Source organism: Dasypus novemcinctus, chromosome 26 (assembly GCF_030445035.2).
Source record: "Dasypus novemcinctus isolate mDasNov1 chromosome 26, mDasNov1.1.hap2, whole genome shotgun sequence".
Classification (NCBI taxonomy): domain Eukaryota; kingdom Metazoa; phylum Chordata; class Mammalia; order Cingulata; family Dasypodidae; genus Dasypus; species Dasypus novemcinctus.
The window spans coordinates 19464298-19532707 of record NC_080698.1 but is presented as its reverse complement, the minus strand read 5'-3'; the positions used below and the strand labels follow the sequence as shown (position 1 = coordinate 19532707).

Below are 68410 nucleotides of genomic sequence, written 5' to 3'. Positions count from 1 at the left end.
TCACAGGAAAGAAGAATTCTCTTACCAAAATAAGAAGGAAGGATGCCAAGCAGGCAATCAATATACATCCACTACAGAAATCCATCTAGAAGAAAAAGCAAGTAGAAATGCCGAAGGGAGAAAATTGCAGAAATCAGAGAGAGAGAGAAAGGAAGGGAGGGAGGGAGGGAGAGAGGAAGAAAGAAAGAAGGAAGGAAAGAAAGAAAAGAGAGAGAAATATTATAATGCACAAAAATCATGGATTCAACTTTACCAAAACTTAACATTTTAAAACTCTCAAAATTTAAAATTTCAAAACATGTAACAAAAGAGCAATTATAAAACCATATATCAAATTAAGGCAAGGATAATGAGCAACGGACATAGAATTGATATTTCCAAAAGAGAATCAAGCTACTAAAAGAATATAAAATATGAAGTGCTAACAGTAACACAATACTCTTCAACATTTATTCATCCATTTCAACAAATGAATTTGTTCCACAAAACAACTATAAATGTCTCTGTGACAGAATAGCAATATAAAATAAAGTCCACACCTTATGTCATACCCAGCAGGTAAATATTTTTTAACTGTTAAAATAGAAAGCACACAAATACCACTTTATCCTCCCTCTTGGGAGTTAAATTTCTATCTGCCAGCAAACCACAGGATGTCATCATTGACAAGATAGATACACCTGAATACACAAAAATAAAATCTTTATGTACCATGAGGTGCAATAAAGGAAATATTGAAAGAACACCAAGAGCTTAATCTCAATCTAATCATGAGAAAATACCAGACAAACCCAAACTGAGGGACATTCTACAAAATGCCTGGCCAGCACTTGTCAAAGTATCAAGGTAATTTTGATGGGCAGGCAAGGCTGACCTTCTAAGTCAGATAGGAATTCATTTGACCACAAGTCTCAGAGACCTGACCAACACTGGCTTAAACAAAGAGGAATTTAGTTTTATTTACAAGCATTCTGGGGGAAGATGTTTGCCTGCATTGGTTTGGCAGCTTAATGATGAGAGGGTCAAAATCTCTATGATTCTCTTGGTGTTTCCTCATGGTAGCCAAATGGCTGCTGTGGTTCCAGGCATCACCTCCTCAATCAAAGTAGGAAGAAGGGGGTGGCAGGAAGGGGTTCTTTGCAATGCCTATCCCTTTTATCAGGAGAAAGAGTACCTTTCCCACACACCCCTGTAATCACCCTCTTACAATTCATCGGCCACACCTGTCACATGGTCATCCCAAGCTGCCAGGAGACAGGAAAAGCGAGAATGTGGTTTTCCGGCCTGTGCCATGGGAGGTGGCTCGAGAGGAGTTGGGATTGTCCACTGGGGAGTGAGCCGAGGGTGTCTGCCGTTGCTCTGCTGGGCAACGTGGTGCTTGAGGTCCCTTCTACTTCTGGGGCTTCATCTCCATGACTTGCTGCCTCCATGGAGCACCTCTAGGACCCCCGGGCGAAATCCCGAGCATCCCCTGGAGATCCTGCTCCATCCTGGACACTCTGTCTGGCCTCTGTTCACATGCCGGGACAACATAGAGACCCCTGAGGCCAGGGAATATTGAGAAACAGTCACAGATTATAAGACACTTGAGGCAGAACAACAAAATGCTTTGTGGTGCAATGTACATATTCTGGCCTTAATAATTTACCTTGAACAGCGTTAATCACGTTACTTTTCATTTTTTGTTTATTTAATATATAATTTTGTTTCTCTATTTACTACATCATTTAAAAATCACCTTTTGAGTGTTCAGCATGTTGAAGACACCATTAAAATTTTTCATGAATTATGTCAAAAAAAAAATGCACTGTGGGATTCAGATTGGATTCTGGACCAGAAAAAGAACATTAGTGGCAAAAAATGGCCAAAGTTAATAAGTAGTAAAGGATTAACTCAACAGGAATGCAAACCCTGTGCATTTCAAAGAAAGGCCAGACGCCTGAGTGGCTCCTGGGAGACAACCTCTAAGTCTTTGGGATACCCAGCATGGTAAGAGTGTCTTTGTCTACCTGGAGCCTTGGGCCATGCCAGATAGTTTATGCTAACTATGTGATTAATGTGACATGCCACATCATCTTGACTTCTGGGAAGGCCAACAACTGAGCCGCTAAGGTCAACAAGATGGGTATCTCATGTTTACATGATCAACCCCCAAAACTACTCTGGACACCAAGACACGGTGAACTTCCTGGTTGGCAGTACTTCAGTGGTGTTGTCCCACATTGCTGTGGGAGAATCAAGTAGCATCTGTATGACTCAGCAGGGAGAGGACAGCTGGGAGCCTGTGCCTGGTCTCTCCTGGTCTCTCTGCCCTGTGCGCCTTTACCTTTGCTGCTTTTGATCTGAATCCTTTTGTTGTAATAAACTGTAACTGTGAGTATAACAGTTTTAACAGGTTCACGAGTCCTTCTAGTGAATCCATGAATCTGAGGATGACTTTGGGGGCCTGGACACACCCAAATAAGTTCTGAAAAAAGTAGCAGTTCATCAGTGTTGATTTCTTGGTTTCAATAATTGTGCTATGTTCCGTAAGATGTTAACATTAAATGACGGGTGTACAGAAACTTTCCAGGAAACATGGAAAGTTCATCGATATGTGCAAAGTTTGGCAAAGAGAAATAACTGCCCATGGTCAGTGATAGTACAAGTCCTTCCCAAAGTCCAGACTGGAACCCAGAACTTTCACCTCCAAACAGTGGGGCCAAGGCCACCTCACCCTGTGTGTGGCCCCACCAAGAGCAACAGGGGTGCCAGATGACCAGGCCTCACATTCCTGGCAGGACCTGCTGGGTACTAGGTCCCAAAGCTTGGGGGGCCCTGGCTTTTCAGGATACAGCAGGGAGTGGTGAGTCCTCTTAATAAGCAAACACCCCACATCACAGATGGGGAAGCTGAGATCCAAGAAGGAGGAAGCCTGCAGAGAGTCACCACGTCTCAGAGGGCCTGCCAGGACGGGCGTCATGCCTGGGTCTCCCACGGGGCTGCGGGTGCCTCCTGATAGCTTTCCCACTCTGGAATGAATGGGTTAAGAGCCAGGCTTTGTCATCAGAAGACCAGGTTTACATTCCAGTTCTGTTAGGTACTTATTATGCAAACCTGGGAAAAGGACATATCACCTTCCTGAGCTTGTTGCCTCTCCTGCAAAATGGGGACATGTATCCTACTTCCAAGGGTTGTAATATGATAGAAGTGATGGAGTAACAGCACAGCCCACTCATCGAGACCTGGTACTCCCAGGTTCCACTCTGTGCAGGGGCCTGGCACACAGCAGGTGCTCCATAAATACTTATCTAAGAAATGACAGGAAGAGGTGTATGAGTGCTAATGCTAAGCATAAAACAAGTGAAATTTTAACGCTGAAACATAGGAGGGGAGGAAAATTATTCACCTTACAGAAGAATTATTTCACAGAAGTACCACCTGAGAGTTCCTGTGATAGCAACAACTTGAGTTCCTCAAGAACACATGATGACAGAAACCCTCAGAAAAAGGAAAAGTAGCAGAAAAAGCAGGATTTCACTGTGAAAATATGACTGGATATATAGCTTTTTGCTACAGGTGCCTCCAAGGGACCACTCCATCCCAGCTTTGAGACTGGGAGTTGGGTTTCCTGTTCAGAGTATGCAAGTATATGTAAAGTACTTGCATAGGGTCCATACACTAACGCCCACCTTCAAAAAAAAAAAAAAAAGCCAAAGCTCTTGGAGTACTTGGAGTAGAGATTTCCGACAGCTCCTGACATCCTTTCTTTCTTCCTTCATTCACCAAGTTGAGAACCTTCCCACCTTCCCAGGGTCAGGTCCTGGACTGGCTGAAACTGCATCGGTGACCCCTGCTTTCCTTAGGGATCTAGACTGAAACCAAAAGAGAAAAATCCTGTGGGGGGTGTGTCAAGGACAAAAGCTTGGAGCTAAGGGACCATGTCCAGGAGCTTCTAACCAGACAGGAGTCCAAGATGACTTCCCGAGAGAGTGGTATTTAGGGGGAAACTGAAAGATAAGGTGGATCTGGTCAAGTAAGGCTGCAGGAGTTTTGGCATGGAATGAGTGGTCTAGGAAGAGAAGACAAAAAGCTTTTAAGTTCACTCGAAGTAGTGGTGGGCATCCCTTCCTGCTTTTCCTGCTCATTCCTACCATGATCATGTCTCCCCAGCAACCTCACCCCTCCCAGCTGGGAAGCTTCCTAAGGGCAGGAACTTAGTACAGTTTTTCGCTTCCTGCAGTGCTTAGATCATTGTGGGCACTCAAAAATATGTACCAGTGCATCCTTTACAACTTATGGGTTCACACAGCTGCCCATAAACCACTCACCAACAGACTGCCAAGGAATAAGAAATTACACCATATAGCAGTTTGGTATTTATGAATTCCAAAAATAGATATTGGATTATGTTTGTAAACTGGTCTGTTCCTCTGGGCATATTAGATTGTATTCAATTCAGAGGTTTCACACTTGCTTGATTAAATTAAAATTCGGCCACATCAGTAGGACATTGATGGGCGGGGGGACTCACAGAGAAAATGACATGGCAAAGGAGAGAGTTGGAGTTTTGATGCTGGAGCCCCAGGAAGTGAATATACAGGAGAAGAATACAGAGGAATAGAAACAGCTCCATAGATAGGGCAGAGGCCTTGGGAAGAGAGAGAGCCTGATAGTCTCTGACCTTGTGGAGAGAACAGCTGACCTTGTGGAGAGAACAGCTGACCTTGTGGAGAGAACAGAGCTGAGCCTGGGAAGAAACGAGCCCCAGTAAGAGAGGCGAGCCTAATACCAGCCTACAGCTGAGACCAGAAGAAGCTGGGACCATGGAGTCTGAAGAGGAAGGGTGAACTCTGCAGAGACCAGCAACCATCTTGCTCCAAAACATGGCAACAGACTTTGGCGAGGGAAGTACTTTATTCTTTAGGACCTTGTGACTGTAAGCTTCTATTCCAAATAAATACCCTTTATAGAAACCAACCAAGTTCTGGTACTTTGCATCAGCACCCCTTTGACTCACTAATACACACCATTAAATGTCACTCCTGGAAGTTAAGAAATTTCCGTTTGGGGGACCAAGAAAATAGTAATAATCTCAAGTTACAAATGCTTGAGGATTTACAGTTTACCAAAAGCTTCCCTTTATACTCTGTGAGGCAGTTTAACATTGATGGGGAAGTGCGGGAGGGGTGATATTTTATGGATAAGGGAAGGGAGAGCTTAGGAGGTGTGATGGTTAAGCTAATAAGTCAACTTGGGCAGGTAATGGTTCCCAGTTGTTTGGTCAAGCAAGCACTGGGCTCATTGGAATACTAAGGCAGGTTAGTATAAGGAATGGGAAGACTTAAGGTGGCTGAAACCTGGCAGAAAACATGGCGGCAAGACGCCACCTCAGACACCTCCTGTGGGATCCCATGAGACCCCAGCCACGAGACCCCATTTGGAACAAGACCCCATTCAGGGTCAAGGAGAGGCCCTAGATACCTTCAGAAGTTCTCACCATTGACCCCCTGAGAACTAACAGGTGGGATAACCATTCAAATCAGTTGGGGTATCTCCCCAATATCATGAAGGGGAAGGAGTGAAAATCTTAAAAGGCCTAGCCTGGGTCCCTCACATGTGCATCTCACTCTGCACCGCACCCACAGTCCATGTCTAGGACTGTGTATTCTTTTTTTGTTTCTTAATAAATTCTTTACTCCCTTGCCTAAATTCCCTAAATTCTTTTATGTGACACAAGCCAAGAACCTAGAAGCCCAGAACCCAGAGCCTTCCACCAGCAATACAAGGGCATTTCATGGACTTGAATCATCAGTGAGTTGGTTACACAAATGGCTGGTTACATTTACAATTAACTGAGGAGATTGCTGACACATGGTCTTATCCAATCAACTGAAAGCTTTAAAAGGTGAAGTGATTTCAGCATTCTGGAGAGAATTCCCATTTCTACTTCAGACAGTCTCCTGAGGAACTCATCAAGGACCTTCATCAGAGTCCCTGGTTTGTAGCCTTTCCTACAGAATTTGGCCTTTGTGCATCCCCATGGTCATGTGAGACAATTTTATAAAATCTCATACTATTTACAGTTATTTCCTGTGTGTTCTGTTTCCCTAGCAAACCCTGACTTAATACAGCTTGGTACTGGGAGTGGTTCTTGAGAAACAGAATCTTAAAAATGGGAATTTCTGAAGTGGTTCTGGGATTTTTGCAATTGGCTCATTAGATTTAAGGACACTAATGATTTCTGTATCCAGTAATCAAGAGGCCACTGTCTGTCCATGGTGTGAGCTAGCATTAAAGATACACAAAATACCACCAACTCCATACAACTACTTCCATGCTTGTAAGAGTCAACGATCTGGGTGAGAGTATTTTTAACACCTTAACAGAGTTTTGTGTAGTTAAGAGGTATAAGGATGTTGGCTAACTGTTCCTAAATGTGCTAGATACAGTTACAAAAGAAAGGGATGAGCTGAAGGCTTCAAATTTACAACTTAAGCACCACATTAATGATGTAAAAATTCCAATGTATGCTCTGAAAGAAAATCTTTTTTGCAGCCACAGACTTGAGATCTCTTGAAACAAAACTCATAGTCTCATTGTATGTGTAGCAGAGTTACAACAGAAACTAAATCTCAATCTTGCAGGGTTCTGCTGTTAAAGTGAAGGCATTTATTGGAAAGGAGTGGAACATTGAGGATTGGGATTGGGACATATGGGTTGATTATGACATCGGTGGGGACATCGAAACCATAAATTCTGCCAAGACTTTGCCTGTTAAAACCTGTAATGGTCTGCCCTGGGGAGGCCTCCCAATGTTAAACCCATACCACCCAACCTCCAGCCAACCCCAAGGAGTCTTGACCCCCTCCCTGCCCCGAAGAAGCCATGACCCAACCTCCATCTTGCCCTGAGGAGTCTACCATTCAACCCCCACCTGAACTGATTAATCCTGTCTCACTAGATGAAAGGGAAAGGAATGCCCTGAGGTCAGCAGCTTCCAAGAGATTTCTAATTCTTCTCTTGACCCTATTCTCTTACCCACCACCCCTCTTCTCTTCCAGACCAATAACTAGACTAAAATCACAACAAGCCCCCAAATATGCAGTACAATGTGTGACGCATGAGGAAGTATGCTATACTCTACTAAAAGAACTGTGTAAGTTTTCCAATTTATATAGACAGAAACCAGGAGAACATGTGTGGGAATGGATATTAAAGGTATGGGATAGTGGTGGAAGGAATATAAAGTTAATCAGGCTGAATTTATTGATATGGACCCACCAAGCAGAGATTCTGGATTCAATATTGTAGCTCAAGGAGTTAGAAAGGACTCTAACAGTTTGTTCACGTGGCTAGCTGAAACATGGAACAAAAGAGGGCCTACAATGCCGAAGATGAGATGCCCAATTTACCCTGGTTTACTGTAGATGAGAGGATCCAAAGGCTTAGAGAGATTGGAATGCTAGAATGGATTCATCATTTAAGACCTGCCCACCCACCCCAGGAATGTCCAGAGGACACACCTTTAACCAGGACTGTGAGGAATAACTTTGTGAGACTAATTCCATCTTCCCTGAGGAGCTCAGTGGTTGCTCTTCTCTGAAGGTAAGATATTACTGTGAGAGCTGCAGTCACAGTCACGGAACCAGAATGCTTAAACACTTATGGGGATGATAGGATCCTGGGCTGGCAGAAGCCAAGTAGCAGCACTTAATCTCCAAAGACAAGTTGGACATGGCTACCACAATGAAAGGCAGACTCAACGTAGCAATCAAGAGTCTGAAAGAAAAAAAGAGCCTGAGAGTCTGAGAGACCTATTGGCCAATGGATCATGGGGTACCTAGAAGTAAAATAGATGCAAAGTCTACTAAATTCCTACTTGATCTGTATAAGCAGAGAGTTCTCAGTTGAGTGAATTTTTATTCACCCTAACTTGAATTACAGAAAAAGAGACTTGAGACAGTTTACAGACCCAGAGCCCCTTCAATAAGGGGAAAGCCAGGTCCCCTTGGGAAAGGACCCTGTTACACCGCCAAAAATTTATGCGGTTAATCTTCCTCCCAGCTTTCCCCAAAGAGACCTATGGCCTTTTACCAGGGTAACTGTGCATTAGGGAAAATGAAATGATCAAACATTTGGGGGATTATTAGTCAATTAATGTCAGAAGTAACATTAATTCCAGAAGACCCAAAACATCACTGTGGCCCACCAGTGAAAGTAGAGGCTTATGGAGGTGAGGTGATTGATGGAGTTTTAGCTCAGGTCCATCTCACAGAGGGTCCAGTTGGCCCCTGGAACCATTCTGTGGTTATTTCCCCAGTTCCAGAATGCATAATTGGAACAGACATACTCAGTAACTGGCAGAATCCCCACACTGGATCCCTGACTTGTGGAGTGAGGGCTCTTATGGTAGGAAAGGCCAAATGGAAACCTAGAACTGCCCGTACCTAGCAAGATAGTAAATCAAAAGCAATACCAGATTCCTGGAGGGACTATAGAGATCAGCGCCACCATAAAGGATTTGAAGGATGCAGGGATGATGATTCCCACCATAGTCCAATCAACTCTCCTATTTGGCCTGTGCAGAAAACAGATAGATCTTGGTGTATGACACTAAATTATCATAAACTTAACCAGGTGGTGAATCCAATTGCAGTTGCTGTTCCAGATGTGGTACATTGCTTGAACAAATCAACAAATCTCCTGATGCCTGGTATGCAACTCTTGATCTGGCAAATGCTTTTTTTTCAATTGCCATTAGTAAGGACAATCAGAAACAGTTGGCTTTCAACTGGTGAGGCCAGCAATATACATTCGCTGTCCTGACTTAGAAGTAAATCAACTCTCCAGCCCTGTGTCATAATATTGTGTGCAGAGAACTTGATCATCTCTCCCTCACACAAGACATCACACTGGTCCATTATATTGATGATATCATGCTGATTAGACCTAGCGAGCAAGAAGTAACAATTACTCTAGACTTATAGGTAAGGCATTTGTGTGAAAGAAGATGGGAGATAAATCCAACAAAAATGCAAGGGCCTTCCACCTTGGTGAAATTTCTAGGTGTCCATTGGTGTGGGGCATGTCGAGATATCCCTTCTAAAATGAAAGATAAGCTGTTGCATCTGGCCCCTCCTATGAACAAAAAAGAGGTACAATGCTTAGTTGGTTTCTTTTGATTTTGGAGACAACATATTCCTCATTTGGGTATGCTACTCTTGCCGATTTACCAAGTGACCAGAAAACTGCTAGTTTTGAGTGGGGACCAAAACAAGAGGAGGCACTGTGACAGGTCCAGGCTGCTGTGCAAGCTGTACTACCACTTGGGCCATATGACCCAGCAGATCCAATGGTGCTGGCAGTATCAGTAGCAAATAGAGATGCTGTCTGGAGCCTTTGGCAGACCCGTATAGGAGAATCACAACACAGATTTTGGAGCAAAGCCCTACCATCCTCTGCAGATAACTACTCTCCTTTTGAGAAGCAGCTTTTGACTTGCTTCTGGGCCTTAGAGACTGAACACTTAACCATGGGCCAACAAGTCACCATGAGACCTGAGTTCCCTATCATGAACTGGGTATTGTCTGACCCACCAAACCATAAAGTTGGGCATGTACGGCAACACTCCATCGTAAAATGGATGTGGTATATACAAGATAGAGCTCAAGTGGGTCCTGAAGGCACAAGTAAGTTACAAGAGACAGTGGCCCAAATGCCCATGGTCACCACTCCTGCCACATTACCTTCTCTTTTCCAGCCCATAGCTATGGCCACTTGGGGAGTTCCTTACAGTTAGTGGACTGAGGGGGAAAAAAAAACTAGGGCATGGGTTTACAGATGATTCCACAGGCCAAAGGGGTGCTGATACAAAATACCAGAAACTGGTTGGTTTTTATAAAGGGTATTTATTTGGGGTAGGAGCTGCAAATACCAAGCTGTAAAGCATACATTACTTCTCTCACCAAAGTCTATTTTCATGTATTTGAGCAAGATGGCTGCCAACGGCTGCGAGGGTTCAGGCTTCCTGGGTTCCTCCCTTCCAGGGTCTTGCTTCTCTCTGGGTTCAAGATTCCTTTCCTCCCAGGGCTTGCTTCTTCCTGGGTTCAGGGTTCCTCTCTCCCTGGGGCTTGCTTCTCTTTCCTCTGTGAGCTTACTTTCTGGGGCTTCAGCTTAAGTCTTCAGGATCAAACTCCAACATCAAAATTCCAACATCAAAAACCCTCAACTCTGTCCTTTGCTATGTCTTTTATCTGTGAGCCCCCACCCACCAGGGGGTGGGGACTCAACACCCTAATGATGTAGCCCAATCAAAGCCTTAATCATAACTCAATCACACCCAAGTACAAAACAGATTACAAACATAATATCTATTTTTGGAATTCATAACCATATCAAGCTGCTACAATATGACATACAGGTACCAACCAAAGGTGGACAATTGCATCACTGCAACCCCCTTCTGGAAGACCCCTGAAGGACAGTGGTAAGGGCAAATCCTCTCAGTGGGCAGAACTTTGAGCAGTGAACCTGGTTGTTCATTTTGCTTCGCAGGAGAAATGGCTGGAGATGCGCTTGTACACTGATCCATGAGCTGTTGCCAATGGTTTGGCTGGATGGTCAGGGTCTTGAAAGGAAAATAAGTGGAAAATTTGGTGACAAAGAGGTCTGGGGAAGAGATATGTGGATAGACCTTTTTGAGTGGACAAAAAACATGAAAATACTTGTATCCCACAATGAATGCTCACCAGAGGATGACTTCAGTAGAAGAAGATTTTAATAATCAAGTGGACAAGATGACCTGTCTGTGGCTAGCACTCAGCCCCTTCCCCCAGTGACTCCTGTCACTCCCCAATGGGCTCATGCACAAAGTGGTCATGGTGGTAGGGATGAAGGTTATGCATGGACTTCCCCTCACCAAGGCAAACTTAGCTACAGCCACTGCTGAGTTCCCAGTCTGCCAGCAGCAGAGACCCACACTAAGCCCCTGATATGACACCATTTTCCAAGTATCATATCTCAGCCTGCTACCTGGTGGCAGGTTGGTTACATTAAACCACTTCCATTATGGAAGGGGCAGCTATTTGTTCTAACTGGAATAGACACATACTCTGGATTTGGGTTTGCCTTCCTTGCATGCAATGCTTTTTCTAAAACTACCATCTGGGCACATACCAAATGTCCCACTGGGATGCCTCCTCAGGAACTAGGGCAACCTGCTTACTGATGGTCTAAAAAGGAATAGGCTAATCTTTTTCTGCTATACCATGTGGCCACAATACAAATTAGAAGATGGCCAAGAGTGGCCTCTGAATGGGACCCTTTAGAGTTCCCGCAGACTCCCCATTGGGAAGAAGGTGACAGGTAGATCTGAGGGCCAAAGACACCATTTGGCCACATGTCTCCCCAAAGGAATGAGGAAGTGCACTACCAAGCCAGTCAATTATAATAAGCTCAGGGAAATTACTCAGAGACAGGACAAAACCCAGCCTTATTTCAAGGAAAGCTGGTAGGGAGAATTAAAAAAAAAATACCCTCTGATAGATCCTGTCTCTAGGGAAGGACAGATCTCCCTAGAAACTCACTTCATTAGCCAGTCTACCTTAGATATCCATAGGAAGCTGCAAAATGCTTTCCATGGGTACCCAAACCCAGACTCTACATCAGCAGGAAGCTGCTTCAAATGTGGAGGGGTGGACCACTGGCCCAAGCTGTCTTGCCACTGAGACTACAAGGCCCTTGCACCAGGTGTGAACTGAGGGGGCCCAAGTCTAGGCATGGTTCCCTGGATGACAGTGAACCATCAACCAGGAGAAGCCTCAGGTGACCCTTGATGTGCCAGGTAAGATCGTTAATTTCTTGATTAACATGGGAGCCAGTTACTTGGTCCTGACCTGCCACCCCAGGACTTCAATGACCTTGGTGAATAGATACTGGAATTGGTGTTGCTCAATTGCAAAGCTCTGAAGTAAAGGAAAATGTTGCAGATTGTATGGAATAATTTGGTTATAAACCAATAACTAAAAAGAACAAAATTTTTGTGTAAAACCACATGGTCACAGTGTAGATTAATCAGAAATAACCCTCAAAATGATCTTTTGAATACAATGTCATATTATAGTTAAACTTATTTTGTAAGAGAATGAAAATTGTAAGTAACATTAGTGAGTTGCGCGTTTTCGTTTGTGTGTCTAACTCTCTATTTGTATCTGTCTATTTGTTCAGTGTGTATTTTCATACATTGGGATGGTAATATCAAATTAACAAATGAAAATTCTTAAAAAAACTCTATTCAAACTGTTAAAAGTTAAATAAACATTTATATATGCAAATGAAGCCAGGAAGCTCAAATTAGAGAAGCTAAGCAAATGGAAAGGTCATATAGAAATCTAAATACAGAAACTTTAGGGAGAAGAAAAAAGTTTTTCCTAAGCTCCTTGACCTACCCTGTCCCACCCCCAGGACCTTCTCTTTGAGAGCGTTATGGGGGAAGGGCTAGGTGTGACAAAATAGGAAAATGTAAATTTAGCTTAAAACTCTGTCTACTATGCTGGGGAATTAAGAATCATAGTTTATCCAATAATTCCCCAATTTAAACATTTTAACAGCCTTAAAATGAGAATGGTTAATTATTCAATTGTCAAATTTCAGTAAGTAAAGAAAAAGTATTTGAAAGCTATGGAAAGATTCTTCAAAAGTATAATTAAAACAAATTTAAAAATTATAATATATTCCAGAACTTTGCAGTTAGTATGCTTTTAAGGTTATTCCCTACTTTAGACTATTATAAAGAAAAGAGGTTTTAACCTCCTGCAGAGGAAGGGGAAAAAAGAAACATTTCTTGCATAGACTAATGGTTTTAATTTTATTTGGCTTGGGTGTAATCTCCCTAGGTTTACAGGATTCAAATAAAATAAATTAGCATTATATGTATTAAGTTTTTGAGGTGATGAAAATTGTAAGTTGTGTTTGATAAATTTAGTTAAAGAAAAAAAAGAGAACTGTCCTAAAGTGAAATGACTAGTTTTCACCAAACAGAATGAGGGATACAAGACAAGACTTAAATGGATAAAAGTAAATTTCATTGGTTGCTAACTAATTTAATAAGCTTATTTAAAGGTGAAGTAACTAATTTACGTGGTTATGGTTAATTATAAGGAGTTTGTAAAAGCATCTTCTAAACTGAAGTATTTAAATGGCTAATTCCAGGAAGCCATTACTAATTAGAAACCTTAATTGACATTGATAACAAAAAATAACTTCATAACAGAGAGACCCATCAGAGACCACCTTAATCTACATATTAAGGTGGTAGTAGGGGGGAAATAATCTTGATTCTTAAGTTTTCATATATGGAGAAAGTAGTTTTGTTTTGTTTTTACCTGTACTTCTAAAGTAAAATACCTGTTAACTAATGTAATCCTGGTAAAGGTGTAAAGGTAAAGTACTAAAAACAGTTAAGTTCATTTAATATGTTATAAAATGCATTGGAAGTTTTTAGAAAGTATACAAAAATCAAAAGGGATAGACTTCAGTACTGTCAAATTCTTTTGTGCATTCAAACCAGGCCCCCAGTACCCTGCATTGTGCCTCTCCATTTGAGTTATTGGATGGACTGGTCATTATAACCCCTAAAACAAAAGTATCTACCACATCTCTGGTCATGCTCCCAAAGTAGACGGAAAGTATGTTGCTATTCCAGACTCCTGAGGCAACCAGAGATGGCTCAATGGCCCCAAATCACTAGATTTACAATGGACACTCCTCCAGACTGGCTCTGTTTCAGTGCTGGAGGGCACTATGCATCAGGCTGGTGAAACCCTAGAGCTTCTCTTCAGGACAAATGGTGCTGCAGCATGCTGGCTATATGATGGACGTAATAAGTGGAGCAATAATTACCAGAGAAGTGTGAGTAGAACCTAAACAAACCCAATTGGCATTACGGCCTGCTCCCATGGAGAGACATGTATGGTAGGCAAACCTGGAGCTTAGATCTATTAACTGCAGCTCAAAGAGGAACTCGTGCATTGGTTAAGAGTAATTACTATACATATAAACTCGATGAATATGATAATTTCTATTCTATTTTTTAAAGTTTTATTTTATTTACTTCTCTTTCCTTCCCCCCCCCTCCCCCATTGTCTGCTCTGTGTCCATTTGCTGTGTGTTCTTCTGCATCTGCTTGTATTATCAGGGGGCACTGGGAAACTGCATCTCTTTTTTTGTTGTCATCTTGCTGTGTCAGCTCTCCACATGTGCAGTGCCACTCCTGGGTGGGCTGTGCTTTTTTTTTCATGTGGGGTGGCTCTCCTTGCAGGGTGCACTCCTTATGCATGGGGTACCCTATGTGGGCTGCCCCTGTGTGACACAGCACTCCTTGTGTGCAGCAGTACTGCATGTGGGCCAGCTCACCACACAGGTCAGGAGGCCCTGGGTATAGAACCCTGGACCCTCCATATGGTAGGCAGACACTCTATCAGTTGAGCCACATCTGCTTCCCAAAGATTTATTTATTTTTATTTATTTATTCCCCTGCCCTTGTTGTTTGTACTCACTGTTTACACTTGCTGTCTGCTCATCTTCTTTTTTTAGGAGGCAAGATAACTGAACCCAGGGCCTCCCATGTGGGAGGGAGGCACCTAATCACTTGAGCCACCTCCACTCCCTTCTATTCTAGATCATATACAGAGGTATTTTGAACATATTAAAAGTCTAGGCAAACAATTCATTTCTAAATAGTTAATGAACATGCCTATAAGATAAAAGAATACCTTTCTTAAGTACTGCCTTTATTTTGCTTGTCATTTGCTTGTCTCGTTGTTGCCTATATTATCTTTGTGAGTTTATGTATAGGGCAAAGCCTCTCCTCAGCCCTCTCCTAGCTGTCCTAGGCACAACCATCCCTGTAGGAATTGGGGTTGGCAGTTTATACCAAACACTGCAGTTCTACCACAATCTCTTCCAGAATTAACCAATAGCATAGAAGAAACTAGCCATGCCTCAGACAACAAACAGACTCCTTTGTGTGGTGCTTCAAAACTGCAGATCCCTAGACATCCTAACAGTGGCAGAGGGAGGAAACTGCCTCTTCCTCAAGGTGGAATGCTGTTTCTATGTAAATTGCTCTGGGACAGTCCTCAGCAGCATTCAAAACCTACGAAGATGAAGCCCATCAGCTTCGGGAGGATGTAGCTGCTGAAGGCACCTGGCCTTTCTCACTCCCATGGTCCACTATGTCAAAACTATCCCCTTTTGGGGGGCTGCTTACCACCATCTTCTTTATCCTTTTAGTAGGACCATGTATGTTCAAAATTCTAACTAAATTTATTTCTTCCAGAATCAACACCTTCCAAAACAAGGTATTAGTCATGGGGGGATTTCATCCAATCCCAACCATTGTGCCAGACCCGCCTTCCCGCAACCTCAATAGAATAGCCAGAGAGTTTCACACCCTGTCAGGCAGGGACTACTGTCCTTAACCAGCAGGAAGCAGCTACAGAAGAATGACCATTGCCCTCTGTAGCAGTTTGGTATAGTTATGAATTCCAAAAATAGATATTGGATTATGTTTGTAAACTGGTCTGTATCTGGACATGATTAAATTATGATTAGGGCTTTGATTGGGCCATGTCAGTGGGGTGTTGAGCCCCTGCCCCTTGGAGGGTGGGAACACACAGATAAAAGACATGGCAAAGGGCAGAGTTGGAGTTTTTGATGCTGGACCAGGGAAAGAAGCAGCCAGTCACCTGATAGTCTACAACTGACCTTGTGTAGAGAGGCGAATCCTAGAGACCCTCACAGTCATTAGCTGACTTTATAGAGAAAACAGAGGATCTGAGCCTGGAGAGAAATGAACCCCAGGAAGAGAGGAACCAGGAAGCCTGAACCATGGTAAACACTGGCAGCCATCTTGCTCCAACATGTGGCAAAAGATTTTGGTGAGGGAAGTAATTTATGCTTTATGACCTGGTAACTGTAAGCTTCTACCCTCAAATAAATACCCTTTATAAAAACCAACCAATATCTGGTATTTTGTATCAGCACCCCTTTTGGCTGACTAATATAGCCTCCAGCTCCCCCATTAAGAATAAGGTTGTAAACTCTCTGAAGGGGGAGTTGAGGCAGGTTAATATAGGAAATGAGGGAACGCCACTGGTCAGAACATAGCCATAACCATCACAGCTGAGACCTAGCAAAGGACACAGCCAGGAGACCCTGCTTGGAAGCCCACAGAGAGAAGGCAGCTGCTCAAAGACAAAGTTGTAGCCATTACATCCAAAAAGCCCACCAAAAACCTGGTCATGAGGTCCTGTTTGAAACTCCCAGGTTCAAAAGAAACCTCAGATAACTCCAAACAGAATGGCCTCCCCCTGGGTTCCCTGAAAGCTAACAGGTAAATGTAGAAAGGCAACCAATCAGGATAGCAAATAGGTAAGATGACTCCTTAATATGCGGAAGGGGGAAAGACCAGCCTTGAAAAAGATCCCAGTAGAGCAGATGTAGCTCAAAATGATTGAACACCTGCTTCCCATGTACAATCCCTGGTACCTCCTGAAAACAAACAAATGAAGAAACCAACTCTCATTGGGGAGCAGCTGTAGCTCAGTGGTTGAGCACCTTCTTCCCACATATGAGGTCCTGGGTGACTGAACCAATGGTACCTCAAAAAAAAAACACAAAAAACCCCAGCCACATGGTGCATGTCCCCACCCACTTCTTGGGTGTGTACTTTTCCTTTCTCTGCCATTTCTCAATAAACCCTTTTACTTGCCTCATTAACCTGGTACATCCTTGAATTTTCTCCGATGTAACCGAGAACTGAGAACCTAGCTTCTGACAACAGTATGACATAAGTTATATTAGTTTCATGTTGTAATATTTAAGGTTGTCAAGTTTAAGAGTGAATGTTACCCAAGGACTGCATTTCCAGTTGTACAGAGGACAGCTGAATATAGATTGTTTTTATTAAGAAACTAAGTACAGTTTAAGGTGATGTGTGTGGCTGCCAAGTTGTGCTGTTTAGGCTAATGTGTCATCTCAGCCAGGTAATGGTGCCCAGTTGTTTGTTCAAGCAAGCATTTCATGGACTTTGATCATCAGTGAGCTGATTGCATGGATGGCTGGTTCCATCTACAATTAACTGAGGTGCTTGCTGTCAGCAGTGAGTGACATCTCATCCAGTCAACTGAAGGCCTTAAAAGCAGAGGCGATTTCAGCATTCAGAGAGAGAATTTCCATCGTCTACTTCAGATAGCCAGCGTCTCCTGGGGAACTCATTAAGAACCTTCATCAGAGCCCCTGGTTTGTAGCCTGCCCTACAGAATTTGGATTTGTGTATCCCTCTATTCATGTGTGAAAATTTTATAAAATGTCATACTGAGGAGTGGGTGTAGCTCAGGGGTTGAGCTCCTGCTTTGCTTATACGAGGTCCCGGGTTCATTCCCTGGTATCTCCAAATAAACAAACAAACAAATTCATACTACTTACAGACATCTCTTATTGGTTCTGTTTCTCTAGAGAACCCTACCTACTACAGGAGGTGAAGTAAATCAGTCAAATGTTCAGAATTTGAACCCAGGTCTGAGGAGTCCTGATAGGAGCTGTTTCATTCCTTTAATCAGGGTGAAAGGATTTGCATTTTACCAAGCTCTAGGACCTGGGGCCAGACAGGAGAGAGAGGAAGAGAAAGACTGAGCTTCAGGAGCTGGCACATGATGAGCTGGCCAAGATGAACTTGGGCTAAGTTACCTATTGCAACACATGTTATTCTCATGGCAGTCCTCCTGGGCAGCCCCAGTGTCTGGCACAGAACAGCCACATCCACCAGGCAATACCTTCTGCCTGCCAAAGTCGGGGTCCTCTGGGAGAGGAAAAAGGGGCTGGGCCACCTGCAGAAGGTCCAGTCCTGTGGTCACAGAGAGGCCAGTCTAGACCACAGCCATGGTTACCGGGCACGGGCAGGGCAGAGAAGAGTCGGGCAAGCCAGGCTGGAAGACTCCCGAGGACTGGGCCATGCCAGTAATGCCCCTCCAAGCACTGCTTCCTTTTGTGCCACCCTGAGTTCCCAGGCGCTCCTGCGGGCCAGGCCCTGACCTAAGCGTGAGGGCTACCAAAGGCAGTGACAACGATCTCCGCCTTCTTAGAGTGTATTCACATTTTAGTAGGGGTTTGGGGAAGAGGGGAGACAGTGACAAACAAAACCATAATGCATGAATAAATGATCTTTTGCACAAAAAAGAGAAAAGGTAGAACAGAGTAGAGAGGCCTGGGCGAAGGGCTTGGCATTTTAAAGAGGGTGGTCAGGTGGATCTCACTGAGAAGGAAACATTGAAAAACAACCTGAGGAGGTGTCCGGGAGATGACAGGGAGAGCGTGTTCCAGGCAGAGGGCCCAGCCTCCCGGAGGGAAGAGGCGGAGTGAGCCAGGAGCAGCAAAACAGCACGGAGGCCAAGATGACCCGAAGGGAGGGAGCAACGGGCAGAGGGATGGGGGGAAGACGGTGAAGCAAGAGACGAGGTGGGCTAGGTAGCCTTTCAGTGGCCCAAGGGACAGGCGATGGGGCCTCTTGACCATGCCAGGCCCCTGGTCAGCACCTCCACAGCCCTGTCCCTCATTTAGAGATCCTCAGCGTGACAGACCTGCCGAGCAGCGCTGGTTTGGAAGCCTGGGTTTAAATCCCACTCTGCTACGTGTGACGGAGTGACCTTGCAAAATCACCCCCCTACCCAAGGTTTCTATCCTCTTTATAAAATGCCAATAATAAAAGCAGCGCACCCAAAGGGTTGTGGTGAGGAAAAAAGGGAATCAAAATAGTGGCCTCGAGCAGAAAGATTTACCATGGCGCCTGTGAATTAGGCTCTTGGAATCCATTCCCCCCAAAAAATGCAGCGTCAGCCCCGAAGGTGCTCACTGCTTCATTGGAAAGGGGTGGGGGTCATGCCAGTAAACGAGGACTTGTCCTTATCATCCTAAGAGCACCCAGTGAGGGCACCAAGGGAGTGCTCAGTTTTCCTGGGGGATGCTGCAGCCAGGAGGCCTTCATGGAGGAGGGGTCCCTGGAAGCTGGAACTTCGGAGGAACGCCAGGGAAGAAGGTTGATCCAGGGCAGGAGAGGCACAAGGCAGGTGGGAGGTGGGTTGGCCCAGGAGGGAGCATGGACTCTATCCCATAAATAGGGGGCACCAAGGAGTAAATTCCAAGCAGGGTAGGGAAACGAGGTAACTCACAGTTTAAGAGCTCACCCTGACAGCGGGGAGAACAGACGGAGACAGGGAGAACAGAGAGAAACAGCAAGGCCAGGTGAGAACTGATGGTGGCCTGCGGGGGTGGCCGAGGGGGTGCAAGGAGAAGATGGGCATGAGAGACTTGCATAATAGGATAGACGGTACCTGGTAGTTGCCACGGTGTGGAAGAAGGGGGCTTTGGAAGAGGCTGCGGATTTGCCATTAAGAAGGCAGGGCCCACCCTGCCTTGGGCAGAGCATGACTTCTGTGGTTGGATGGCAGCCAAGGTAAAGTGCATTTAGCAATAACTGCAGGAAGGCCTTGACAGCGCCTGGCACACGGTCGAAGTTCTCAAGGGGAGGAGTTGGAGTGTGGCCCTTGGGTATTTCAGGAGGACTGCTTTCTTCTACCAAACAGCCTCTGGGCTGTTCCTCTCACACACAGGTTCTTAGCACCACTTGACCCTCAGAGCTGCCAGGCCAGTGTGGTCTCTCTCCTCAGACACCAGAAAGATTCGGGGCAAATGGGCAGCCCAGTGCATCGCGTGTCGTTCAGGGACGCCTGGAGCAGGCAAGTGAACCCTGACATAGAGAGCGAGAGGGGCGAGCCGTCCTTCGATGTGGAACGTCTCACCAACATCCTTGACGAAGGGGCCCAGAACACTGCAATCCGGAGGCAAGTTGGTAAGAGGGGGCTGGGGAACGGAGCAGCTGCATTCTGCTCACATGCTTGTCTTGAAAGAAGGGTGGTTCTTCACTAGCAGACCTACCTCCAAATAACCAGCTTTGCCCTCAAAAGTCCACTTACAGAGAGTCATTCCTTTGGACTACAAAGGGATCTTTAACATGCCGATATACTCTGAATCCTTGTCAGGCGCGGAGGAATCCTAGGCAGCAGAAGACTGGACGTTGATCCTGGTTCTGCCAATACATAGCTCTGTAACCTTGGACAAGTCTCCTTGCCCACCTCTGGGCTTCAGTTATCTTATCTACAAAATGATACTAATGCCTGGCTCCCTTTCAAAGGCCATGAGGCAAATGGGTGGGATTTGAAGGTGCCAGAACCTCACCCAGATCCCTAAGTCCTCTCTGCTCTCTGTCCCCGGCAGAGAACATCATCTACAGTGACCCAGTGTTCAACATGAAGGATAATTATTTCATGACCCAGAATGAACGTTACAAGGCCGCCGTTCAGAAGAGAGTCCACAGTCTGATGACAATGCAACGCCTGGGCTGGCCAAAGGATGGTCCCCAAATGAACTATATTTACAGGTGCTCTACCTAGAATCATCAAGAAATCCCCCAAGCCCATGAGCCATCTCCCCCAACAAAGGAGAGGTTATTGGGGAACCTAGATGCTAGGGGTTCCTTCCCCCCCTGCACCCTGCACAGGCTGAGGGTCCCCAAGCCTTTGTCTCCAGCCAGCTACTCAACCAGTGTCTCTCCCCCGCAGAGCTCTTTCTGGAGAGATCGTCTTCATTTTACACTATATCTTCCTAAAATCCCTTGAGAGCCTGGGCTCAGAGGAGCAGATTGCCAAATGGCACCCGCTCTGCCAAGAGTACCAGATCATCGCTACATATGCCCAGACAGAACTGGGACACGGTGAGCAAGCGTGGCTGCATGCAGTGCTCAGGTTGTACACCGCACAACTCCAGAGGGCCCGTTCACATCTCAGTCGTCTAGATCTGAATATTTAATAGGAAAACTCTCCAGCAGGTGACAGTCAAGGGTCCTGAGGAAGGGGTGCCTTCTAATTTGCACAAATATACTCTGCGGGCTAACGGTGGGGCAAGTCATTCCTTCTGGAAGCGTCAGCAACCATTCTTTGTTGTGGCCTGGCCATGCGTCCCCCACAGAGCCCAGGACCGAAAAGGGGGAAATACCTATGAGGAAAGCTAGGGGCTGACCTCTGCCCCATCCCAGGCTGGTGTGTCAGAGTTCCAGGCCTGCCCAGAAGCTGCTCCCCTGGTAAGAACCCCACCTTGGCCCAGTGTCTAACTCCCCTCCTTGGTCCTAGGGTCATATCTTCCGGGCCTGGAGACTGAAGCCACCTATGACCCAGCCACCCAAGAGTTTGAGATTCACAGCCCCACGATGACTGCCACCAAGTGGTGGCCTGGGGACAGTGAGTATCTGTTCACGCCTCACCTCCATCTCTGCCCAAGGGGAAGGGGAACCAGTCTGAGCTCCAACAACTTAGACTGCTCCCCCGTTTTAGACTGGTGACCACGGACAAGTCGGTTCACCAAGTTGAGCCTCACGCTCTTACTCTGTGAAACAGCTGGGATATTAAGAATCTTGTCCGTGGGTGCCTGGGAGGTCCACAGGGAGCTTTGAAGTAGATGAGAAAATCAACCCAGCCTTTGGGGACTGAGGGGCAAGACCTCTCTCTCAAACACACACTCACACTCGGCTTCATCCCAGACACTCCCCATACACAACCCCAGTTCCTTTCATCTCCTGGGTGAATGATCAGCTGGGGCACAAGGCCTTGTGATTACTTAGTTTCTGAGGAAACAACACCCCTCCTCACCCCTGCTCCAAACACCCAGAAAAGCTCAAGTCCACACTAGCACCAGTGCAGGGTCCATCTTAGCAAGAAAGGCCGCCTAGCCCCGCACCACGCCTGCGGCTGCCAGGAGGCAGCCACGCTGTGCCTCCCCAAGGCTGGGGCCTGGCCCTACTTGCCAGGCGCCAGGAGGGGGCCCCAAAGCCCGGGTTTCCTCCAACTTGTGAATTCACTTCTGAGGACACATCCGTGGGACCTGGGGATCCAGTTACTGAATGTCTTATGTGGAAAAGAATAGATGAAATGTGAAGAGTCCAAACTAAAGCAAAAGGATAGAGACAGCGAGGGGAGAGAGACAGGCAGAGAAAAAAGAGAGGGGGGTGAAAGAGAGCGAGAGGCACCAGAAATGAGAGCAAGCCATAAGAGGAGAGAGAGAAGACAGTGGGATGAGAGAATGAGAGAAAAGGACTGCTTTCAAAACTGCAGAGAAAAGAAATCAGACTTTGAGGTCTGGCAGCCTAGGGTTCAAATTACAGCTCTGCCCCCTCCAGCCCAGTGACCTTGAACATGTCACTCTGCTCTCTAAGTCTCAGATTCCTTATCTGGAAAATGAGATTCATCTTTCCCACCCTGCAAGAACTGGAGCTAGTATATGGAAAGCAACTGCACAGCACCTAGCACATCAGGTTTGGATAAATAATAATGATCTGCATTCATTATCATGAGGCTGATGGCAGAGTGAGTGATTGAAGGTTTTTGGTGGAGGGGCAGGGGAGCTTGTTCATTTTACAACTCCTTTGGCAAGTCACCACTAGATTCTTCTGGCTCTTGGCTCTGTGGGGGTAACTTCCCCTGTCTGTGATCAGTGACTTTTCGAAACCCCAAAGGTACCTACCAGTGCCCCCGGCCCCAGGAGTCTAGGGTAGGGGGGCTATCCTGTCTGCTCTGCGTGCCGGGGCCTCGTACCCTGGGGATCACGCTGGGCCTCTCCCCTCTGCCCGCAGTGGGACGGTCGGCCACCCACGCCCTGGTCCTGGCCCAGCTGATCTGCTCGGGGGCCCGGCAAGGCATGCACGCCTTTATCGTGCCCATCCGGAGCCTCGAGGACCACACCCCACTTCCAGGTAAGGCCATCCTGCCCTCGAGCAGGTAGGGGTGCAGTTGGGCAGACCTGGGTGGCCTTGAGCAAGATTCAGCACCTGTCTGACCTCATGTCCCTCACTTGCAAAGCAGGTGTCAACACCCCGATGCCACAGGCTGCTGGAGCTCAGAGGAGCAGGAATGTGTGTGTGGTACCTGGCACACAGCAAGCACCCAACTGATGCACATCCCCATCTCCATCTCCTAGGAATCACTGTTGGAGACATTGGGCCCAAGATGGACTTAAACCATTTAGACAATGGCTTCCTGCGGCTGGACCACGTGCGGGTCCCCAGGGAGAACATGCTGAATCGCTTTGCACAGGTGCGGGATCTCGGGGAAGGGATGCCACAGGCCTGCTCTGCCTGGAATGGGGGTAGTGGACCCCCGCCAGTTGCTGTTGGCTCAGAATCCTCTTCCACAGAGCTGTTTTGTGGAGTGCCTTCCCCTGAGAGACTTTGGTGGCCCACAGACCTGGGCAAAATTCAGGTCTTAGGAACTGTGTGGATCTTTGAGCCTCAGAGCTCTCATTTGCGTATAAGAGAATCATCAGTCATCCCTACCCACTGGGTAGCAGGGTGATCATTGGATAGAGTGACAAGGAAATCCCAGAGCAGAGAGGCCTGGACACAACCAATCATTGAATAAACACCAGCAAGAGTGCTGGAGGAAGTTCTGGAGACTCCCACTTTGCCAGGCATGACCCTTTCAGTTGTGGAGCGTAAGGAGATCCATGGGTATCCCAGGAGAGGAGATGTAACCCTGTAATCGGGGTGGGCAGAGGTTGTCCAGCAACAAGCGCAGGAGTGTTTTAACAGCGCAGTCGGTTGACCACCGTTCCAGAATGTGCTGTGCCTGCTGTAGATGAGCAGCTCGAGGACAGTGGTGCCACGGAGAGCGGAGGCCCCCAGTTCTGGGCGTAGGACAGGCCGGGGAGCCCTGGCTCAGGCCCAATCCCTATTCTTGGTCCACACAGGTCTTGCCAGATGGCACCTACGTAAAATTCGGGAAGCCACAGAGCAACTACCTTACCATGGTGGTGACACGAGTGGCGATGCTATCGGGCGAGATCATAATGCAGCTGCAGAAGGCTTGTGTCATCGCCATACGCTACTCAGTCGTCCGCCGCCAATCCCGGCTCCGGCCCAGGCAAGGGGTGCCCAGAGGCTGACCACAGAAGACACAGCTACCTCTTGGCCCCAGAGTGCCCGCCCCCAGGGTGCTGGGAGTAGACCTTATCCCACCCACCCCTTACACACACACTGTCTGTCCCTCCGGTCATGTCTTTGGGGTCTCTATCTGGCTCCTTCTAGCCCCAGTGACTGGTTAGACCAAACTGTGTCTGCCGGTATCTGGCCTTGCAGGGTTCTGTGCAATCACGTCTGACCTATGTCTTGGGTTCTGTACCGCTGGATCTGACCTGGTCTGTGTCTGTCCGAGTCCGACGTGTTTGGCCACAACAGCCTGCGCGTGTCTGGGTTAGCTCTGTCTATGTGAAGCTATGTCTGACTGTGGCTGGTCGTGTTTTTGTGTCGGGGTATCTGGCTGTGTCTGGCAAAGCCTAACTCTCCTTTGAGACTGTGTGGTTGAACTCACTTGGTTCTGTCTGGCTGTGACTATCAACATCCAACTATGTTATCTCTGCTTAAGTTTGGGTCCATTTTTGGGAGTGGATATAGCTCAAGTGCTTGAGTGCCTGCTTCCCACGTACAAGGTCCTCGGCTCGATCCCCAGTACCTCCTAAAAACAAACAAATGATAAAACCAGCTCTCTTTGGGGAGTGGATGTAGCTCAGAGGTTCAGCACCCGCTTCCCATGTACAAGGTCCTGAGTTGATCCCTGGTACCTCCTAAAAAAGAAAAGTTTGGGTCTATTTTGTTGAGAATGGCTGTGCTTGCTGTGTGACCCAGGCGAGGTCTTTGCCCTCCCTTTGTTTTTCTCATCTGCCTATAAAGTGAAGAGTGACATCATTGGAACTACAACTTGGGTGTGGTTTTGAGTGGAAAGTTGGGGGAAGCTTCACGCTGTGGGCTCTGGGATCCAGGAGTTTTATGCAAACTGGTCTGAGAGCTGGACGCTAAGCAGACCTGGGTGCCACACTTGGCTTGGCCATGTGCTCACTGTGGGAGCTTAAACAAGCCATCTCACCTCTTTATCCTTCGGTATCTTCATCCACAAAATGGGGGTGATGAGAGCTATCTTTCTCGATGCTGCCAAGGGAGACATGAGAAAACATGTCAGCCCTTAGCCCAGGCCCCCAAGCTTTACTCCCTTTCCTCTGGCAATCCCAAGGTGGCCTCAGCCAGTCCTGGCTTCAGCGTTCTGGGCTAGTGGGAGATGGTGGTCCTCTCTGGAGGACAGGGGTGCTGGGAAGAAGGTGCTGCCAATGATGTCCCACCTGGGATCCATTTTTCTTGAATGCAGAAGTGTTCCCAAGGATGGTCATAATAAGTCCGTGTCTATATAAGGGGCTGCTGCCACATTCAGACTTCTTTCAATCTGTGAATAGTTACTGCAAGACAGATTCTACTGGACAGAATCTCAGGCCCTGGGGACACAGCAGGGGACAAAGCAGACACAGTCCCTACCTTGGATTAAAAGTATGGACTTGGGACTCCAATTGGATGCAAGTTTACAACTTAAGATTTACCATTTAAGCTCGACACATTCCCCCAGCACACAGCAAGTGCATTGGGGCAGTAAAAGGCCCTGCCTGGTTCAGTCATCAGGGGTACTGGCCCACAGCCCCTCACCAGAAATCCTTGGAGCCAGATGCATTGGAATTCTGAACTTTCAGATTTTAGAAAGATAATACACTGCATATGACAGTGCCCCGATAAGGGACAGCACCCATAATCAAACATGCCAATATTTCTGCAGTGAGGTATGTGACTATTCATGCTAGATGGGAATTTTTAAAAGATTATAGACAGCCTCATCTCACTTCAAGTGAGGTTTTACAGTGAATTATTGAAAAATGTTGGTTTTCAAGGTTTTTGTGGCTCTGGGGATTTGGGAAGGTGGTTGTGGTTGTGTGACAATCTTCTAAATCTTCCGCTTCTCTTCCCCTCAGTGACCCGGAGGCAAAAATCCTGGACTACCAGACGCAGCAACAGAAACTCTTTCCTCCACTGGCCATGGCCTATGCTTTCCATTTCACAGGACTCAGCATCATGGAATTCTTCAAATGCTCCCATGATGCCATTCTGAACAAAGACTTTGACCTCTTGCCAGAGGTACCTACTGTCTCTGGGGGCAAGGGCTGCTGCGGGAGGACAACTGAGACTACTCTACCTGCGGGTCCTGGTCCCTCTGCCCCTCCTGCCTTGTGCCCCAGCCTTCCCACCACCCAGGGGCACCCAGGGTGGCTAGGCATATAAATCCTCCCATCCCTGGCCCCCAGAAAGCTCCAAGAATGTTAGAGGAAATAACCACAAATATTACATGGATTACAGGTCCACATCCCTAATATGCATTTGAAACCGAAAAAGCTCTGAACCCCAAAAGTTGTTTCCAATTCATTTGGGGACCCAATTTATCCCACTGAGTATGAACAGATTTTGCAGCAGAAATATTCAAGCATTTGATCACTATTGTTGCCCCAGGTCCCACTCGGGGTATTATGTATAATATTCCTTAAATGAAGGGCTTTACCTTCCTAAAACCCAAAAAATACTGAGTCCAAAGCTCACTTGCCACAAGGATTTCACATAAAGAACTGTCAACTTTAATATATGCTAAGGTTCAGTCTGTGCCAGGCATTGTGCGCTTTAAGCATTAGTTTGTTTAATCCTTCCAACGGCCTAATAGACACCCTTTATATCCCCATTTTATAAATGATGAAGAAACCAAAGCACAGAGAGGTTAAGGGACATGGCCTTCCTCCCAAGGACATGAAAGCTTAAAAATGGGTATGCGTTTTCAAGAACAAAAATTCAAACCAGGCCTGCTGCCTGTGGCCCCTCCGACAACCAGGAACAATGGGTGATGGTGGGCACCCATCATCACAGGCAAAATCCATAACTCCTGGATGGTGCTGAGCCTGATCCAGGCAGCACCCTCCTCCAGAGACCCTGGAGACACTGCCTGGCCAGGTTTTCCTTTGTTCCTATTACCCCTAGAGCTACATTTCCTAACTGTGTGACCTTGGGCAAGTCACATAAGCTCTCTGCGCCTCAGCTGTCTCATTTATAAGTTGTAAACCGAGTAAACAATTCTTACTTCACAGAGTTGTCCTCAGCGTACAGTAGGAGCTCCATAAGCGGTAAGCATGGTTGTTACTAGGAAACCACCTCATACCACCTGACCCCCCTCTCCCATTCCCACAGCTCCACGCCCTGAGTGCAGGTCTGAAGGCCCTGATGACGGACTTGTGTGTCCAGGCGGCGGAGATGTGCCGCAGGGCCTGTGGTGGGCATGGCTACTCGATGCTGAGTGGCCTGCCATCCGTGGTCACCACGCTGATAGCCGCCTGCACCTACGAGGGGGAGAATACCGTGCTCTACCTGCAGACGGCCAGGTGAGCCCCTGGCTGGTCCAGGCTTCTGGCTGACCCCTCAGGGATCCACCCAGCTCCTGCTGGGCTGAAGCTTCTGGGCAGGCTTCAGGGAGGGCTGTTCTGGGGCTGTTCAGCATGCACAGTGTGTCTCCAGTCCATCTGCTTCTCCCCCGGATAGCCATACTGCTCCCAGCCAGGCTGCCATCCCTTCCTGCCTGGACAACAGCACCAGTTTGCTCTCTGATCTCCCTGCAGCCTCCTTACCCCACTTCAGTCCTTTCTCCACAGGGACCTAGAGGCATCTTCTCAAAGCCTAGAGAAGATCACATCCTTCCCTTGCTCAGAATTCTTCCACGGCTGCCCTGACCTGGGCTCTGCCTCCTCCCTGCCTCTCACAGCCTCCTGCTTCCGCTGGCTCCTTCCAGCCCCACACTCCTTTCTCACCATGGGGTCTCTTGCCCTTGCTGTACCTGCACCTGGAACTCCCGGGCCCCCCTTTAGTATACGGCTGGTTCCTTCTCCTCCATCAGGACTCAGCCAAAATGGCACTTCTTCACCAACCACTCCTTCCAAAGTCACATCACCCCGACCCTCCCACCAACGTTACCTTCCTTCTTTAACAGCAGTTGCCACAATCTGTAATCATCTCGTTTTCAGGTTCACCTTGTTAGCTTTGCTCCCCAGTTAGCTCTCTGAGGGCAGGGACCGTGCCGGCCTTTCTCACTGCAGATGGCCCAGGCTTAGCCCAGGGCCTGCACACGGAAGACGGGAACAGCCTCCTCCAATGGGCATGTTCTTTTCATCCCTCTTATGTCCATGGGGCTCATGGCCGGCGAAGTCACTCGCATGTTCTCAGGTGAATTCTCCCTGTGTGAGAAGAACAGAGTCTTCTGGCCAACACATACCATTTGTTGGATTTTTTAGAATAGATAAAGATTCTCCACTCACCCCATCCCCAAATTACAAAAGGAATGCATTCTCATTTCTTAGGCACTCTGTGCTCAGCACTTCACAAATATTATCTCCTTCGGTTCTCACAAACCCCGTATCAGGCGAGTATGATCATCCCCCCCTAGAGATGGAGAAATTGAGAGGCTTAGAGCCATGATGCCACTTCTGCTAGGGCCTTGGTGGGGCTGCATCAGAATCCGGGGCTGCCTGAGCGCAGAGCGGGTAACCACTGAAGTACCATAAGGAAGAAGTGATGAGTCACCTGTAATCTCCGTAGCTCTTTTGCATTTGTCCTTTTCTTCTTCATTTGGCTCTGAGAATTTAATTTCTGCATAGTCACTGTGCAATTCCTCATAAATCCCCACATCAGAGGATCCTAACTGACAGAAGAGATGTTTGCTCAGATCTCAAAGGGGATTATATTCAGGACCTGAGAGTTTCTGCCTCAGCTCCGCAGCCCCCGTTTCAATGGAGAAGACGACGGTGGGCTCATGGTGGCAGCCTTGGGGTGCACCTCTCTGAGGGCCTCACAGGGAGGATGGTACAAGGGGGCTTGGGAGGGAGGGGTGACTATAAGGAGGGAGGCTGGGCAGAGAGGCCAGAAGGAGGGGGGTTCTCCCATGGGAGAGCCCCATCCTCACACCTGCCTCCGCGTCCCGCTACCCCCAGGTTTCTGGTGAAGAACTGCCTGAAGGCTCAGGTGCCCCCAGGCACCACATCGCAGAAGTCTCTCCCTCAGTCTGTCACCTATCTCGCCGTGCCCAGCCTGGCCAGGTGCCCAGCCCAGCGGGCAGCCGACTTCCTCTGCCCAGAGCTCTACACCACGGCTTGGGCACACGTGGCAGCCAGGTAAGCCCAGGCCAGGAAATCAGTCAGATCACCCAGGGGAAGACTCCTTCCCCACCCGGGCCTTTGGGTGTGGTTAGGCATGCATGGATGTGAACCCACCTCCTTCCCCAGCCTCCCGGTCTTCTCAGTTCCTTCCTCCATGGGCAGAGAGAAGGGGGAAGTCACACCCATTAACCACGGGCCACCTGCATTTCCCCATCCTGGTCAAGGGGGTAGATGGACATCATCTCTCTGGCCAGTCAGAGGAATTTTTAAAATCTTTAGATTCCTAAGGGCATTTGCAGTACAACAAATGTGCCCATATGCAAATCCTAGTAATGTATCTGTAAATCAGTATCAATAAATAAAGCAACATTTGTATGCCTAATATAAAAATAATTGTTAAGACTAGGACTATACCAAGGGATAGAATTAGTGTTATCTCCAGGGTCAAATAGAGTCCAGAGAACTCAGACAAGAGCAAAGGCTCATTCGTTCTATCAGGCACCTACTGTGTGCAAAGAATGTCCAAACATAGCAGGGAACAAGGATAAAGAGAGGTTCTGGCCAAACACAGACACCCTCATGGAAAAGAAGGAATCAACTACCTAAAAAGGAAACCTGAAACTCACCCCAAATTAGAATACCAAAAACAAACTGGAAAAAAATATTCTCAGTATATAATGAGGTCCTATATCCTGATCTGTGCTTCAAGGAAAGGTTTAGTTCCAGACCACAAGCAGCTTGTGACATTCATTTATTCCACGGCTATTTATTGAATGCCTACAACATGCCAGGCCCTGTTCTAGGCACTAGGGCATCTATCAATAAACCAGTCTAGGCGGCGGACTTGGCCCAGTGGTTAGGGCGTCCATCTATCACATGGGAGGTCCGCAGTTCAAACCCCGGGCCTCCTTGACCCGTGTGGAGCTGGCCCATGCGCAGTGCTGATGTGCACAAGGAGTGCCATGCCACACAAGGGTGTCCCCTGCGTAGGAGAGTCCCACGCGCAAGGAGTGCACCCCGTAAGGAGAGCCACCCATCGTGAAAGAAAGTGCAGCCTGCCCAGGAATGGCACTGCCCACACAGAGAGCTAACACAGCAAGATGACGCAACAAAAAGAAACACAGATTCCCGTGCCGCTGACAACAACAGAAGCGGACAAAGAAGACTCAGCAAATAGACACAGAGAACAGACAACTGGGGTGGGGTGGGGGAGGGGAGAGAAATAAATAAATAAATAAATCTTTTTTAAAAATAAATAAATAAAAAATAAACCAGTCTAATAAAAACTGCAGGTTTCACAGAGCTAACATTTTAGTTGGTGAAGGTAGGGAGGGAGAAATAAGGCTGTTCAGAATAACTAAAATCTCATTACATTTCTTTTTGCTTGGAACTCAATGTGAGGTCCTACATATCTAATTCTCTGGCAAAGTAATATGTAAATATTGCTTAATATACAGTTCACAGTGCATACAAATTTCAAGGGTCATGAGTGGATGGGTGGGAAATAGAAATAGAAAATCAAAGGTTGGCCTTTTTTTGTAAGGTCCATTGGGTAGAACTTGGAGCAGGCTGGGTGACTGTCAGGCCTCACCAGCCTATAGAGAAAAACCCTTCTCTTCATCCAGCCATGCCTGGCTCCAGAAAATGGGTATCAGGGTGGAGTCTGCAGCAGAAAGATGGGCCGGCTCTGGGACCGTGGCTCTGAAGATTTACCATGTGGTGGTTAAGAACAGATCCAGGGAAGCGGATGTGACTCAAGCAACTGGGCTCCTGCCTACCATATGGGAGGTCCAGGGTTTGATTCCCAGGGCCTCCTGGTGAAAGCAAGCTGGCCCAAGCAGAGAGCTGGCCCATGCTGAGTGCTTGCCCAAGCAGACAGCTGGCAGAGCAAGATGATGCAACAAAAAGAGACACAGAGGAGAGACAATAAGAGATGGAGCAGACCAGGGAGCTGAGATGGCGCAAGAGATTGAGCACCTCTCTCCCACTCCCACTCCAGAAGGTCCCAGGATTGGTTCCTGATGCCACCTAAAGAGAAGACAAGCAGACAGAGAAGAAGGCACAGCGCATGGCCACAGAAGGCAGACAATGACGGGGGAGTGGGGGTCTAAATAAAGAAACCTTTGAAAAAAAAAAAAAAAGAACGGGTCCAAATCCTGGGTCCACTCCTCCCCAGCAGTATGATCCTGGACACGTTAGTTAACCTCTCTGGGACTCAGTTTTCCTCATTGTAAACCCAAAATGCCTGCTCTTAGAAGGGTGTCTGGAGAAAGATAAGGTACATCAAGCATTTAGCTTTAATTTCCGTCTACTAGGTGATAAATGGGATTTCTACTTCTGGGACCAGATCCCCTTTGGTCAGGAAGTTTAACCTTTTTCTTTTACCTTCAGGCTCATAAAGGACTCAGTGCATCATTTACAGACCCTGACACAATCCGGGGCCGACAAGCATGACGCGTGGAACCGGACCACTGTCCTACATGTGCAGGCTGCTAAGGTGAGCTGCCCGTCCGCTGAAGCTGGCAGGGACCTGCTTTGTCTTCCCAGCAGGTTACCATGCTGGAAAAATCCAAGCTCTGCCTTTACTCCCAAGCCTTGCTCAGCAGCTGACCTCATTTTACTTCCGAGGCTTTAGTCCAGGATATTTTAATGAAAGGACTTAACTCTAAAGCAATCTTGCTGTCAGCTCTTAGGGGAAATCGTAATGAGGCAGTGTTACTGGATTTATTTCAGGTTGTTCAAATATTTCCTTCCAGATAGAAAAGCAGGTCAAGTCTCCCCTTAGCCCCACAGGCAGTCCGTGGAAGTCTGACTCAAGTTCTACTGTGTTTTGTGTTTATGCATAATGCACACTTCAATGAGCAAAGATTTTCGCACCCGCTCCACACCAGGCACTGAGGGGGTACTGGGGTCCAGCACGATCATACACAGCCACAATCGAGGAAGCGTCACAATGCAGGAAATACAGGCTGCTATGGAATCCCAGAGCAGGTGCGTCTCTGCCCACCTTGAGGAGTCAGAAAGACTTCCCAGAAGAAGTGGCAAATAAGCTGAGACAGAAGAATGAGCTGAAGTTACCGGCTAAAGGGTGGGGCTCAGGCTTTGAAGGGGAAGGCGTCCAAGCAAAGGGGACAGCAGGGGGCAAAAAAGGGCACCGTGCCTGGGAGGAAACGCACTCCTCCCAAGCAGGACCTAAGGTAGGAAGACTGAAACAAGGAGAGGAGAGAAGGGGGGGGGGAGGGAGGGGAGAAGAGATAGGCAAGGCTGGGGCCTTCTGCACCATTATGAGAAGTGTGGGGCTTGTTTTCTTTGCCACGGAAAGCCTTTGCAGGGTTTATAGCAGGAAAAGGAAGTGATCGGATTTCTACTCTAGAAGGATCACGCAGGGTGCTGGGGGAGGAATGGATCAGAGACTGGATGTCATTTGGGAGGAGGAAGCAGCGGTCTCAGTGAGAGCCAAGAGTGGCCCCAACCTTGACCATGATGGAGGGCATAGAGAGAGGTGGGCAGACGCAGAGGAATTAGGGGATAGAAAGCCTTAGAGAGTAACGTGCTGGAAAGGAGTAAGAATGACTCCTGAGCTCTAGCTAGGGCAGCCGGGACCTAGGTGATCACTCCACCCTCAGGCCTCAGGCCCAGAGAACAGCAGCCCTAGAACAGAGGAGCCCGAAGGACTGTTTCTGCTGAAGCCCTGGTGGGGCGGAGCGGCCCAGGCAGGCTGGACAAGAGCGCCACCTGCTGACCCACCACTGCCACACACGCTGGGGCTGGGGCTGACTGCAGCCCTCAGGTCTGCCGGGTCCCCTGCAGGGGCTCTAAACGTTCTATCAATCAGAGAAGGCTCAGAGCTGTGCTCTGCCTACAAATGGACCAGGCGCTGCTTGCCAGACTCATTGAATACACGCAACCCTATGAGGGAGAGCAGCAATAATCTCCATTTTAAGGACTAGGAGACAGAACTCAGGAGTTAAATCCCAGAGCTAGGAAATGGCTGAGTCAGGACACTTTTCTTTCCTCCCTACCACCGAGGCAACCCCGACCCTCAGGGAGCCGTGGTGCGAGAAGTAACAGGTGAGGGAGGTGAGGCCCAGGGAAGCTCAGCCAGCTTGGGAAAGAAGGGCACGTCCCTTACAGCTTCCTGGAGAGGTGGTGCCCACGCTGAGTCCCCAAGGTCATGACAGGGAGAGCATTCTCTACTTTTTGTGCATTGTGCAGGGGCGGGTGGGGGGGGAGGGAGGAGAGGGAAGGCAGGTGTGGGGGTATCAGAAACTTCAAGCCCCTAACTGGGTCCCACCTGGAAAACTACACATAGAGAATGACAATGGCAGAGGGGTGGGCAAGAAGGAGCCCTGTGCTAAGTTCTGGTCCCAGCTTTGCACGTGACATGCTGAGTGACCGCAGACAGTCCCTTCCCTCTCTAAACCTTCACTTTCCTATCTGTAAAACACAGGGGCATGGAAGGGCCCTGGGCTCTGATCCGATAATCTCAGACCCAGGAGTCTATCTATCCCTAGGACCACAGAGCAAATGCTGGGTACTCATGAGCCAGCCTCAAACAGTCTCTGGTGGCTTTGGGAATGCAGGGTAGCAGTAGAGTACACTCTTGGGGGGTGACTGCCCTGGTTTGGATCTTACTTGTGATCCTAGGCAAGGAACTTAATTTCTCAGCACCCCAGTCTCCTCATCTGCAAAACAAGATGAATAGTATTATTTACCTTGTAAGGTTATTATGAATATTAAATCAGTTAATACATGTAAAACACTTAGGCACCTAGACATGTAAGTGTTATTCGTGAGTCTGTTAAGCAAAAAAATCAGTGGGTGCATCAGCAAACTAAACTAGTAAGGGGCTCTTTACTGACTAGAAGTCCTGCTGGCTCCCCTACCCTACCACCACCTCAAAATTAGTTGGAGGCAAGATTTAAACCAACACAGAAATGAATAAATACATCTCAATTTTCCTTTCAACTCGCAGTGCTCAGAGCGTAGTGCCAAGGTTTGGCTCAGCCTTTTGTCAAAGCACAGAGGCCACCTTCTCTCTCTGGTCCTCCTCCTTGTTCGAGACAGAGGCCGGTCCCCTGGGCAGCTCTTCTTCACTCCATTTCTCAAGCCCGGGCCCTGAGAATTTGAGGATGTGGCCCTCAGGTTAGAAGAGGGAAGCAGGGCCTAGGGGAAGTGCAGGTCTCCGTTTTTGCCAGCTTGGATGCCGAGGACTGATGGACCCGAACAGGGGAGCAGAGCACATCTGCCCCTCTTCCACATCCAAGTGCTGCAAACCCTCTTGCTGGAAGCCACCAGCCCCAGGAGGCACCTGTGTCAGGCCTCCCTAGGAAAGGTAAATTCTTACCAAGCAAGAAATCTGATCAGGTCACTGCCCCGGGGACCCCCAGAGAGTAACACCTGGCCATTGTCATTTAAGAACCCCCACTGATCTGGGCCCCAACAATCAGTCTGCCCTAACTCACACAGTTCCCTGCCATTACCTCATTATTTGGCAGTGCTTCAGCCTCATCAGGGTACGCACAGCTTCCTGAAAGGACAGCTCTTCACATATGAAGTTCCCCTGTCTGGAATGATCTTTTGAGAAGCATTGCTTTTCACTCTCTCCTTCTTCCCCTCCCTCCCCCCAGGTAATTCATATATTCTACCAGTGCATCAGTCTTAGGGGGGAGGGGGATATTCAAAATCTTTAACAACCAGTAGGGCAGGGGCATGGGCCAAGCAGAAAGGACTGGGGGCCTTCAGGAAGCAGAGTCCTGAAAGCCCCCTGCTATGCTGGGCTTTAACTCTCTAGTTGCTGGACTGTGGGGAGATGGGGGAAGGGGTCCCAGAGGAGGAGCCTGGATGGCAAGGGGGGCTCTCACTGGGTTCAGGGTAGTGGCCCCTTACCAACAGGTATTTAAGGATGATTTTAACAACTGACAGAGCTGTAGCATTGCATGTGGGCTAAATAACTTACTTTCAAATTTACACTCTAGCCGGGATAAAGTTTATGTACATAGTTTGTATACATCTTGCCCCAACACACACACACACACAAGCACAAGCGCACACACATGCACACACACCACACTACCAAAAAGAGTCAGACCCACAGTGAGCTAGGAAAAAAGGCAGCTGCTCATCAGCCTGCTGGGAAGCACATGGCTACAACAAGCTTATGCCACCAGTCATGCCAAGCTTCCAGGATGACTTCTGAAGTTAGAAATCAGAAACTGGAGGCCAATATGTTTTAATTTGCTAAGCTGCTGAAAGCAGACACCATAAAATGGGTTGGCTTTTAACAGTGGGAAATTATTAGGTTACAGGCTTACAGTTTCAAGGCTGAACAAAATGTCCAAATCAAGGCATCATCAGGCAACGCTTTTTTCCTGAAGACTGGCTGCGGGTGATCCTGGACTCCTCTGTCACATGGCAAGACACATGGCGGCATCTGCTGGTCTCTCCCCTCTCTTCCAGGTTTCACTACTTTCAGTTTCTTGCTTCTATGGCTTTCACTCCTCCTCTACCTGTATTCATCACATTTATAAAGCACTCCAGTAAGAGGATTAAGACCCACCCTGGACCATGCCTTAAGTAACCTAATCAAAAAGGTCCAACTTACAATAGATTTACATCCATCAGAACGGATTAAAAGAACATGATTTTCTGGGGTTCTTACAGTTTCAAACTACCACACAATATACCTTTGTGTCTTTGTAGGCACACTGCTACTATGTCGTCGTGAAGAGTTTTACAGAAGTCATAGAAAAACTGGAAAAGGAGCCAGCAATTCAGCAGGTGCTCAAACCCCTCTGCGACCTCTTTGCCTTACATGGCTTGTTGACTAATGCAGGCGACTTTCTCCATGATGGCTTCCTGTCTGGGGCCCAAGCAGACATGGCGAGAACAGCCTACCTGGACCTCCTCCTCCTGATTCGGTGAGTGGCTGGGCCTTCAATCCATATTAGTCTTCAGAGACTAACCCTAGACCCTTTGTCCACAGGTTACTCCAAGCAACCAAACCTTGTTAAAGTGGAGTCTGGCAATAGCAGTAGCAGCCCCAGAGAGATTTATACCCTAGCATCACACCAACATAAAGCATTATGAATTACAGAAAAAAAATTGGGGGAAAAACATATTAGAAATAATAATGCTTAAGAATAAATTTAGCTATCTCAATTGAATTCCTCAACATTGTCAAGGACATAAGAACAATATCTAAAGAATATTAATAAAACAAAGCATGCAACATATGAATAATAACTGTGTGTCAGGAACTGTGCTAAAAGCTTTTACACACATCATCTCTTTTTATAGTTTTTTTTTTTAATTTTTATTTATTTCTTTATTTCTTTCCCCTTCCCCCCCCCCCCCCCCAGTTGTTTGCTCTCTGTGTCAATTTGCTGTGTGTTCTTTGTCCACTTTTGTTGTTGTCAGCAGCAAGGGAATCTGTGTCTCTTTTTGCTGCATCATCTTGTTGTGTCAGCTCTCCATGTATGCTGCGCCATTCCTGGGCAGGCTGCACTTTTTTCGCGCTGGGCGGCTCTCCTTACGGGGCACACTCCTTGCACATGGGGCTCCCTTACGCAGGGGACACCCCTGCATAGCAGGGCACTCCTTGCGCGCATCAGCACTGTGCATGGGCCAACTGCACACGGGTCAAGGAGGCCCGGGGTTTGAACCACGGACCTCCCATGTGGTAGGGGGACGCCCTCACCACTGGGCCAAGTCCGCTTCCCTCTTTTTATACTTATAGCCCTTTGAAGTGGGTACTATTAATCCAACCCCTCATTTTATGAGGGAGAAAATTCAAGTTTTTTTTTTAAAGATTTATTTATTTATTTATTTATTTCTCTGCCCTTCCCCCCTCACCCCGGTTGTCATTCTCTGTGTCTATTTGCTGCGTTTTCTTCTTTGTCTGCTTCTGTTGTTGTCAGTGGCATGGGAATCTGTGTCTCTTTTTGTTGCGTCATCTTGTTGTGTCAGCTCTCTGTGTGTGTGGCACCATTCTTGGGCAGGCTGCACTTTCTTTCGCACTGGGTGGCTCTCCTTACAGGGCGCACTCCTTGTGCGTGGGGCTCCCCTACGTGGCGGACACCCCTGCATGGCAGGGCACTCTTTGTGCGCATCAGCACTGCGCATGGGCCAGCTCCACATGGGTCAAGGAGGCCCAGGGTTTGAACCACAGACCTCCCATGTGATAGACGGACGCCCTAACCACTGGGCCAAGTCTGCCGGCAAAATTCAAGTTTTTAAGTGACTTGCCCAGGATCACAAAATTATCCAGAGGAGGAACTGGTACAATCTCATACCTGTCTGACCCCAGAGTATATAGGATGGGGTTTAAGTATGGGGTAGTATTGATTTTTAACATATCCCTGGACTCTGTTGAATGTGTTTACACAAACTCTTACCAAGTTAGATGTACTTTAATCCTCCCTCAACATCAAGATGAAGTGATTTCTAAAATAATAATAGTAATTCATGTATTAATATTTAAGACAATAATACAAATAATTTTAAGATGCAGCATTAATGCATTGCAATTTAGGGTCCTGAAATCCTAATGCAATGCTTTCATCTTGTTATTTTTATACAATCTAAATGATCACTTTTAAAATATATCAAAAACCAAAGCCCCTACCTGACACAGGAAATGGAAAAAATGGAAATTAAAAACAGTACAAATTAGTCATCATTGTTCGTAAGACCTGCAAATGAGCTAATCTGAGAACATTACCTTGAGAATTCACTGGGCAAAAAAATATGATGCCTGTTTTATTTGGTGATGTGCCCCCACCACATGTGTTCATGTGTGTGAATTTTCCCTGGAACCTCCAATGGTTGACATTATCAACAAGAGATTTGAAATTTTTTTAAAATAAGATTTTCATGATAGAGGTTAAAGAAAAAAACCCAACTACAACAAAGTAGTAACAACATGCAACAGGTTACATACTATTTATGACTGCATAAAAGCACCTACTAGATAGTTGGAGATCAGTAAATGTTTATTCAAGTTAACTGTCAAAAGTACACTTGAGGGTGGCGGATTTGGCTCAGTGGTTGGCGCGTCCGTCTACCGCATGGAAGGTCTGCGGTTCAAACCCCGGGCCTCCCTCACCGGTGTGCAGCTGGCCCACGCGCAGTGCTGATGCGCGCAGGGAGTGCCCTGCCATGCAGGGGTGTCCCCCGCGTGGGGGAGCCCCACACGCGGGGAGTGTGCCCCCTGGGGAAAGCCGCCCATCAGGAAGGAGAGTGCAGCCTGCCCGGGAATGGTGCGGCACACATGGAGAGCTGACACAGCAAGATGATGCCACAAAAAGAAACACAGATTCCCATGCCGCTGACAACAGAAGCAGACAAAGAGCACACAGCAGAGATACAGAGAACAGACAACCGGGGTGGGGGAGAAGGGGGAGAGAAATAAATAAATAAATCTTAAAAAAAAAAAAAAGTACACTTGATACAATTATAACCCAGCTGGTAAACTTTCTCTAATATAGAGAATCCAGTTGTGGAAACCATTCATAGCATAATTACATATTGTACAGTTCAAGCTCAAGTGAACATGACTTTCTGCAATGCTTGGCATTTAAAAGCACATGAAGAAAAGATTGTTCTAGCTCTGACTTACGAGTGATGATGAAGCACAAAAGATCACCTATGCACCTCACAGGCATGTGTTGTTCTTTTTCTGCAACAGCACTTCTAAGTGCCTGCCTTGGCTCCAGAGACATATAATTCAAGACAGCACTGACACAAATAGACAACTTATGCATGCGTCAACCCCACAAATTGATTCACTTACATTATGGTTTCTAAGTAATCTTACTACTGCAGGGTAATTAGGTATGTAACAGACTCTGTGCTTTTAAAGGTCTGTGTCACAATTCCCTGCCTTGATTATTCATTATGTCCACCAGACTTCTGAGATGATAAATGAAGGTGGCATACTATTTTAAGTGACATCAGCAACCAGCTCTCTGTGTAATGTTAATTAACTGACCCAAAAGGTTTTTAATTGTTTACATGATCCTAAAATCTCAGTTGGCGGAACTCCAGGTAATGATGGCAGATTGAACATACACATTTTCTTTTGTTTTCTCCCAAACCCTTGCTAAAAGAGTAAATGGATTTTTTAAAATTTTAAGGCATAAATCCACAAAGAGAAAGAAAACAGGAGAGAAAACACAAAAGAATTGACATTTAGTGACTTAGCAGACCCAATAAAACTGAATCCTAAACTTAGAAATGGGAAAAGTTAAGAAGCAACCAAAGTTACACCAAAGAACCTCCTCAAGAACTAGCAGCACTGTGTACCTCCAGAAATGGGGGTGCTGGTAAGACTGACAAGGACTGGTTGAAAGTCTAATTAAGGAGGAGTTGGACCTCCAGTTCTTCTCCCACTCTGTGAGTACTTTGAAGACTTTCCTCAGCCTCAACCCAGTAAAAAGATAAACAGAGTGTCTGAGGACTAGGGAACATGAGGCATAGTTGAGACTATGTTACAGCAAATGGGGGCTTTAATAAACATTTATAGGCCAAATGCTGACACCTCCCTCCCCTATGCCTTTGTTTCCCAGAAAATGGGCAGCCAGGTTAGTACCCTACAGGAAGATTCGAGGATGTAGCAGTTTGATATGGCTATGAATTCCAAAAATAGATATTGGATTATATTTGTAATCTGGTCTGTACCTGGGTATGACTGAGTTATGATTAGGGCTTTGATTGGGCCATGCCATTAGAGTCCCCACCCCTTGGTGATGTAGATAAAAGGCATGGCAAAGGACAGAGTTGGAGGTTTTTAATGTTAGAGTTTGATGCTGAAGCCTTAAGCTGGAGCCCCAGGAAGTAAGGTCACAGAGGAAAGAGAAGCAAGTCCCAGGAAGAGAGGAACCCTGGGCCCAGGAAGAAGCAAGCCCTGGGAAGAGAGGAACCCTGAACCCAGAGAGAAGCAGGACCCTGGAAGGGAGGAATTTAGGAAGCCTGAACCCTCATAGATGTCAGCAGCCATCTTGCTCCAACATGTGAAAATAAGTCTTTGGTGAGGGAAGTAACTTATGCTTTATGGCCTGGTATCTGTAAGCTCCAACCCCAAATACATACCCTTTATAAAAACCAACCAATTTCTGGTATTGTGCATCCACACCCCTTTGGTTGGCTAATACAGATGACCCTTCTCTGGAGAATCTGACCAGCTCAAGGAGAAAGAATTAAAAGGAATGATGCAAGGGCCCCCAATGGTCCACCCAATTCACCCCACAGTCAACCCCACATTGACAAGCACACCCTCAGGCTTCTAACTGGCTGGTTAATGCTCTGCTATTAACTATGATCAAACACTCAGGGATCCCCAGACACGAAGGAAAGCCTCTAGCATAATAAAGACCAAAACAAGCAAGCACAAGGAAACTTGGAGGAAACAGATTCTGTGGAGAGAAAATGAAAAATCCTCAGAGTTATGGGGAGACACTGCAACCGTGAAACAAGAACCAGAATACCACTTTTTAAAAAGTATTATTCAGAGAACAAAAAAGAGCTCTTTCAAATTAAAAAAAAAAAATAGAAGAAATGTAAAACTCAACTGAAGGGTTGGAAGATAAAGTTGTAGAAGTCTCACAGAAAGAAAAACAAAAAGATAGACATAAAAAATAGTAGAGAAAAAACAAAAAATAAGAGGATCAGTCCTAGCTATCACCATCTGAATAACAGGAGGTCTAGAAAGAGAAGACAGAGAAAACAGAGGGAAGCAAATCATTAATAAAATAATTAATAAAATATCCCAGAAATGAAGGATATGATGAGTTTCACATTGAAAGGGTACAGATGTTTACAGACTAGAGGAGAGGAGACAGACACACACACACAAATAAATCAAAAATACAATATGTAGAATGGTGATAAGTGCTATGGAGGAAAGGATAGCAAGGAGGGGGTATGGAATGCTGGGAGTGACGCTTTAGGTTTTAAACAGGTCAGGGAAGGTCTCTCTGAGAAGGTAACATTTCAGGAAGGACCTGAAAGAGGGAAAGGAGGGAACCATAGGTCTGGCTGGAAAAAGGGCATTCCAGGCAGAGAATAAGTACAAATGTTGGAGGCCAGAGTGTGCTTGCCACTCCATCCAAAGAGCAGAGACGATGTCAAGGAGGCTCAAGTAGTATGATTGGGGAAGGGAATGGGAAGAGATGTCAGAGAGGGAAGGGTATATGGGGCTCTTTTTTCTGCCTGGACCAGCCCGCAAGCATACCTGGGAACCCGTAATCTGTTATTTTCTCCCATTTCTATTCTCTTCTCTCATTTCCTTAATAAACTACAGGGCTAACTTGGGGGGAAAAAAAGAAGGAAAAAAATAAAAAAGGATGTGTGTGAATAAGAGGAGGGGGTTTAGATCATTGCTAAGACCTAAGACTTTGGTTTTTACTTTGTGTGAAAATGGGAGGGAAGCATAGGGTGGGCAAAATCTGAAGTAATTTGATGTCGATTTTTAAAAAGATCACTCTAAGTATCAGATTAAAAATGGACTGACACAAAAACAAAAAGACCGGGAAATGGAGTGAGAGTAAAAAACAGGGAGGACCAGTCAGGAGGCTACTCCAATAATCCAGGTGAGAGATGGTAGTAGATTGGACCAGGGTGATAGGAAGAGAGGTGATGAGAAGAAGTCAAAGGTTGGATCTAATTTTGAAGGCCTAGAAGAACAGATGGGAAACAGTGGTCAAGTCAAAGGCCCCATAAGCAAATGTAGGGACATCTGTGGAAGGGCACATGCTTTGCTTGGACATAAATCTCTCAATTAAGTTTTGCTTTGTGATTATAAAATTCTTAATCAGTGGAAGAAAAAATGTTGCTGAGGTAAAGAACCTACCATGTAGTTTGTAATCTGCTACTGCCTTTTGTGGACGCCCTTTTAAATAAGCGGTCAGTTTGAAGAGGACCCCACTTGACACTTTCCTCTCCTAGGAAATTGTATATATGAAATATATTATACATAATTAGATATCCTTATCTGCAGTCAATGGAAAGAGAAAGAAACAACAAAGGTAACATTTATATCTTAGTCAAAGAATAGCGACCTCATCTCAGCATTAGATGGGGCCACCTCATCTTAGTCTTTGGGAAGCTCCACTATCAGAGTATCTCTGAGCACATTGGTGTTTAACCATGAATTACTCAAGGAGTAGTCTGGCCTTGAATAGGAGAGTAGAGTGTTTGGAGTTTGTGGATTAACAAGTACAGTACGAACTGCTGCTGGTTCATCCTTCTTACTGTAAGAAGTATAGCAAAGACAGTAGGAGAAAAGAATTGTAATTAATGACAACCTAAAGTAACTTGTAATAATCATTCTATGAACGGTTTTAAAATTCAATGACAAGGTCCCATGATGCCTCCCATTTGTTTAAATTTCCAAAATTGTCAGTGTCTTCTTGACATCTTCCAGATCATTTCAACCTCCATGGATCCACAAATGCTGATCCTGCAGATACTATATGTTGTACAGGAATTTCCCTACTGAATAATGACTTTGAATATCAAAAAAATAATAATAATTTTGAAGGCCGAACAGGATTTGCTGACAGATTAGATCTAGGATGTAAAACAAAGAGAGGAGTCAAGGCATATGGTGAGAAGGACAGAGCTACCATTTACAATAAACGCAGAAGACTACAGGAAGATCAGGGTCAGGCAGAATGGACAGGAGAAGATTTAGAAGAAAAGGAGTTTGGTTTCAGATATGTTAACTTTGAAGAGCCTGTTAGAATCCAAGCACGGATGTCAAGTAGGCAGATAAGCGAGACTGGAGAGATAAATTTGGAAGTCATTGGCATATGGTTGGTATTTAAAGTCATGAGACAGGATGATATCAACGGGAATGAGTACATGAAGAAAAAGCATCCAAGAACTGAATCTTGGGACCTTCCGAAGTTGAGAGGTTGAGAAGATAAGGAGGTGACCTTGACCAGAGCCCTTTCAGTGGAGTAGAAGTAAAAAACCAAATGGATGAAGTTCAGGGGAGACTGGGAAGAGATCTGGAAATAACAAGCATAAAGTACACTTTCAAGGAGTTTTGTGATTAAAAAAAAGGAGCTAAGATTTTAAGATTTGGTTAGATGATGAGAGGAAAATAGAAACAAAAACTTATTTATTTTTAAGCTGAGATAAATGACAGTATATATCAGTAGAAAGATCCAGTAGAGAGGAGAATTTTGATGTTGTACAGGAAAGGCAGGAGAATTTCTGGAACAATGTTCATAAGTAGGCAAGAGGGGAAAGCATCTAGTGCCCAAGGAGGGACTAGCCTGAGCAGAAGAGCCTGGACCGTTTACTGTGCTAAGAGAAGAGAAGGCCCTGTATGTATAAATGCAGGGGCGGGAATTTTTGGAAATTCTCTGACTGCTTCTATTTTATCAGTGAAACCAGAAACTCAAAGTCATCTAGTTTTGATGTCCTCACATCTAGATAAGACGGTGGTGTAAATTCAAGGAGTGAAGAGAAGGTATGAAATAATCTAAGAGAATGAAAGGGTAAATGAATGTATTAGTTAGTCAAAGGGCTGCTGATGCAAAGTACCAGAAATCTGCTGGTTTTTATAAAGGGTATTTATTTGGGGTAAAAGCTTGCTGTTACAAGGCCCTAAAGAGTCCAACTCAAGGTTACTTTTATCACCAAACTCTGCTGCCACATGTTGAAGCAAGATGGCGGGTGATGTCTGCAAGGGTTCAGGCTTCCTCTTCTTCTTTTTTTTTTTTTAATTAATTTATTTCTTTCCCCTTCCCCCCCACCCCGGTTGTCTATTCTCTGTGTCTATCTGCTTTGTATTCTTCTTTGTCCACTTCTGTTGTCAGCGGCATGGGAATCTGTGGGGTTTTTTTTGTTGAGTCATGTTGTTGTGTCAGCTCTCCATGTGTGAGGCACCATTCCTGGGCAGGCTGCACTTTTCTTTCGCGCTGGGCGGCTCTCCTTACAGGGCGCACTTCTTGCACGTGGGGCTCCTCTATGTGGGGGACACACCTGCGTGGCACAGCACTCCTTGCGCACATCAGCACTACGCATAGGCCAGCTCCACACGGGTCAAGGAGGCCCGGGGTTTGAACCGCGGACCTCCCATGTGGTAGACGGACGCCCTAACCACTGGGCCATGTCCACCACCCCCTCTTCTTCTTAAGGCACTGTGGGCCCAGCATCTTCAGATCTCAACTGTAGGCTGGAGCGCTCGCTCGTTTCTTTTTAGGCCTTCTTAGCTGCTCAGGGCTCTGGTCTATTTAGTTGCAAACTATCAGGTGAATGGCTCATCTCCTTCCAGGGCTAAGGATCAAGTTCTCTCCTCTGCCATGTCTATGGAGTTCTCTCTATTCCCATGTATCTTCTGTGTTCTCCTTGAGTGCGTGTTTATTTATACAGCCCACCAAAGGGGTGGGGACTCAACCCTGCATGCCCTAATGATATGGGCAAATCAAATGCAATCGAATGTAATACAATCAAAGGGTATCAGACCCAGAGGAACAGACCAGTTTACAAACATAATCAATATCTCATTTTGGAAATCATAAATAATATCAAATTGCACCATGAGCTAGAATATTGTAATATGATTACATATTATGCCAGGCAGTATGGTTGTTTTCTTCTAGCCATTTATAGCTCTAAATGTGGAGACCAAAGCCAGTGGATATTGGAAATAATGAGGGATGGGGTTTTGCTAAACAAGTATGACTAAACAAGAAATACTATTGAATATATTTTTGAGGGAGTGAATATAATGGACCATGGAATTTCAGCTGGGTAATGAAGGAAGTGAGAACTCAAGAGAGATGAAGGACATTAAATAGGTGGGTGCAAGTGGGGGGTCAAAGAATTATAAATAGCCCTGTACACAAATTGCCTCATAATGATGACGAGTCATCCTCAAGAAAGGATTAAACTAGGCACAGTACTGCAGTCATCTCAAATGCTTTGTGAAATGAGGGCCAGGAAAGAATGCAAACAATCACATGTGATGTTTCATATCACATCCTTTGCTTTAAGAAAGGTAGGGAAGCATCTAAACAATTTTTAAAAAATATTTCATTCAGTAGGTTAAAATAAAACACACTTTGTTGCTTGAAAGGGAAAAAAAGAATTACAGAAGTCAGAATACTAGAGGGAGTAAATTAGAAAATTTGGAGGTGGCAGAAGGAGTATAGCTAAAATCATGGAGAAATTGTGGATACGGATGATAAGACCTAAGGTTTAAGTGAGGGAGGGAGAGTGCAGGTCAATATCAATGGAGAACTGAGAGCCAAGTTTTAGAAGGAACATCCACATGAACAGTGAAATCACAGGATAGTATTAGGTGTAGTATCAGAGAGAGAAAGTGATCCTGGGTGGGGGTAGGTCATTGTAACAAAAGATGTGTGGTGGGGACAGGGCCCAGCTGTGAAGAGGATACATAGTCACAATAACGTAAATACTGAATACTGGTCTAGCCAAAATTATAACTATGTTGGGGGGCAGGAGAGCTAAGTGGAGAAGGGGGAGGCCTGAGGTCAGTAAGGGTGAGGAATGATGTGGACCATTGACCATGAGGTGCAGAAATGCCCAGAGATGTATTTACCAAATGCAATGGATGTGTCATGATGAAGGGAGTGAGTGTTACTGGGGTGGAGTGGTGGGGTGGGGGTGGTGGGGTTGAATGGGACCTCATATAATTTTTTTAATGTAATTTTTTTTAATGTAATATTTTTACAAAATCAATAAAAAATTAAAAAGGAAAAAAAAAAGTAAGGGTGAGGAGAAATACTAAAAGAAAAATCCTTATTTTTTGTAATGAAAAAGCCATAGATAATATCTAAAACTCAACAACCAAGTGCAAACAAGATATTTAGAGGGATGGGAAACGGACTTTGGCCCAGTGGTTAGGGCGACCGTCTACCACATGGGAGGTCCGCGGTTCAAACCCCGGGCCTCCTTGACCCGTGTGGAGCTGGCCAAGCGCAGCGCTGATGCGCGCAAGGAGTGCCTTGCCACGCAAGGGTGTCCCCCGCGTGGGGGAGCCCCACGCGCAAGGAGTGCGCCCGTGAGGAAAGCCGCCCAGCGTGAAAAGAAAGAGCAGCCTGCCCAGGAATGGCGCCGCCCACACTTCCCGTGCCGCTGACGACAACAGAAGCGGACAAAGAAACAAGATGCAGCAAATAGACACCAAGAGCAGACAACCAGGGGAGGAGGGGAAATTAAATAAATAAATCTTTAAAAAAAAAAAAAAAAAGATATTTAGAGGGAAAGAGAAGTGGGAGACAGGGGTATGCTGTTTTTAAAATACCAAGCCTTAGAAAACTATTTGACTCTTCATATTGTGCATCTATAACTGATAAATTAAAACTAAAAGTAAAGCTTGAGTGGTTTAGAAAACAAACAGTGATGCCACCTCCAATTAGGTGGTGTTATTCACCATCAAAGATTCGTTAGATGTATAAGAGCAATCTAAAATACTCACAAAATCTTGTTTCCTTTCTCAGGAAGGATGCCATCTTATTAACTGATGCTTTTGACTTCACTGACCAGAGTTTAAATTCAGCACTTGGCTGCTATGATGGAAATGTCTATGAACGCCTGTTCGAATGGGTTCAGAGGTCACCAACCAATACTGAGGTAATTGAGTGCAATAGATTATAAATTATGTAAGACAGCAGAAAATGAGCAAAGAATACACCTCCATGTTTTCCCATTTTAATTGATTTCCATTAGGCTGGAAATTCACTTGGCACAGCATGTCTGTTTAAAGTATTTTCTAGAGAATATATACAAGAAACCAGGACATAGAGGATGGCCTGGCAGGAACCTTGACCTTGGAGCATAATCAGCAAAATGCTGATTGGCCAAGGGAATGAGGAGGAAGCCCCACGCTCTAAATGTTTTGACATACCCAAGGGCATGCCATACATAGTGGCAAACTGGCTTTTAAGTAACAAAAATAAGATGATAAATCACTGCGGTGATTTAACCACCTCGTTTTCCGCCTTTTAACTCAGTTTTGTGTAGATGAAAGTGAGTGTTCAGAGGAACAGGAAGCTTGGAGGTGGGGTCTCTCTCACAGCTGCCTGCCTACTAGAGATGTCTCCCTCATTTTCACTCTAAGCAACCCCAGTTACAAAGGTTGCTGCCCTGCCATTGCCATCAGTAGCCCAGGAAAGCCATATAAATGACAATTATAAGGGTTATGGAGAAAAGATCCTCGGCCCATCCTTGGAGAAAAAACCAGTATTCTTTTTTTTTTTTTTAAAGATTTATTTTTTATTTATTTAATTCCCCTCCCCTCCCCCCCCCCCCCCCCCCCCAGTTGTCTGTTTTCTGTGTCTTTTTGCTGCGTCTTGTTTCTTTGTCCGCTTCTGTTGTCGTCAGCGGCACGGGAAGTGTGGGCGGCGCCATTCCTCGGCAGGCTGCTCCCTCCTTCGCGCTGGGCGGCTCTCCTTATGGGTGCACTCCTTGCGCGTGGGGCTCCCCTACGCGGGGGACACCCCTGCGTGGCAGGGCACTCCTTGAGCGCATCAGCACTGCGCATGGGCCAGCTCCACACGGGTCAAGGAGGCCTGGGGCTTGAACCGCGGACCTCCCATGTGGTAGACGGACGCCCTAACCACTGGGCCAAAGTCCGTTTCCCAAAACCAGTATTCTATGTCACTAACGGCCAGACTGTGGGGAGAGGAGCTCATAAAATCCTAACAGCCAGAGTCCCAGGCTCTCTGCTATGAGCCTCAGTGGAAAATTTTACAAATGTCAATAAATACATTAACTGGAGTGAAGAAATAAACCCTGTATTTAGAATTTGGGAAACCAATATTTAATAACAGATTTGTTACAGATGATCAAAACAAAGTCTATGGATACACAATAGATTACTTTCAGTTCTAGAATACAAATGTTATTCAGATGGTGAAATTTTCTTTTTCACCTCTTCAGTCAAATTTCAGAAAAGGTGTCTTAACACCTCATCAAACTGGCAACTCTCAGGCTTTCATTCACACTTAGCATGGTGTTAGACTTGCTCTTAACAACTTGCATGCTGTCATATTGTATAGCTTAATTTAACATGATTTATCTAAAGTTATAACACAACTGGCTACCCTTAAGATGGTTGTCAGACAGAAGGCCAATCCGTCGTGGTCATTCCCCATACCCAGGAAGTCATTGTTTTAACAAGTAAATATAAATAAATTACCTAAAGAAAGCATGATACACTTACTCCTTAGTATAAGATCTTTCTAATGTTTATCTACTTTCTAATGAGATCTCTAATTAGATCTCTCTGCTTCCTAACATGTATATCTTGGCATAAAAACACAGCAGTGCTCCCATCCCAGATTAGTCCCCATGGGGTAAAGATAAAGGTATGCTCTCCCAGGGAAGAGCTCACCCTGCTGTAAACACCTGTCAGGAAACACTGAAATACACAGCTCAAACCTGATTTACTGTCAAACCCAAGGAAACATTCCAATTTTGAGTCCCCATCTTTACTACAGAACAAAGAGGACTTTTTTGGCTTTTTGCTTCATTTTTTTTTTTGTCTTTATTTTTTTTAATGTTACATTCAAAAAACAGGAGGTCCCCATATACCCCTCACCCCCCTCACCTCACTCCTGCCCCCATAACAACCACCTCCTCAATCATCATGAGACATTCATTGCATTTGGTGAACACATCTCTGAGCACCGCTGCACCTCATGGTCAGTGGTCTACTACATAGTGGTCTACACTCTCCCACAGTCCATCCAGTGGGCCATGAGAGGACATACAATGTCCTGCATTGTATGTCCTCCACCACCCAGGACAACTCCAAGTCCCGAAAATGCCCCCACATCACATCTCTTCCTCCCACTCTCTACCCCCAGCAGCCACCATGGCCACCTTTTCTACACCAACGCCACATTTTCTTCAATTACTAATCACAATAGTTCATGAATAGAATATCAGTTAAGTCCACTCTAATCCATATTCTATTCCTCCATCCTGTGGACCTTAGAATGGTTGTGTCCACTCCACATCTATATCAAGAGGGGGCTTAGACTCCACATGGATGCTGGATGCAATTCTCCTGCTTTCAGTTGTAGGCACTCTTGGCTCCCTGGTATGGTGGTTGACTTTCTTCACCTCCATGTTATATGAGTGGAGTAAGTCCAATAAACCAGAGTGCAGGAGATGCAAGTCTGTTGAGGCTCAGGGCCTGGCTATCACATGGTCAGTCCAGAGATTCAGGTCCCCTGGGTATACATTAAACTCCAGCACCAACTACAGTTTTGGTAAAAGTAACAGGAGAGACTTGTGGACAAAGATCACATCTAAGTCCAGCTCCATCCCACAGAAACACAAACTCCAAAGTGGGGCCAACTGAGATGGCACTGAACTCCATCTGCCATGACCATAGAACCTGTGAGTCTCTGTAGCCTTGACAAGAACCAATACCTGGGGTTGCATCTACTTTTATCTGTCTCTGGGACTCTGCTCAGGTGTGCATAAGGGCGACCCCTCTGATAACCCCCCGGCCCTTTCTGGAGACTCATAGCCATATAAACTCATTTGTCCTTTCCATTTCCCCCTTTTATTCATTTTTAATTTTTATTGTAAAATAGTTCAATCTGGATACAGTATGAGAGCAGACTTAAATGAGCACAATTGACTCATAGCATCAACAGATTTGGTAAAACAATGCACTTCCTCCCATTCATTTTTTTCTATCTCCTTCCCCTTGGCTGTGAACAAAGACGGAGTTTTCACTTCCATACTCCAGGATTTGGGATGGAGTAGACACTCCAAGTTTATCAATTAAATAAACATGGTTTTATGACCTACACAGTGAAACAAAGGAATAGCTGCATCCACAATGGTGCAAACTCTCACCATTCTAGTTTGCATTACCTTGCTAACACCATAACAGGTATAGCAATGTGGCTGCTTCATACACAGCAACATAGAAATGCGAGATTACAAATGACCTTGGAGGACTGTTTCCAGTTAATTAAAATGACACTTGGTTGATTGCTAATATACAGCCACATGATTTTACAAAATATTTCTAGCTCCTTCAGAGACCACCAAAACGGCACTCCTAAAAGTTATTTTTGGGGGGCGCCTGCTTCCCATATATGAGGTCCCAGGCTTGATCCCCAGTACCTCCTAAAAATAAAACAATCAAACAAACAAATAAAAAAAAACAACTCTTACTGGGGAACAGATGTAGCTCAGTGGTTGAATGCCTATTTTCCATGTACGAGGTCCTGGGTTCAATCGCCAGTAAGGCCTTAAAAAAAAAAAAAGGTATATTTTTTAAGCTGCTGTAGATCATTTTGAGCCTGTATGGAGATATTTTTCCTCATCTGCACTAGTAGAAAAACGTATGCTACAAGTACTTCAAATAAATTAAAATAGCAGCCATAGTGAAATGTGCCTTGTAGACACAAAATACAAATGGGAATATAATTCACTGACATTTTTCTACCAAAAGAAAAGTGCTATTCTAAGTGAAATGTCTTAGAATCATAGTAGAGTGGCCCTTCTGTCTGGGCAGGGTTACTATTCTGCTTTATTCCCAGCCAGGATGATGCTCTCTCGGTTTACTCTAACCCTGGTGTCTGCTTTTTGGCTCTTTTCCTAACCTAAATGCTACTCCAAGTCATCTTCTCCAAAGTGAACTGCAAAACGCTCTCCCTCCTTCTCCCACCCTCCCGCCCCACCTCCACATTAACTCATGTAAGTGATTCCCAATAGATGAAAGCAGTGGAGGATACTTTCAAAACAAGAACTGTCTCCCACCCCCTCCCCCATTATTCTATTGTATAAATTGGTCCAAATAGTATCTAGATGTGCTAAAGACACTTATTGATTCATTCGTTCAATTATTCAACAAATATATAGCAAGCACACACTATGCACCAGAAACTATTCTAGGTACTGAGGATGCAAGAGTGAGAACAAGAGAGACACAAACTCTGTCTTCAAGAAGCTTACAGTTTTAGAATAGACAGACAAAAATAAATAATTATGATAAAAGATGAGGCTATAGCTATAAAGGAAAGAATCAAAATACTACATTAAAGAATAAGGATAACCTACTCTGAACTAGAATACTGCTTACCTGATTCTGTCTTTTGAGTTTCTTGCTTTGTGGTTAATGTCCACTTTCAAAAAGCCTCAAAGAGTCAAGCCTTTTATTCATATTAAAATCCAAAAGCAAATGATAATCTTTATGGGGTTTTTGTCTTTTTTTTATTGGCCACCTACATCCACAATTTAAAATCTGCATGAGAGAAGGAAGGATGGCCTTTGGAAAAAATGTTTCTCCATATGTTCATTCAAAATGAATTTTAAAAATAATTTTTAAAATTAAGGATCTTATGTAATGTTACTTTTTTTTTAAGCCAAAGACTTAATTTGAAAATAAGTCATTAATTCTGGCAGAAATACTCTATCTTAATAATGCATTACTTTCTACTAACAGCCGAACCCTGCCTATGAGAAATATTTAAGACCGCTAATACAAAGGGGGAGATCCAAGCTGTGAAATAACCAACAATATTCAAGAGGTAAACAGCACCATTATGTGTTAATGGCACTATGGCAGATAAATAAAATTACATTTTAAAAGTATATTATGTATGTTATTTGTTACAGAGTCCTTATCTTTTAGACACATTCTGACATGTCTCTAAAGGTGAAATGACATAATATGTATGACTCACTTCAAAATAATCCAGTGGGAGGAGGAAGGGGGAGTGAAAAATTACTGAGTGAGCCCCTGATACTAATGACTATGCTTGTGAGCTGATAAACCCAAAATAATAACAAGGCCTAGAGCAACTTTGTGCCTGGGAATTTCCTTCTGTCAGCCTTCATGTTACTCAAATGTGGCCAGTCTCGAAGCCAAACTCAGCATGTAAATGCAATGCCTTCCCCCCAGCGTGGGACATGACACCCGGGGATGAGCCTCCCTGGCAACGAGGGACCACTATCAACTACCAACTGATGATGCAACTGGAAAATGACCTTATACGGAAGGTTCAATGCGGATCAGCAGAATATCCATGTCTACATAAAATACCATGACTTTAAAATGCTGTTTGACCTAAAGTAAGGGGGAAATGGAAAGGAGAAATGAGTTTATATGGCTACGAGTTTCTAAAAAAGAGTCTGGAGGCTGGCAGAAGGTTTGCCCTCATGCACAACTGAGCAGAGTCAGAGAGACAGATAAAGCAGATACAACCCCCAGATATTGGTTCCTTTGAGGGCTAAAGAGACCCATGGGAGTTATGGTCATGGCCGATGGGGTTAACTACCAGGGCAGATGGCCCCTCTTTGGAAATGGTGTTTATGTGTGATGAATCTGGACTCAGATGGGATCTCCCTTCATAAGACTTTCATGCTAATGTGCTGGAGGTGCAGTTAATGTTGGGGTTTAAGATATATTTAGGGGATTTGAATCTCTGGACTGACAATGTGATAGCCAGATCCTGAGCCTCAACAGACTCCAGCACCTACAATCTGATTTATTGGACTTACCACACTCAGCTAAGATGGAGGTGAAGAAGGACAACCACCACACCATGGAGCCTAGAGTGATTACAACTGAAAATGGGAGGACTGCATCCAGCATCCAGGTGGAATCTGAGCCTCCTCTTGACATAAAGGTGCAATGGACACAACCAATCCAGTGTCCACATAGAAGAGGTGGCATTGGATTGGGAAAAGTGGACATAATGGACAAAGGGTATGGGGAAAGGCAGGAAGAGATGAGAGGTGGAGGCGTCTTCGGGACATGGAGCTGCCCTGGATGGTGCTTCAGAGGTAATCACCGGACATTGTAAATCCTCACAGGGCCTACATGATGGAATAGAGGAGAGTATGGGCCATGATGTGAACCAATGTATATGAGGTGCAGAGGTGCCCAAAGATGTACTTACCAAATCCAATGGATGTGTCAGGATGATGGGAACGAGTGTTGTTGGGGGGGGGGGAGAGGGGGGGGTGGGGGGGTGGGGTTGAATGGGACCTCACATATATATTTTTAATGTAATATTATTACAAAGTCAATAAAAAATAAAAAAATTTAAAAAAAAAAAAAAATTACTGAAAGTTGGCCAATGGATACATGGCTGCTCATTACACTATTTACGTTTAAATAAGTATGAAATTTCCCACAATTTCTTAAGAGTTACCTCCTAAAACCTCATCACTCAAAAGTAGCCTCTCTCTAAGCAAAACTCAGCAAATAAACTCGCTACCTTCCCCCCACCCCACACCACCCCTGACATGAGATATGACTCCCGGAGATGAGCCTCCCTGGCACCGAGGGATTAACACCAAGTAACAACCAGCAGTGCATTTGGAAAAAGACCTTGACCAAAAGGGGGAAAAAATTAAATACAAAAGAGGGTTTTTTATCTTTTTTAAAAAGATTTATTTATTTATGTCCCCTTCCCCCCAACCCAGTTGTCTGTTCTCTGTGTCTATTTGCTGTGTCTTTTTCTTAGTCTGCTTCTGTTGTTGTCAGCGGCACAGGAATCTGTTTCTTTTTGTTGCGTCATCTTGTTGCATCAGCTGTCCGTGTGAGCGGCACCATTCTTAGGCAGGCTGCACTTTCTTTCGCACTGGGCGGCTCTCCATTTATGGGGTGCACTCCTTGCGCATGGGGCTTCCCTACATGGGGGGCACCCCTGCATGGCACAGCACTTCTTGCGCTCATCAGCACCGCACATGGGCCAGCTCCACCTGGGTCAAGGAGGCCTGGGGTTTGAACTGCGGACCTCCCATGTGGTAGACGGACGCCCTAACCACTGGGCCAAGTCCGCTTCCCCAAAAGAGTTTTTATGGCTAAGAGATTTCAAAGTGAGTCAGGAGGTCATTCCAGAGGTTACACTTATGTTCATCTCAGGCAGATCTCAATAATTGTCACAGTAAACAAAGCCTCAAACTGGGGTGCTCCTGAGGGCTCTAAAGACATCAGGACACTATAGACAAGGCATTCAACCCCATGAAATCAGCATGTCTTTGGTGGGTCTTACTTGGGATATATGATAACCTATTTCCTCACTGTAACAGAGTTAGGCTCATGTATAATTTCCTTACACATGATTCTTCTACCCCTTTTATTTGAACCTATAATTAGCACTATATCCCTTAAATATTATGTCCCAGAGACCTAAATCTTTGGTCTGCTCATATTCTAGTTGAGCCATCAATCTCAGCAGAGTTGCAGCCAACACCTACTCTCCAGGTCACTGGACTCACCCAGGAAACTAACAAAATGATGATGATAGATAACCCCCAGCCCAAAAAGCAAACAGTATCTACAAATGCAAGCAAAACAGTTCCATTCATCTGCCCCATAAGATCTAGGTCCCCTCTCTATCTGAAGCAGAGCAGGAATCACCATCCCCAAATCCTCAAGACTGAGAAATGAACAAACATAAGGGGGGGCGGGGGATACAACCATAGACCAAAGTAGACTTATTATTATTGTAGTAACAGAAGAACTTGTAATATTGATATAAGGTTAGTGGTTATTGAAGGTCTGAGGGGTGAGGGAGGGAAGAATAGGTGGAACATAGGGCATTCTTAGAGCATTGAATTGTTCTGCATGATATTGCAATGACACATACGGGTCATTATACAAAACCTATAAAATTGTACAGTGAAAGTGTAAACCATAATGTAAACTATAGACCATGGTTAGTAGCAATGCTTCAATGTTTGTTCATCAATTATATATTTTGTCAAAACCTATAAAATTGTGTGGTGCAAAATGAAAACCATAATGTAAACTATAGACCATGGTCAGCAGCAATGCTTCAGTATTTGCTTATCAATTATAACAAATATACCACACTAATGTAAGATGTTATTAATGGGGGAACATGTGGGAGGGGGAGTGGGTGGGGTATATGAGAATCCCCTATATTTTCGATGTAACTTTTCTGTAATCTAAAACTTCTTTAAAAATAAAGTTAAAAACAAAAACAAAAAATCAGTACCTCTATCCATTTCTAGTATCTATTTTGTTAAGTACCAGATTTTGGCTTTAGATCTAGCAAAATTCAATAGATTCATTAGTTATCATCTGTGTCTTTAGCACACATTTATCCTAGAGTTTAAAAGGACACACAGGGAAGCAGACTTGGCCCAGTGGTTAGGGCGTCCGTCTACCACAGGGGAGGTCCGCGGTTCAAACCCTGGGCCTCCTTGACCGGTGTGGAGCTGGCCCATGCGCGGTGCTGATGCGCGCAAGGAGTGCCTTGCCACGCAGGGGTGTCCCCGCTTATGGGAGCCCCATGTGCAAGGAGTGCACCCCCTAAGGAGAGCGGCCCAGCGCAAAAGAAAGTGCAGCCTGCCCAGGAATGGTGCCGCACACACGGAAAGCTGACACAACAAGATGACACAACAAAAAGAAACACAGATTCCCGTGCCGTGGACAAAGAAGAAGACTCAGCAGCAAATAGACACAGAACAGACTACTGGGGTGGGGGGAAGGGGAGAGAAATAAATAAATAAATCTTAAAAAAAAAAAAAAAAAAGGACATACAAACACATACATACACAATCTTCCTCCAAAAGTGCCTATATTTGAAGCAATCTAAATAATAAGAGTCCTAGGAATGTAACTAAATGTACATTTTTTTAAACATCAGCTCTGCGACAGTGAAATGATTTAAAATTTCATTAAAACAGATATGATTGCTCAAATTGTCCAAATAGTCGTTACATTTTTTACATCATTTTCAACAGATCAAGTAGACAAAACACTCAAAATTAAATGTCACTGAACTAATTAAATTGCAAAAAAGTATCTTAGCTGGCTCCTTTTCCAAATGTACTTATAAAAGCAATCACTGCGCATTTTACTTCACATTCACCGCAGCTAATTCAATAACAGAACTAGCTGGATTTTTTTTTTTTTTTTTGATAGCCACCAATCGATTTGAAGGAGAAAATTTTCCAAAAGGATAGCCTAACACTAGGACATTGATTTACTGAAACCCAGTAACATGTTAACATTAAGGATTTTAATTTGAAGATGGTGAAACTGAGAAAATTATAGGTTTCTGGATGTTGGTTATGTGTCAAATTTTAAAAGAAAATTTCAGATAGACATGGGCCAAAAAGGATATAGATAAAAGTTCTCAACCCCCTTTTAGCAAAAGAATTCCAGGATCTTCTCATTGAGAAGAAAGAGAAAAGGAATGACTTGTCCCAGAGCTCCACTCTTTCCTTAGAAAATAAGGGAAGAATTTAACATGATTTAACATGACTTCCTTTTATAAGATGTTCTAGCAAACCAGGAAGACTCCTTCCTGTGAGTAACTTTCAAGATAGAGCATCAAATGATCTATGAAAATTAAGCCTAGGGTGAATAAAAGTACATATGTTTGGTAAATAAAGCTATATACATTTCATAATTTATTCCAGAAACTTCTTTCATTGCAGTTTATTTATTCTGCTCAGAAACTTAACTCCAATAAGACAAAATATGTGTGGATCAACACAATATATTACAGTAAAATGGCTTAAGAGTCCATTTGTTCCTCTGCTTATTAGTACAAAACTGGAATCAGGGTTATCTTCAGAGATATGACAAATGGTGGCTTATTAAAGAAAAATTTGTAATACTCAACATAAATTCTATTTGAAAAAAATATGCCAAATTGTATGTTCATTGTTCAAAGACATAGTCTTTTAGACAATATTAATAATCCCATCCTTCCTGCTTCAATGACACAAGTAGAGTTCTTATAAAGTGCAACCTAAGGTTCCCATTGTGTCCTCTTAAATCAAATACAGATGTGCTATATTGGAAAATAAAATAAACAATGTATATTTAGACAAGAAGAATCATTTTCTACTTAAGTAATAATAATAAATACAAACTTAATTTTCATATTTCACTTTTTATTAGCTTTTTTTCTGGTAGACAGTACACTTGGGAATTAATACTGCACCAGGCACTAAAAAGTAAGAGTTCAACCACGGGGACATTTTTTATTCAGAATCCAATATAATTATTTCTAGTCAGACATTTCCATGGCTACAGATATTTGGTTGCTTGATTTATATGCATAGAAAGAAACAGTTGTCATAACTGTAAAAAGCAGTACTTAACAAGTACTTTTAAATGATTGGAACAGTTTTCCTTTAATATTACAATACTGCTTATTGGTTTGGAAACTAGGTCACACTACATGATGTTTTGATTTTCCTCAAAGGCATCATGAGAACTCTGCTTATTCTTTCAGTCCTGCATTTTTAGCCTTCTAGTTGAGTTAGGGACCATTTAATCAGAAATCATTTTAGCACTGTAATAAAAAAAGCTCTGTTAAAGGGTAGATTATATACCATAATGATTTTCAGACTTCTTTTTATAAAAAAGGTATCTGGAGACTTTGAACAGGCACATGCATACTCAGGGTAAAGGAACAAAACATGAAGGAGTCTGCTAAAGCGCAAAACTTCCTTCCTGGTCCTCAATGCTTTCAAATAAATATAAATATTAAAAAAAAAACAACAACAAACACTGTGATTAAAAAAAAAAAATCAGTCTCTTTCATCTTCTGGAAAATCATTTTCCAGAAACTTCTCCCCAGGTTGAATATCAGTCATCTGTCTTGCGGGCCAGTCTACAGAAAGTCCAGTTGTGTTCCACTGTGTTCTCATTGGCCCTCTCACTCATGTGATGCACTCGGGTGTTGCGGATCGTGAAACCTTGTTTTGTAATGTATTCCATCAGATGGACCCGGAGAGAAACTTCCTGGTGATAATCACAGGGTCCAAAAGTAAAGGAAACTTGACAGTCTCTGGTGTCCATCATGTGCTTATTCCACTTGGTAAAATAGTTTGAGATGCCTTCTAGCAAGGAGTGGACCTTGGTGGTGATGGTTAATTGGGTTATGATGACAGCCACTGGATTGGAGTACTTAGAAAGCTTCCGAGTACTAGATAACTCCACAACTTCCTCAAAAGTATCCATAGGATACAAAGGTTTAGGGTCATTGAGACACTGAATCAAGGGCTCAATCTGGTAAAAATCTGCTTCTTTCCGAAGCAGATCAAATTCCTTAAAATCCAAGGGTAAGGTCAACTCTGAAGTTCTTAAGAAGTTGAGGACATATCGGAAGAGAGGTCCATCTCGATCAATGAAGTAATTGCCTTGAGGATCTCGAGCTGTGGGGAAGTCCCCCCCAAACATAGCTCCAAGCATGGAATCCGGGTAACGCGTCAATGTGGTGAGAGACGTTGTGTACAAGTGTCCACCTACATTTAAGGTGACTGGGTCAGTCATCTGAAATTTTTTTAAGAAGATGATCAGTAATCTGAAATTTTTAAAAACTCCTAACTTTGACAAACTTAGAAAGTTAATGGTAATAAGCAAATCAAAAGATTCCTTCAGGCTATAATATATTCAGCAATCATATAATACTAACAATGAAATAGCTTTACTTTCTGTGATAAACTCACCCAAATGAAGGGATCTAACATTTGCTTTCAAGAGAAAAAAAAAGGACAAAGCAAATTCTTTAACGACTTACTCAAAGAATGGAAGGCATGAAAGCATTTAATTTTACCAGTAGCTGGAGAGTAGTTTTCAGATATGAGTATACTGTGGGAAGGGAAAAGCCAAACCAAAATATATTCATTTTAGCTTTTTTCTGATTTTCATTTTTCTTAGCTCAATTTAAGATAAGATAAAATAAAAATGATCTAGTAATATAAATACATCTGCTTTCAATGTTTCTTGGTGATTTTTTTCCCCCTCAAAAGGGAGGAAATCATGAATTTATTTTTAAAATTAAAAAATGTGTGAAATTCTAACCTTGAAAACTTCTTCATGGAAAATAAGTTTTGAATACTAAACCAAAATAAATTGTTTAATCAATACGGCCCAGCCACAAAACCATCATATTCCCAAAACTAGTAGGAGCTTTGGAATTTCACAATCTGATAGTGTATTATTCACTTTAGTAACTTTAATTTTGCAATCTGGCCTTTAATTTTGAGAAGCAATTGTCTCTGAATAACATACACCTTTGGTTTAAAAAATCATAACTAAGAAAAAATAAATACAGACAGATACATCAGGTACCAGACAAGTAAAATATTTCTGACCAAATGAATACAAAATAAATAGATACATAACACAAAGTATGGGTGGGAGAAAAGGCATCTGTCAAACATTCATTGACAAGAAAATATCCTCAGTACTATTATCTACTAGATCCTTTTAACATGAAGGGTTTTCATTTGTTTGTTTTGTTTTTTGTTTTGTTTTGTTATATTTTGAGTCACCAGAGGCCAAGGATTAAACCCTGGGTCCCACATGTGGGAAGTCAGTTACTCAACCTCTCAGCCACATCAGTTTCTTTATGGAGAAGAATTTTAAGAGCAACATACTTTAAGAACAAAAAGTTGCAGCATCTCTCAAATAAGCGATTATAAAAAGTTACCCGGAGATAGCACAACATTGTGAACATAATTAACAACACTAAAATATTATCTGAATGTGATTAACAGAGGAAATGTTATATTGTATATATGGTAACAGAATTTTTAAAAAGTAATCCATGGACTTACTCTATATAGGCAGTGAATTCAGTTAAACCATGGACGATAGTTAATAGTACAATTATTTAAAATGTGCTATCATCAATTGTTTCCTTATTTCATCTTTTTTTCTTTTTCTATTCTGTATTTTCTGCTATCATTAATTGTAACAAATGTAGAGTCCTGTATTTTATGCATGATTACTCTGTAAACCCACAACTTCTCTAATAAAGGGGGCAAAATTACTTGGAGTGTTCATATTGAGCTTGTTTACAGAAAAACACCAAATAAAACAAAAACCCAAAATATGCCTAACGTAATTAAAGGGACAATGTTACACAAATTCATAATTTTCATTCTTATGACAATTATACTGAGGGATACATAAGAAGATGGAAAAAGACACATAAATATAATCTGCTAGCCTTCAAAATGCATCTACAAGAGTCACTCACCATATAGCCCCAGTCTCCATTATCCATCTGTTCCAGCGCTACGTCTCTGGGAGCCCAGGTTCCAGGAAAGCTTCAAGAAGGGGGGAAAAAAAGATATGTGATAGCACCTGTAATTATGAAAATAGAGAAGAAGGAGCTTATCACCTAACAGTGCAGGGCAAACACCAGAAAATCACTCTTCTTTGATCAATTAAAACCAACTACAGGGCAAAGATCTGGAGAAGGAAGTGTCCCCAGGGTCCTTCTACATGTCCTCTGTCCTTACCACAAGGATCACCAGCACATCCTGAACAGTGCCATAGAGACTGACATTCTTTACAAAGAAAAACTATCCCAGACTTAGAGAAGGAGAAACAGCTAAGAAAGTAAACTAGTCGTTCAAATTCGACCTATCTTCTCTGAAAATATAGTTTATAGAACTTCTATAGGAAAATATTATCCTTAATGTTTATCCTGGTAGAAACCTTTGATGGTCCTTATCAAAAAGGTCATTTAAAAGGAAGGAGGTAAGAGAAAAACTATTTTCCATTAGCATTTCTACTATACAAACTAAACACCTCAGTAAAAGCATTAAAAATCATAAACCTCCCAAGGCACCATTATCACTTTCCAAGAAAAATATATCAAAATATTATTTATTTTATAACAAAAAAACTAATTATACTTCAATCAACTGGCATTTATGGAGAGCCTGCCTTAAGACATTGATAAACGCCCAGATACTAATCCTGTCAGTTTGAATTTATTTTTATCTAACAATTCAACAGCACTTAAAACCAGTTTCCCTGCTACTGAAGTGCTTTAGTCAGTTCCCTCTCACACATTTCATTCCCCAAATCAATTTGCAAAGCAAACTGCAGAGCAAATTTCAAAAGCTCTGGCAAGAGATGGTAAGAAACATGAACTTATCCAGAAAAAGCATTTGCTTTTTTAAGTGGTTTCTGAACAGATCCACTTTTCCCACTTTTAGAGGAATCTGGCACAGAATTCCCAGAACAGGCCCTGGCTACAGAGGATCACAAAGGCTCTTTCTCAAAAGGTCACTGAGGCATGTAGAGAACATTTGCATAGCACAGCAGGGGCTGAAATCAGAGCCTGAAGCATCTATTTCTCCACCTTGCAAATTCTTCAAAGCAAACAAGCTAAAATGTGGACCAGACGATGTGGAGTCATTTTTTATTCTCCACGCTCAGCAGTTGGATACAGATAGGCCTCCACATGCTATAGGGTGAGAAATGGAACAAATGTTCAATTCAGAGCTGTTGTCACAACCTTTCATTCCTCTGGCTTTCTTCACAAACATTATTTGAAATAAACCGAGCCAAGAAAATGGCTTAATCAATCCGTCTTGCAAGCATCTGACTGATACTGATAGAGGCACATCAGTAACTCATGTGGTTTAAAAGGCCAGTCATGCAAAAATTCTGGTAAGATGCTCATCTTTGGCATTCTCCCATCACCTAAAGCATTCATTCACGACAGCCTCAATAATAATTCATTCAACCAACATTAATTGTAGATCAACTTAGGAAAACAAACAAACAAGGCACCTGAGGAAAGTGGATACCCAGAAACAGGGAAGGTACAATTCTTGCCCTCCAGGGGCTTACAATCTCTGGAGGAAGGCAACATGCACCAACTGACATGCTGAACAGAATTCAAAAGTGGACCTGCAGAGGCCTATGGGAGGACAGAGGAAAACCAATTCCAAATGGGAAAATGGAGGACTTCTGGGAAGAGCTCACTCAGTTGAGCCCTGAGAAAAATTAGGACAACCTGAGAAGAGATTCTAGAAGAATTAAACAATTTAAGTAGAGATGGGGACTTAAACCCTTTTTCCCATATCCCTGGTACAGTAAACAGAGCACAGATGACTGTCTCCAATTCAAAGATGCAAAACAGAAAGAGAACAGAGTAAGTGACTTGCTTGAGGCCCCACAGCTGGGAAGTAACTAAAAAAGAACTTGGGTTTTCTGACTCCTAGTCAAGCTCTTTCCCTAAGTCTCATTCTGAGGCAGAAATTGAAAGAACAGAATCAAGAAACAAGAAACTGAAATGGTCAACTTTAGGCCCTATCCAACCTAGCAGGCATTTATTTACAAACATAACAGTAACTAAGTCAACTGAGTAGTAATAACGGGCTTATAGAAACTCCCAAGAGGCTACAAAAATGGCAGGAACCTACCTACTAGTGTGATTGATGGCTGCTGGCCTCTGTCTTAAAGGACATAAAGAACTCCAATCCATGAATATCTAATCAGTTAAATGAGAAAAGGGAGACCAAAAACAAAAGAAAAAACAAACATCAATGTTACAGCTCTTATGCAAACAAAGTATGACCACTATTAACCTTTTTTTTTTTGCTTTTTTACTGCTAAGTTAAAACACATAACTTCTTGAGCAGTCATAAAGAAAATTAGATGATGTCCCTGAATCTGCTCCACAGCAAAAGGCAAGGTTCCTGTACAAAAAATGTAATGAAACCACATGCTTAATAATTCAGGAAAGCAATTATGGAAGTCTATATAAGCCCATGTTTCTTAAAAAGCACCCAAAAGCCTCCCTAGACTTGTGTATAAGATATACCAAAATTAAACAAAGCAAAGTTACTATAAGTTGCTTCCAGTTAACAATAACTAAACAAAATATCAAATTGTTCATTAAAGAACTTTAAGGGAAATAGTATTGATTGGGTTAAATTTTATCTCTTCTTTTTTTTCTAAATATCCTCCGTGAAGATGATAAAATAGAGCAAGAAACAAACAAAAAGCAGGAAGATTCCTGGTTATCTGACAGCTGGATAACTAGTCTCTGAATCTATATTACTGTGAAGAGCTCTGAGGCAATGCGAATGAATGAAATAATCCAAAAGAATTTCTGGAATAGCTTCAATCTCTTCTACAACATAATTTTCAGAACTACTAACAATTAGAAAATGATTCATTTGCTTTTAATCTCTCCCTTCTGGCGAGGTCTCCAGTGGAAGGTTTAATGAGAAATTAAAAGACCACAAGACAGGTAGCAAAAGGAAGATCTCACAATGGGCATCACATGGGCCTGTTTTATTTGAAGAATGGTGTCAAAGAAATATCTAATATTTTAGAAAATTTGGCAGGAATGGAGATTAGGAGGGTAACAATGAAAAATTTTCCTTTAAACTGACTTTCCTTACTGTCTTTAAAAAAAGAATATAACCAAGTGCAAATGATTTATAAAGTTCAAAGAAAGGGTTCTGACTTGAAAAATCAGCTCATCTGCAAAGATCTGTGTTTGCAATTCTGACCTTTGGTGCAAATAGTGTTTTTCTGGCTGACCCTTCCCAAATAATATAAGGCAGTACTGAAAATTCAGCCAAGTTTAGCTTCCAATGTTAATTACACTAACTTACAAAGTCTGACAGTATAATGTTAGTGGGTAATTAAGTTAAAGAACAAATACTGAAGACTTTATAGAAGCCTTAAAAGCAACTGTTTAGATTTTCTAAAGTGGCAAATCTGAAGAATGCACAATTCAACATGTTAATTTAAATAGTAATCTAAGAATCCCTAAAAGCCATTCTCACCACTGTGGAATTGCAATTACTGCTTTGTGGTTATGAAGAACCAATTAAATACAAATATTCCAGACTTGTCATTTCTGCTATAGACTAAGAATTCTCTGGGGTAAAAATCCTATTCCTATATAACAACCAATACATTGCAATGTACATCTCCAAACTATAAATAAATAATAATAAAAACCCATAATTACTGCCTTTCCAGAGTTTCTGGGTAGCCTTTTAAAAAGTCCTTTTTACTGAAACCTTTGTGTCTGGCCTTCAGAAAAGAAGACTCAAATTCCCTTCATCTACAATAACTTTAAAATTACCTTTGTACAAAGTTTCTCTGTTCTTGAAACATGTTCAAGTTCAGCAACATCTAAAGGAGCTTTCTGAGTTAACATACAGGCCAGCACAAGTAGCCAGGAGCACAAGAAGAATGTGATTATGTTAGTTATCACTAACCATACCACTGCAGAAATGGATTTTTTCCTAAAACTATTTTTACTTTCTCCTCTCTAAATCATGTGGTATAGAAAAAGGGAAGTCTAGATTGGAAAGTGGTCTTGGTACCAAATAGCTAAATGACCCTAGTCACAAAGGCATCAAATTCCTCTTACCCTCAATTTCTACACGATGAAACTGTGATAACAACACCTTCCCAAAAGGAATTACACCATGTTAGACACAACCACAAAAGCAAAAACTGACCTACAGACTAATGCATTAGGTCTAGGGTTCTGAAGTAACACGTAGGCCAGTGCAGAGGAAAGAGGGCTGGATTTACCAGTGAGGACCTGCATTCCAATTCTGCTCCATTCCTATGAGAGCCTGAGTAAATCACTCTCCAGTAAATCTCCCTCAAAGTACATCACTCTGATTAAATCACTCCCAAAGCTTCTTTAGGGAAATGGAGAAAACAAGTGAGATCATAAGTCTAAAGCCATTTGTAAACCGGCAAGTGCCATACAAATATAAAAATACTAGTGGTGGTAGCATAAATAAAATTTCTGTGATAAACTGGGACATCTGAATGTGTGAACCTAAGTAATTTAGATCATTTGGCACAGAGATAGGGCAAATATGGAAAGCGCCATATTAATCTCCTTCCAATCTCCCCTAGGTCCTTCTTTCCCCAACGCTACAGAAGAGGGAACTATGGATAAAGGGGAGCATCCAGCTTGTACAGAGGCCATCAGACATGAGCTCTTAACCACAGCAGGAACTTCTCCAAAGCATGACTCAGGACTATCTCCAACCTAAAGCCGTATCCAAGCAAATAACCATGCCCTGCATTTTAAATAAAACCCCAAATATCAAAACCTAAAAGACACGTGGCAGGGATTCATAGGATTTACCCCAGGATTCCTTTATGTGGTAATATTTTTGTTAAAATATGATTTATGAAAATTGAAATCTCACACAATTTAGGCACCTATGGCCATCCTGACAACTAAATCCTTGATGCCTATTGGATTACACCACAAAAGGAAGTATCAGTATGGACTGACAGTTTAAAACCAAAGAGCAAGTTTTCTCAATCTACCGATGCTGCACATAAAAAGATCATTTTCCTTTTCCAAACTTCTTGTCTATTCATTTGAAAACATCTCAATCTTGGGGTCAGGCCTGTGCTAAATGCTATCCCCCAGCTTCTTTCCTGTCCCAGGGATACTGGGGTGTATTCCAGCACTTATGACAATGAGAAAATGAGCATGCCAGGCGGAAGTACTAAGAGACACTTAGGCTATCCCAGACATTCTCAGCCAAACCGGGTCATTCCGGGTCTCGTTGCCACCCAACCATTTCTAGCACGAAGTCCTAAAACTGGATTTATCAACTGTACTCTAGTACTCGAAAAGAAACATGCTAACTTCAGCAGAATATCCAAATAGGATCTCTGTCACGTTTCATTTTCCCCATCCCACATCCAGACTCAAACCCCACCCCGGTCAGCTCGGCGGGTGCTTCAGGGGCCCTCCATTACCACGGACGTTTACCACCTCTGACATCAAGCACTTAAAACTGCCACGACGCACACAGCGGGGCATAAAGAGCCCATCTGCACATCTGGGTGTCTCTTCGGGGCAGAAAATTCCTGAAGAGAGGGCTCAGAAACCTTGCCGTACGCCTTAAACTGGGGCAAGCGGTGGCTAAAAAGCATCACCCCCCAAATACAGTCATTTCTGTGCAAACTCCGAGGTGTCCCCGTCGGGGAGCGATTCGCTACCGCCGCAAAAGCAAAGCCCCGAGCCCGAGCCCGAGCCCGACCCGGGCCTCGGCGGGCGATGCTTCGGGTCCCGACGCGGGGGACCGACCTCGGGCAGGGAGCGCGCGGTGGCGCCCCGATCCCGGGCCTGCCGAGACCGCGCGACCCCGCGGAGCCCGCCCGGAACCCGCGCCCAGGCCCGGCCGTTCCGCCGCGGACCAGTGCCGGCCCCGGGGAGCGAGGCCCCGGATCCCGGCGGGCCCCTCAGCGCGGCCGGGCCATCGCCCGTCTCCTGCCCAGAGCCTCCTCAACGCCGCTGGCCCGGCCGCCCGGCGCGGGATTCTCCTTCCGCCCGGCCCTCCCGAGCCCGGCCCCTCAGGCCCCGCGCTCTCTCCACTCACCGCGCGCAGGCGGCGGCCCGGCCCGGAGACGCGGGCGGCGGGAGAGCACCAGCGCGGGGACGAGCGAGCCCGCGCCCGGCGGCGACGACAGCAGAGGGGACGACTGAGCCAGCGCCCGGAGTTGCGGCTCCAGCCGCCCGATGCGGGCGGCGCCTCCCCAGCGGCGTCGCGGCGCCACGAACGCGGGCGCCCCCCAGCGGCGGCGGAGGCGGGAGGCCTGAGGAGCGAGCCCGCTGGGCCTAGGCGGCCGCGCCACGCCTCCCCTACCGCAGCCCTGAAGCCCCGCCCCGAAGTCCCGAGGCCCCGCCCCAAAACCCCGAGGCCCCGCCCAGGCCCCGTTCGTGCGACCTGTACCGGCTCGCGTCTCCAGGTCGCCCCAGCCTGGGACTTGCTCTTCGCTGCGTCGCCTGGGTCTGTGTCCCACAACTGTTTCTGCTTAGTTATGTCACTGACACTTATGGGGCCCTCACCAAGTCCCAGGGCAGATGGGTACAACCACTGCCAGGACGGAGGCGGGCCCTAGTGAGGGGAGAACATAGGCAAAACTCAGGGAGCAGCCTGTAGACAAAATAATGACAAGTTACAATAAGTGTTACGAGGAGTACGATCAGAGGACTTGAGGGAAAATAAGAAGGGGATGCCAGGCCTGAGTCCCTCCTGGCCTGCTCTCTGTGAGGAAGGGGACCCTTACTCGAGTGCCGTTGTGTGACTGTAGGGCTGGGAGGAAGCCTTGGGGCCACCTGTCCGGCCTGGTGGGGGAGGGCAGGGCAGGCAGGCCCGAGGGGTCAATGTGGCCAGCCAAGTGGGAAGGACAGAAACGAAGACACGGGAGAAAACTGGCTGCTAAGGCTCTGAGGCCTGGAGAAGCTCGTGAGTGACCAGATGAGGCTGGGTGGGTATTGCTCCCAATTAAGCAAGGCTGCGAGGTTGGGGAATTACCTAAAGTCTCACAGGTAATTGGTCTCCCAGCAGGGACTCGTCCCCAGCCTCCTCATTCCAATTCCCACTCCCTTCCTGCCAGCTAGATCTCTGTGCCTCCAGGTGGGGTCCATATTTTACGTTGATTCTGCCATTTTCCTCTCACCAGCACTGCGTGTCTACGTATGCCTGAGCTGCTTCTGCAGTTTAACTTTTATCAGCATGATTATCACAGTCGTGGCTGATATTTGGTTTTCCTCAGAAAACTTAAATTGATAGGTTAAATGAATGATATATACTTCATCAACATAATTGAGTGCTATGTTATATTCACAGGGAAGTGCATATGAAAATAACCAGTGCACAAAATGGTATATGTGATATAATTTTAACTTATTTCTTTTTTTTTTAAGTTTTTTTAATTCCCCCCCCCCCCCCCCCCAGTTGTCTGCTCTCTGTGTCCATTCGCTGTTCTTCTGTTTTCACTTGTATTCTTGTCAGTGGCACCAGGAATCTGTGTCTCTTTTTGTTGCATCATCTTGCTGTGTCAGCTCTCCGTGTGTGCAGCGCCACTCCTGGGCAGACTGCACTTTTTTTCACGCTGGGTGGCTCTCCTTATGGGGCACACTCCTTGCCTGTGGGGCTCCCCTGCGTGGGGGCCACCCCCGTGTGGCAGGGCACTCCTTGCGCACATCAGCACTCATCAAGGGCCAGCTCATCACACAGGTCAGGAGGCCCTGGGTTTGAACCCTGGACCTCCCATGTGGTAGGCGGATGCTCTATCCATTGAGCCAAATCCGCTTCCCATTAACTTATTTCTTAAAACATATATATAAGCAAAAATTTTGAAGGAAATATGCCAAACCATTGATGATAGTTCTCTAGGTAGTAGGATGAAAATGAGAGTTACCTATTACTTCTTAGAGCTCTAAATTTTCTGTAATTTCCAGAATGCATAAATATTGAACTATAATCAGAAAAATATGAGTATATTTTACATTTAAAAAAATGACAATACCAAAATTACCGAACATTCAAGTCTCCAGGATTTGGTGCTGCTGAACATCTCGAGTTTTCCCTGACTCGCTGGTGCCCTTCAAGAGTCTTTTCCCCTCTCATGTCTTCTGTTTCCCCACCTAAAAACTGGGAAGGATTAATTTTGTCAGTGGTTTTGTCACACTTACTCCTAGGTATCTTAAACTTTTTTTTAAGG

The 68410-nt window shown here is 44.7% G+C and overlaps 2 protein-coding genes across 9 annotated transcripts; one reads left to right on the top strand and one right to left on the bottom strand.

The window, feature by feature from the left end:
• The first annotated feature begins 19728 nt into the window (after positions 1-19728).
• ACOX2 (acyl-CoA oxidase 2) lies at positions 19729-51738 on the top strand. Of its 2 annotated transcripts, none has more exons than XM_058288232.1 (14): positions 19729-19888; positions 20314-20476; positions 20658-20809; positions 21225-21332; positions 22721-22840; positions 23065-23180; positions 23833-24005; positions 25930-26092; positions 27185-27375; positions 28975-29154; positions 31531-31636; positions 35842-36059; positions 46617-46749; positions 51590-51738. In XM_058288232.1, the coding sequence occupies exons 1-14, from the start codon at positions 19729-19731 to the stop codon at positions 51650-51652; spliced, it is 2046 nt and encodes a 681-aa protein (XP_058144215.1). In that variant the 3' UTR covers positions 51653-51738. The 2 variants fall into 2 exon arrangements, with proteins under 2 accessions (XP_058144215.1, XP_058144216.1); XM_058288233.2 differs by having other exon boundaries at positions 19752-19880.
• Positions 51739-57013: 5275 nt separating this feature from the next.
• Positions 57014-66524, bottom strand: KCTD6 (potassium channel tetramerization domain containing 6). 7 transcript variants are annotated; one of them, XM_012522282.4, is made up of 4 exons: positions 66280-66524; positions 62317-62384; positions 60132-60201; positions 57014-58417 (listed from the first exon to the last, which is right to left on the bottom strand). In XM_012522282.4, exons 2-4 carry the CDS (start codon positions 62376-62378, stop codon positions 57731-57733), a joined length of 819 nt encoding a protein of 272 aa, XP_012377736.1. In that variant the 5' UTR covers positions 62379-62384; positions 66280-66524; the 3' UTR covers positions 57014-57730. The 7 variants fall into 7 exon arrangements, with proteins under 7 accessions (XP_012377736.1, XP_071068224.1, XP_023442411.1 ...); XM_071212123.1 differs by lacking the exon at positions 66280-66524 and adding an exon at positions 65709-66248; XM_023586643.3 differs by lacking the exon at positions 66280-66524 and adding an exon at positions 64290-66247.
• Positions 66525-68410: the final 1886 nt, after the last annotated feature.

Excerpts from the sequence above, each read along its gene's own strand:
- KCTD6 (XM_012522281.4), bottom strand. The coding sequence starts at position 64,073 with ATGTTAACTCAGAAAGCTCCTTTAGATGTTGCTGAACTTGAACATGTT. Across the intron at positions 60,202-62,316 it reads GCCATCAATCACACTAGTAG|CTTTCCTGGAACCTGGGCTC; the intron begins GTAGGTTCCTGC and ends CCCTTCTTGAAG. Across the intron at positions 58,418-60,131 it reads ATGGAGACTGGGGCTATATG|ATGACTGACCCAGTCACCTT; the intron begins GTGAGTGACTCT and ends AAAAAATTTCAG.
- ACOX2 (XM_058288232.1), top strand. The coding sequence starts at position 19,729 with ATGGGCAGCCCAGTGCATCGCGTGTCGTTCAGGGACGCCTGGAGCAGG. Across the intron at positions 20,810-21,224 it reads CCAGACAGAACTGGGACACG|GGTCATATCTTCCGGGCCTG; the intron begins GTGAGCAAGCGT and ends CCTTGGTCCTAG. Across the intron at positions 27,376-28,974 it reads CTCTACCTGCAGACGGCCAG|GTTTCTGGTGAAGAACTGCC; the intron begins GTGAGCCCCTGG and ends CGCTACCCCCAG.